Genomic DNA, 71,882 nt, shown 5'->3' with positions numbered 1-71,882 from the left:
TGCTGAAAAATGTCAGATAGCAACACAGGCTTGGTGACAAACAAACAGCTAACGTTAGTGTGGTGTGTGTTCTATGTTGTTTAATTATATCTGTGAGTAACAGGAAGCCTTGTGGAAGGTAGCCTATAGGCTGCTGGGGGCGGGTTGTTATGGTTGGTTACTTCCTACAGCTACAGAGTTGACATGTTGCTACGCTAAATAAATAGATTTTTTTTCATCATAGTTCACAGTTTGTCTCACGTTGCTTCTTTTTGAATGTAATGACAGTTAGCTAGCTAACTGGCTAATTCTTGTGCTAACGTTAGTTAACGCTGATGTTTCCATATCGGTAGGCAGCTAGCGAACGTTGTTAGCTAGCAAACGGCTAACTAGCTGTCAAACTGATGACTTCACTAGCAGGAGATGACAGTAAACACTACCGCAAGGCACTCTGGGTATTGTGGTGCGGAGCTCCGTTTGCGAGGCTAGCTAGCTACCATTTGTTTTTTCAGTTTTCTCATAACTGGTATATTAGTGTGGTATACGCTAAATATACCACAGCTGTGAGCCAATCAGGTTGCTTGAATTGAGAGAGCCGTTTTATAATGTACAGTATATCTCTCCTCTCCTCAGTAAGGGGGCACGGTGGCTCAGTGGTAGAGCTGTCGCCTCGCAGTCAGAAGGTCCTGAGTTCGATTCTCGCCTGGGACACTGCGGGCGCTGTGGTTGTGTTCCCCCCATATCTTCAGTGCCTACTGCCCAGGTGGGGTATCTCGTCGTAAGGGCCTTTCTGTCTGTGTGGAGTTTGCATGTTCTCCCCGTGCTCCCCCAGGGGGGTTCCTCCGTATATAACCCCCCCCCCCCCCCCATTAAAAACATGCAGAAGATCAGATCGTCATCGTCATCGGACCAGTGACGACAACATCCGAAGTCGGTCCCCGGGCACTGTACGAGAAAGCGACCACTGCTCCTGGCCTGCCCCCCGGAGGAAAGGACAAGCCAGGATGGGTTAAATGCAGAGGACAAATTTCACCGGCCACCGTCAGCATGTGTGTGTTTGTGGCCCTCCGTGCATGTGTTGATGTGTAACCGTGTGACAATAAAGACGGGCTTGTCCGTCTGAAATTGTGTTTTTTTTTTTTTTTTTAGTATATCCTCTCTACATCGCCTCGCAGCCGGCGTATTTCCTCAGCTCCTTGACCACACGACACTGTCCTGTAACGCACCGCACCCGTCTTGATTTGTCACAGACGACACACCACGCATGCACACGTGCACAGCAGCCAGTACACACACACACACACACACACACACACACACACACACACATGCTTTGGAGGCGCCGTGAAATGTGTCCTCCTCGTTTGAGCCATCCTGGCTCGTCGTCCTCCATGGTTCAGGACAGGAGCGGTGGGGACCTGCAGTTATGCGCACAGGGACCAACTTCTTCCAACCGCCGCTGGTCAGCCGACAATCGTCTGCATGTTTTTAGCGGGGGTTCATATAGATGTTATGGGGGAAACCCCAGGGGAACACGGAGAGAACGTGCAAACTCCACACAGAAAGGCCCTTTCGACGAGATGGCCCACCTGGGCACTAGGCACTGAAGGTATGGGGAGACATACCCCCAGTGCCAACAGTGTCCCAGGTGGGAACTGGGAATCCATCCCAGGACCTTCTTGCTGTGAGGCCAGAGTGTGAGGCGAGAGCGCTACTGGGGGTCGGTTAAATCAGCAACTTTTATGGTGGGGGGGTTTGTTATCTGCAGTGAAAGTGCTCCCTGGGAAATTTGCTTTGGTACCTAGTGGTACCTAGTGGTACTTGGTCTGAAAAGTTTGGGAACCCCTGGTCTAGGTGAAATGCATAATTTCAAGTGATGGGATATCAGTAGATCACACGGTTCTAAAATTGGTTCCAAGCACTTGATTGGTTCATTTGAAGGGTGACCCTGGTTTGTGTTGTGCGTCCTCAGGTGCGTGCCCACCAGCTTGTGACCCTGGTTTGTGTTGTGCGTCCTCAGGTGCGTGCCCACCAGCTTGTGCTCCCACCCTGTGATGTTGTCATCAAGGCTGTGGCCGACTACGTCCGCAACATGCAGGACATCAGTGACCTGGAAGCCATTGCTAAGGACGTTTTCATGCATTCACAGGTACAGCACGTTACCAACATATCAGGCCGATATTGAGTCAGTCATTGTCAGCTACCTCTGATAGGATGGATATGATGAAATTTGTTTGACACATTTATTGTATAATTGTTCATTACCACACTCTTTGTCTATGGGAAGCTTTAATGCATGCGTGCAAGTATGCATGAATATGTTTTTGTCTTTAGTCAAAATGCTGTTTCAACACCAATGCTTTTCCACCCTGCAAAGAACGCATGGATATGAAATATCAGCTATCGGCAACAGTCCAAAAGGATTTGGGATAGGCCTCCAAAAAGTCATATCAGTTCAACCCTAATAGATAGATACTCAGTTCATTGTGTATTCAGTATTGTGGAAAATATAAATGTCACTCTCACACAATCTGGGATAGAAAATGTACGTCTTGTTTTCGAGCTGCATTTTCTTTGTTCCCTTGGAGTCATTTTTTGCACTGCGGAATATGCCGTCACAGGCACAAATATGCATTGTGGAATTTTTGCTAAAATGATACAGAATAAACAAGAGACACCCTTCCATTTCATTTATATTTTAGACACATAAAAAACATCTTGTGCTTTCTGATTAAAAGCATAGCATCACAAAATATGTTTTACATCACTGACTATGACATCATCAGTGATTTCACAATGCAACAATTTCTCAAGTGACATCACTTCCAGTTGAGTGACATCACTTCTGGGACAAAAATCGCAGACAGAGATTGCCCACTTGCTCCCTTTTATTTATGATGATGATGATGATGATAAAACTTGCTGTGCTAAGGACAAAAATAACATTCATTTATTGAGAATTCACCTTTCATCCACTATTCTTTCTGCATGCACTTCACCTTTGTGCAGAATACATATTCAGGTATATCAAATACAGGGATGGAAATGGTATACCGTACTACATCATCATGAATTAAAAGCTTTCTCAGGCCGTGTTATAGAAATACGTGTATTTTGGCAATGAGAGATAGCTAGAGTTTAGCTCAAGGAAGGAATCACTGATTGTTTTCAGGCATGCACCATATGAAATACATGTATTCTGGCTCATGTACACCAGGGTTTTAGTTTATTTCGTACTTGTCATGAGCTAATTAATGCAAGATGGGGGGGAATTAGGGCAATTTAAATCTTGCTTTTATGCAAAGACATTTTTCTTTAGGTCTGTCTCAGCCCAAAGGTGATGAGAAGGTGACAAGATGACTCACTCTTGACCTTTTTGTTTTCTCCTAAAGAAATTGTTTAGCGAGTCAGGATCATTATCTCCATGCTAACAGAAATGATTTAAATAATTATTTGAAGTGTTATTACTGGTTATTACTACTTGTCGTTCCCGTTTGTTCCTTTCAGTCCTGCTCGGATGACAAAGTGATCCGCTTCAAGAAGGCAGTGGAGTACTACTCGGTGGCCAGCAAAACCCCCCAGTTCCTTCCACAGTTAGGTGTGTCTCCTATGTGTCAGGCGCTCTACAACCACACACTCCACACACTGATTATGGCTATGATGATGCGTGCTGAATTCTGTTAGTAACTGCAACTTGTTTCATTGCTACAAATACCTAAAGCAACTTGAGTATCTCTGCTGTATATGATCATGCAAGATTTGAATTGCCCACGTCGGACTGTTTGATAATGGATTTGTCTGAATATTGAGACAGGCAGGACACATATTTATTTTTAAAATTAAGCTCTTATACCGGTAGCCGATTTTTTTATTTCACCTTTTAAACATTAAAACAGCATGTACCCTACACGGGTGACGGAAGATAATAGATGAAATAGATCAGACTTGAAAAACGTATTTTGTTGCCGAGTGTGAGACATTTTTCAACCCCCCCCTTAGACTTTGTGTACACTTTGAAACGGCTGCTCATGTGCTGTGCGTACAAAGTGTCTACTTTAGAAAGGCTTCTCATCGAGTGGCGGAAAAGTTTGGGAAAAACTCGGCTCTAAAAGTGGAGAATAGTCCAATTAAGGACCACGCATACCACATTTATAGAACCCTTTGTTTTTGAGTTTTTGTTGAATGTGTGATGTGTGTGATATGGAATTTAATGAATGGAATTCAGACAGAAAAGAAATTGGGAAGATGGGATTTTTTTTTAACACATTCACTGCCAGCCTTTTTTTTTTTTACTGTAGGTAGGTTCTGCCAGAGGGTTTTTTTGAGGATTCTGGCTCATTTTACAAGAGCCGAGGATTATTTTCTGCTTGGACTTTGTGAACACAAACTTCACAAAAGTACTAATAGAATGTGTGCTTTCTCTGTCTAAAAGAGTTAGTTTGTAGAGTTAGTAGTTATGTAGATATTAGCCGTTGAGTACAGCATGGTTTCAGCGTCTGAGAGTGAAAGCTGAGATAATCGCAGTTTTGTGAAATTCAATCAAACACGAGGCAGAACAGTCACTTTAACCATTTATTTTTGGCATCAGTGAGAGATCAGACATCTAAACAATGTAGTTCTGAACGCCCTCTCCTTCAAACTCCTCCCTCCGTGTGCGTGTCTGGTGGCTTTCAGCAGCTTTTGTCACAAGCGAGTGTTCTGCTGCTGCTGCTGCTGCTGCGAGTTTGAGCAGCCTCCCTCCCTGGCAGCGAGTGTGGATAGGGCTCACTTGTTTCTTGGGTTTGAGAGCTTTGATGAAGCTTTGTGCGATTCTAGGCTTTATGCTGCGTGTTTCAAAGTGTGTTTTCCACCCAGTCTATTTTTGGAATCCCCCACCGCCAGCTCCCAGCGCGATAATGCGCGAAAGTGAAAGCGTTTTCGCCAATCCATTTTACAGTAGAGAATGGTTTCCTCGCGCGTTACCCTACAGTTTTGGCTCTGCTTTTCCTAGTGTGGAGAGCACTGTCGCCACTTAGTGGGTCCGTGGAATGGGTTGTACACGTTCGCTGACTCCAATATTTTTATAGGAGACGTGGGGAGCGTTGATCCACGTCCCACCGTCAAAAAAAAAAAAAAAAAATTTAAGCCGAGATAACTCGTCATTGGCAGTGAACCGTTGGATTCTGTAAGCCGAGATAACTCGTCAATGGCAGTGAACGTGTTAAATTGGAACTGTATTTCAGTGGTCTGTAACATGGGAAAAACTAGTAACATAACATTGTAAAGTGTAAGACGAGCAAGGCTGTGTGAGAAGTGGTCTGTGTGTGTCTATATTTATTTTATATTTGACCAAAGATTGCATTGAGCAAGGTAATGCTGAATAACCTGATGCTGCCAGATGGATGGGTTTGCTTCACATTCTGTTTCACAAACGTGTTGTGAACTTGTGAACTCAATAGCGCCCCATCTGGCGTAGTCAGGTTAACGCTGAACACTTGTATACAAATTCTGTATAGCTTTAATGCGTGTGGCTCTCTTGGGTTGTGCCAAGAGGACATGTATTGTGTATTTCCTGTTCTGACTGTTTGTCTGTGTGTCACAGTCAGACCAAAGCAGACTGGAGGTCCTGCTGCAGTGCCACAATATGCATCTCCAAAAAGGCTCGACATTCCACAGGCGCCGCCGCTGCCTGGAAAACCTGGGGTAAGACCGCCAAGTAGCCCAGTGATATTTACAGTACACCATAGGGGTGCTCCGATCCGGCTAAGCCACGATCCGATCCGATTCCGATTCCTGGGGTCACGATCCGATTCCAGAATCGATTCTCGATTCCAACGATTCTCGATTCCAGAATCTAGAATCGATTCTCAATTATGTAGTTTTATATTGCAATAACACACAAAGGTAAATATAAGACAAAAAATGACAAATGTATTAATGCTGAACTTCAAATTCAACTTCTGAAGTATTACAGTCAGGGCCTAAATTCATTTTGCAAACTAGGGGGGAATTCCCCCCTTATGTTCTTCAGATAAGATGGATTTATAGGCTGGGGGGGATCTGTAGACTTTGAGAAGGATTTATAGATTTTGGGGGGAATACATTAACCAGAGTTCTTAAGTGCAAGAGGTGTGGCACCGTGGCAGTACAGTACACAAATGACATGAACATTTGGACACTTATTCAGCCAGTATCTTGCATGTTGCCTTCAGGTGCACTGTAAAAAAAAAATTTTTTTTTTTTTTTACAATACGAAGAAGAATCGATTCTTGGGAGTTTGGAATCGATCCAGGAATCGTGGCATTAAGAATCGCGATCCTTTCAGAATCGATTTTTTTGGAGCACCCCTAGTACACCATAGCGATGGTGACGATATGTGATACAACCATGATACAATGTAAGAAATAAATAAAAGTTGATGGTAATAATAATGGTACCACCAAATATTGTGCAGAATTATGTTTATTTTGAACGTAAAGAACCATTTTCAAATGTCATTACAAAGTACAAATAATGTAATTTGGATGGAGAGCTTGTGAAATTGCGATCAGCAAACGATCGATTTTTCTGCCCCACAATACCTATTCTCACATTTTTGTATTGTGATAAATTGAATTTCGATATATCGTCCCATCTCTATTATACCACTAGCTCTATACTGAATCAATAACAATAATATATGGGGTCTCTGCACCAAAGTCTGTGGCCTATGGTGTGTCTTTTTGGGGGGCCTTGAAGGGAGAGCGTTATATAGTATTACACAGTATTTCAAATGTAGCCTTCATGAGAGTGTTTGGGTTTTGGTGCTGCTTTCCCAGGTGCAGCACTCCTACCCAGACCCGCTGGCTCTGGACTCGGTGGGGAAAGGCTTCCCAGAGCAGAACAGCTTCAGCAACATTCCTCACGAAGGGAAGCACACGCCGCTGTACGAGAGGTCCTCCCCCATCAACCCCGGCCAGGGCAGCAGCCCCAACCATACAGAGAGCGCTTTCTTCAACACATCCTCCTCCTCGGAGAACGAGGAGAGCACAGGCACAATTGCCAAGTGAGTTCAGCCAGTTCCTCTTGGAAATATTGTCTGGAATAATCTAACGTTCTTATACATTAGGGGTTTCACAGACTAGTCGACTAATAGACTACGTCAAACAGTATCTCCAGCTCACAGAAGCTTGCTGGGTTTAGTCCAATCAGATCGCAGCTCATTCCTAAACAGCCTCTCTGAGACAATCGAGGACTCTATTTCACATAACCCCAGGTTGGTCCCGCCTACATTAGTTAACCATTGACTTGCTGTATTTGAGAACTTTTTGACGAGAATTCATCATTTTTATTGGGTGAAAAAATATACCTCACGCGAATAGTCGACTACTTTTTGGGAGTAGTCGATGACTACTAAAATTCAGTAGTCGTGAATGCCCTATTGTAGGTATATCTTTATCTTTATTGAAGGTATATCTATATCATCTGTCTATGGCTTTTAAGGTGTTCCAGGAGCGCTTGCCTTAGCAGGAATAGGAGAGTCTTCTCTGTGATTTATGCTGATGAGATGGCTGTATATTCACACAAATATCTTGCCTTGTGCGCGTGCAGCTTGCAAGTTGATCAGCGATTTCTTTTTTTCTTTTTTTTTTAGTCATGTTAACGACCATAAAGGAGAATGGGAGAAAAATGGCAACAACTCTCATTCTGGAAACACACCAGAGGGAGAAGAACCGGGGGACCAAACAAAAGTGAGTTGAACAGGAAAATGACAACAACACTGTGTGACTTACCTGAACCCTCGCTGGGGAACTCAACTGAAAGCCAGCGCTTGTGTCCGCTCTCTCCTCTCCCTCTTCAGGCAGACCTCTGCATGAGCTCGGGCTTGCAGGCCGGGGGGCATCATAGCCTGAACGCCCACATCCCCTCGCTCCTCTCCATGCCCACCAGGAACCACATGGACGTCTCCATCCCACCTCTTCCCGCCGTGGCCCCCGAGGTCCTGCGCATCGCCGAGCACAGACACAAGAAGGGCCTCATGTACCCTTACATCTACCATGTCCTCACCAAGGTCAGGGGAGGCCTCCTTCAGTATGGCATCACCTCTGTATACAGTACGGCTGATGTGTTTGGTTCCAAGGTGCCGCAAATGGATATTAATTAGCGCCCATTTTCAGTGTCTTCCGATTTGACCTTGTTCATGTCAAGCTTATTCCAAGTGCACAATCATATTCTTGTCAGGGTGGAAACGTCAGTTAGGACATGGGACACAAACTCTGTAATAATAAATGCATACTTGTTTTGAATCCAATGATGTCTCAATGGATCAATTCAAGTTAAGGTCCTCACCACTCCATCCATACTCGTATAGAGTATTGATCATTTATACAAGAAATATGTGATCAATCAATAATATCCATGGAGGAGGTGGGTGAAACCATCCTGCCATTCCCAATTTTTAATAAAATGCCAATATCGGCCCTATATATTGGCAACCCCTATATTGGACTAACTAACCCTAGTACACACACATTTTTAAAAGTAACTCAAGTGTGAATAATCTCCTCAAAACATGAGATACTAAAGTAACTCAAACGAATCAAGTTATCCACCTCCAAAAAATATTTTTTATACAAACGGAGCAAATCTAAGTATCGTTATCTCAATTCTCCACAATATTTAGATTTCTTTCGGCAACTATGAAGAAAAGGCTCCACGTGTCACAGTTCATCATATCGCAGGTGCAAGATTCCCCCCACTTCTCTTGTTTTGGTCAGCAGTCTGCAGCCAGAGATGTAATCATCTTTGATCTGGTTTTCTGGAGCACTTTGTTTGGAGTACCCTGTGTCTGTCAGCCATACGGCCAAGCAACATTTGTCGGTGGAATTTGAAATAATTGTTGCAAGCTCTTTGTTGCCCGTGGCACAACACTTGGGTAACAGTGTGTCTTTGCAGGGGGAGATTAAGATATCTGTCACCATTGAAGATGAAGCTAACAAAGACCTGCCTTCAGCGGTGCAGCTGTTTCGGCCTATCCGCCAACATGTTTACGGAGTGCTCTTCAGCCTGGCTGAGGCCAAGAAGAAGGCTGAGAGACTAGCCATGAGGAAGAACTGCCTCCCCGAGTGTGAGTCTCATGATCGGATCGCTCTATTACTTCCCTATACAGCCTCCTGTACCTTGCCCACGTCTTTTCAATGCTTTGAGATCTGCCAATCCTGTGCCCCCCTCCACCCCTGTAGATTCACCCATCATGGTGAAAGAATGGGCAGCCTACAAAGGCAAGTCTCCCCACACTCCAGAGCTGGTGGAGGCTCTGCCCTTCCGCGAGTGGACCTGCCCCAACCTGAAGAAGCTGTGGCTGGGGAAGGCCGTGGAAGACAAGAACCGGCGGATGAGGGCCTTCTTGGCCTGCATGCGCTCCGACACCCCGGCTATGCTGAACCCTGCCAACGTCCCCACGCCCCTCATGGTGCTCTGTTGTGTGCTGCGGTGAGTGAACCGCTCGAGGTCCGACACACGCGACCTTAAAGGGTCACTTTGGTATTTTTCAACCTTGACCCTATTTTCCCAACTTTTTGTGTCTAAGTGACTAATCGATTCGGGACAAATGTTTCTGAAATTGGTCCAGTATTGATTGAGATCGTTTCAGCCGGCTAAGGGTTGCAATGTAATCCAAAGGGGTAAATGCAAACCATCAATGTACGTCCACTAAAAGCGCTAGTTTTTACCACTGACAGCTCAGATTGTTATTATAAGTGTCTGACAAAAGAAGGGAACCTACAGAGAAATAAAACATTTGTCTTTAACTTTCGCTTGTCTCTTGTTGTGTGTAACCATGTCTGAGTTGTTGCAGGAAGACCGCGGTGGAGACGTGAGTGAGATTTGGAGAGAGGAGTCCTGGGAGGAGTTTGCTGTGTTGGAGCACAGGAAGACACAGCTAGAAAATCGATGCTTTCTGTACTCGCACTCAACAAAGTCCTCCCTGAACTCCTCTCTCCAACTCTCACTCACGTTTTGCGGCTGCCGGCTGAAGCACTCGCGCTCAATACTGGACCAATTTCAAAAAATGGTTGTCCCGATTCGTCGCTTAGACACAAAAACTTGGGAAAATAGGCTCCAGGTTGAAAAATCCCAAAGGTAAACCTTTAAGGACAGACTGTGGCCGGACACGCAAACTTTGTCACACACAAGTTCTGTACATCTCATCAAGTGGTTCCAGTGCTGAGTGAACTGAGGGGGTCATTACATAAAGAGTGAGGCATTATCAAGACAAAGTGTTGAGTGAACTGAGGGGGTCATTACATAAAGAGTGAGGCATTATCAAGACAAAGTGTTGAGTGAACTGAGGGGGTCATTACATAAAGAGTGAGGCATTATCAAGACAAAGTGTTGAGTGAACTGAGGGGGTCATTACATAAAGAGTGAGGCATTATCAAGACAAAGTGTTGAGTGAACTGAGGGGGTCATTACATAAAGAGTGAGGCATTATCAAGACAAAGTGTTGAGTGAACTGAGGGGGTCATTACATAAAGAGTGAGGCATTATCAAGACAAAGTGTTGAGTGAGAATCAGTTCCTCCTGCAGTTTGTAATATTGTCTACCTTCTGTGTTTTGCTTCAGGTTTATGTTACATTGGCCAGGAGTAAGAATTTTGCGTCGTAACGAACTTGACGCTTTCCTAGCCCAAGCACTTTCTCCTAAACTATATGAGCCTGACCAGCTGCAGGAACTGAAGGTGATTTTGTAGTGATGTTTATATGAGGAGTGTCCCAGAAACGGCTGTAGGCACACGTTGCCACGTGAATGTCTTGGCCACAATCTGTACTCCACCGTGCCAGAGATCGACCAGAGAATTGGCTGACCTCTACTGTTACATTGAGTGTTTCTCAGACAGACGGGAGAGATTGCATCATGGGCTTTGGTTTCTCTGGACACTCCTCATATTCTGAAGACAAGGCAGCAACACGCTCAGTCAAACAGAGATCATCTCCGCTGTTTTGTTCAAGCATGTCTCTGAAAAAGACCTCGCTTTGCATTCAAATATGTTGCATCTCTTCAGAGCTTTGAGCGGGTTCATGTTTCGTACGTGCGGATGGTTTACGACTCCATTTGTTATGCCGTGTGGAAAAGATGCCGGCGCTCTATTCTCATTTGGACTCAGTTGGAATGTGGCAGCTTCATAATGTAAACCATCCACACAAGCTGTGTGCTTTGGCCCCTTGTGGTCTGTCTGTCTGAGCTCTGTCAGCTTCTGACTGTCTGCCCCTTGCTCTGCCACACTCAATATCGAGCTTGTGTTTGCTGGCTTTTTGTGTTGGCTTGGATTAGGGAGGTTTGTCGACTACTGTATTTCCGGCGGTCTGAGTGAATGGGCTGCTTACGCTTGCTCTGTGCTTTGCCTTGGAATGCTCAGTGGGGCTGTGAAGGTGACGTCGGTTGTATTTTCTTTCTTTCTTTCTTTCTTTTTTAAATTGGACGTTTTTAAAAGTCTGGACATTTCTCTTTACAGATTGACAACTTGGACCCCCGAGGTGTCCAGCTTGCCGCTCTGTTTATGAGCGGAGTGGACATGGCTCTGTTTGCCAACGACGTGTGCGGCCAGCCCATCCCATGGGAGCACTGCTGTCCCTGGATGTACTTTGACGGCAAGCTGCTTCAGAGTAAACTCATCAGGGCCAACCGGGAGAAGGCCCAACTCATTGACCTCTGTGACGGTCAGGTAGCGTCATCCACGCCACGCCGAGGTCGACAAAACACGCTCTTGCCGATGAACATTTTCACGCTAATTGTATTCACCTTATGTAGAAGAGACCGTCTGGCTTGAGAGACTAACAGGAAGTGTAAATACAATCGGAACTTCCGATTGTATTGACACTTCCTGTGACTCATAAACCTAGTCTGACTCATAATATGAGTCAAACTAGCTTTGACCAGGTGAGTGAGTAGTTTGAGCAGGTAAAACAGCAGGCGTTTTGAACAGGTAGTCATGATACAATGGGTCAAGTGGGCAGGGCTGCATAAGGTGAATACAGTGACATCGACATCCATTGTTTCACCTAATAAAAGCATGCATGAACATATAAGACAGTGAAACGAGTGGAGCAGGCTGCTCACTCAGACAAATATCCATTTGCAAGCACCTAGCCAACCTGGTTTGCCTCTGATCTGCTGGGGTTTGTCTCTGATCTGCTGGGGTTTGTCTCCTCTGATCTGCTGGGGTTTGTCTCCAAGCTAAAAAACAAAAAAGAACGCCTAATGTGAACTAGGCATAAGAGTGAAACCAGTCTGAGATTCGTTTAGAGCAGGAATACGCAACCATGAGCCATGGATGGTTTAATTTCAAACAAAGACCAGTTGATTTCACTGATAAGTTCCTCGACTACTCTGGTTAACATTGCACTGACTTAGAAGGACTGAAGGATTTTTTTAAATATATATTAAGCTAAGATAAAAGGAAAAAGTGTGTGTGTGTGTGTGTGTGGGGGGGGGGGGTTATTTTGCTGTCCAAACTGAGCCAAATAATCATGGTTAGTAGTAGTTGTGTGATCGCAATATTATTGCTGATTGTACAACTACATGTAGGGCTTCACGATTACACATTGTGGTCCAGCCCTAGACTAGTTTCTGATATCTTTACTGGTGTTTTGACCAAAATAAATAAAGGCTGTCCAGAAACAGCTTCATTGCTTCATGGTGCACTAGTCTAGACTAGTCACTAGTCTAGTCTAGTCACTAGTCTAGCCTAGTCACTAGTCTAGTCTAGCCTAGTCACTAGTCTAGCCTAGTCACTAGTCTAGCCTAGTCACTAGTCTAGCCTAGTCACTAGTCTAGCCTAGTCACTAGTCTAGCCTAAATCACAGATTGGGTCTTCGACTGAGATTCAAGCCGTTTGTTCACATTGAATAGAGAGCCAAAGTCACGCCCACCTCCGGTTTAGGAAAACGCATGAGAACAATTCGTCCATCATTCTTTATTCCCATCTACATTTTGTAAAATACTTATAAAAATAGTTTTACTTTGTCAAACCAAGCGATTTAGCTATATTTGGAATCACGAGAGACCATAGAACATTTCACTTGGACCAAAACTTAAAATCAAAATGTCTATTTATTTTTTAGGTTTTTGTAATCCCCAATTTCTTGTAGGTTTCTCTAGCCACAGGAATGACAAACTGAAACTTAAGAGCGAAATCCAAACTGTCTCCTAATCAGCAGTGAAGAAGCAGAGAAGCTGGACTCACAAACGATGGCTTAACCTGAGTTGAAAAAGTCCAACCCCCCCCCTCCTCACTCCCCACACCATCTCCACCCATACCACATACTAAGAGGACATTTAAGTTGCTATATTACATTACATGATTTGTGGGTAATAAAGTCCTTCAAACAATAAAATAAAGAGTAAAAAAACAAAGTTATTTGTCTTGCAGTGGTTTTGATTTGCGTCTCTTCCTCTAGGCTGAGCTGGCTGCCAGGGTGGAGAGGATGCGGCAGAGTATCCTGGAGGGTCTGAACTTTTCCCGTCCACCTCATCCCCTCCCGTTCCCCCTGCTGCCACCTCCTCACGGGATGCCTTTCTACCCCCCGGCTGGCTCCTTCTACCCTCCACCCTCCATGATGCCTCCTCTAGTGCGAGGCAGGGGTATGCCTGGTATGAACCTTTTTCAGATGGATCAACTACACTTCAAACAGTATGCATCTTAACAAGTCAGTTAGTCTCATATTTTGCTCTTACAAAATCTGCCTGAGTAGGGTGAGATCATTTCCCAGACTTTCCAATGCAAATTCACCTGCACCTACATTATTAAAGGGACAATATCTTCACGTAAGGTGGATCATCCCTGTGGTGTCAAAATGCTTGAAACGGGTTGATTTACATTTGAAACACATGAAATCAAATTGCAAAAATTTAACAGTAACTTGTCTTGTTCTGCCTATGAGGACTTCAAGCAATTTCCACGCAGGGTGGGAAGCTGGAGATAGCCGGCACTGTGGTGGGGCAGTGGGCCGGTAGCCGACGTAGCCGGGGAAGAGGGGGCTTCTCTATCCAGGTGGTGTCTGTTGGTGGACCAAACAGAGGGTAAGCCCACATGGAAATTACCCTCCCCCCCCCCCACCAGCTTCAATGCTTTTTCTATATTCTTTTTTAATTTAGTTAAAACGTACAAGACAAAAAACAATCACCAGCTTCAATGCTGACAGTATAGATGCAGTCGGTCTGCGTGGGGGAATGCCCAAACAACGTTACTTCCATTTAGGGCCGTGGGGATTTCCCCCACGCGTCTATTACGAGACATCGCCTGACAGTATGATTTCATATTTGCCACAGTTGCATAAACTACTCTGCTATTAAGCCCATTAAATAGCCCATTAAGTAGCACAAGAGAACACAGAACACCTGTAACTGCACCTGATGGAGGCGCAATGATTAAAGGGGAACATTTTTAACTTAGAAAAGCCCTTAAGTGCGATTGGCATGAAACTTGCTACAGTCATCCAGCTGTGCTATACTGATTGACATAATGAGGGCTAAACTCAACTGTTACATGGTCTGCCCCTTAGCCAACTGAGCTACTGTACCAAACTCAACTGTTACATGGTCTGCCCCTTAGCCAACTGAGCTACTGTACCAAGATGCTGTACTTTACATTTGAACATAATAATGGAAGAGGATGCAGGGTAGGACACATATCTGTATTTATATTTATACTGACACATAAGTTTAATCGGCCATCATCATCATCACAGCCAATAAATGACCATTGTGCTTATCGCCGTGCTAACCAGTTGGCTGTTGCGTGCTTGCTTAACGATTTATAGATGCAAATTCAATCGTGTTTTACCAATCCCAATGCAAACACACGATTGCCTGTTAATGTCAAATGTAACCCTATGGCCAACTTTGACTAGGCTGGGTGTCGGAGCATTGATGAAAGCGCAAACTATGTCTGGCTACTAGCTACGCTGTCTGATTAAAGGCTTGGGAACAACAAGGCAGGGCTGAAGAGAACCAATTAAAAAAACAAGATATTAAAATGAGGAAGTACCAGCACACCATAAGTCACATAAATATTTCAGAGAAATACCCCAAGTAGTCAGTGGTCTGAATGCAAGATTGGAAGCATAGATGCGATTAATTCATGCCAATGTGGCTTCCTTTCTTTCTTTCTTTCTGTTGTAGTCGTCCGAGAGGTGTGATTTCCACACCTGTCATAAGGTCCTTTGGTCGAGGAGGCAAGTACTGTGCTCAAGGCTTCAGGAGTCAGGGAACATACCAGGTAAGTCAAGGGTGATACTGGCACAATCTTTTAAATTCTTTGTATGCTACAAGTAAGACTTTTTAACCAATATGTGCATTTACATGGAGCCACACGGGGAATGCATCTTCTGGATTGCATGTTTTAAACGTGAAAATAGGCTGTTTTGGATATGGCCTTGATGTGATTGTCAAAGGAGAATATCAACCAAAGATAACACCAAGATTAATATTATTTTTATTTTTTAGATACAATTGCAACAACTGTTGCATTATCTTTTAATGTCTAAGATACAGGATTTCATTTTTTGGCTTTGAAAACCAGAGGAAAGAAACATTTACAACAGTAATGGCTGTTACACACCAAGAGCAATGCGAATATACAGCACGAAATTGCGATGCGAATTTTGACCCACCTGTCAATCACAGCAACAGATGTGTACACGTCTGACGCGAATTTCTGAAAAATCGACCGTGGTCCTAAAAATTAAACACTGCAATAACGGTCAGCGAAACTTCGCCATTGGTATGCATGGTTGCATTCACTGATATAGGTTCGAAAATTATTATTGACATGCAAATTAGTCGCACGAAAAATAATATTCCCGGTGTGTAAGGATCTTAAGTACCACAGTTTTAAGTACACATGTGCCTTCCCAGGCTACCTCTAGCTTAGTGGCACACCACTTAGTGTAACACCTATTTTTGAGCAGTTTGTTTAAGCGCCTACACTGAGTACCAAGGAACCAATTAGTTTGATTTTTATTTCGAATTTTTGGAGAGCAACAAGGTGGTCAAGAGTGAGAGCCAGCTGACAAAGTGTCATATGGAGATAAGGAGTGATGAGAAAATGGCCTGGTAGAGAAGGGCTATATCTAAAGTGTGATGTTGATAGTGAGTGGGGCTGTGAATGTGTGATGAGAGGAACCTGCTGCCTGCTGGAGTAGGATCACTAGGTCTGCCAATGTTTATGTTCAAATGCTCCAGTGTCAAAACCTCTCCGTAGATCTTCAGTGAAATCCTCAACCGGAATCTGAGAGTTCGATGACTTTATCAAAGCAGGGAGATGGAAATGAGGAGAAGCCATAGCCAATTTGGGGCATTATGTGTAAATTGAGCGTTAGTTAAGTTCAGCTTAAAGGGATACGCCAACATTTTGTGAGTTTGGGCCATTCACCATATTGCCGATATAAAAACTAGAATGTAGATGCCTTTATCTTCACTGTGCGTGCAGTACAAACAGCGGTAGAGCCTTCACTGCTACTTAGCTTAGCGCTGCAATGGCAGTCTATGGTACCGCTGCCTACTCCAAAAGACACATTCTAACTGACAGAGTAACCGAACTAACAGAGTATCACTGTGTGCAGTCATCAGTACAGCGCATGCGCCTCATGGCAAACGAGGAAGTAACTTCAGTTATACTCTTGTTAGTTTGGTTACTCTTTGCTAGTTCTCGGTGTGTGGACTTACTACGAAAATGACCGTTCCACGTGCCTTTGGATTATTATTTCATGGTGTGGTGAGTACACGAGTCACAACATGTACATGTGAGTGTTTCTGGCTCTGTTGAAATGTGTATTTTGGGCGACTGAACAGGAGTAGGCAGCGGTACCATAGACTGTTATTGTAGTGCTAAGCTAAATAGCAGTCAGTAAGGGCTCTACTGTTTGTCCTGCACGCAGAGTGAAGATAAAGGAATCTACATTCTAGTTGTTATATTGGCAATATGGCAAATGGCCTCTAAACTCTCAAAATGTTGGCAGTGGATCGATGATCTTACATACTTCTAGTACCAGAGCGGTATGTGTAGATACCAAACCAGATGTGTAGAGAACAGAGCGGTATGTGTACAGGATGGATATTGGATTGAAAACGGCAGTAAAATGACATTGAATGGAAGATGGCACAAATTAATCCACCTGCCATATTCAAATGCAACATGCTGGCATTTAGCTCAGATCAGTAAGGCACCCTGTGCTGAAACACCTGCCTCGTTACAGCTCAGATCAGTAAGGCACCCTGTGCTGAAACACCTGCCTCGTTACAGCTCAGATCAGTAAGGCACCCTGTGCTGAAACACCTGCCTCGTTACTGGCTGCCTTTGTGTTTTGATTTATTGCAGTGAGTGAATATATTTCATGCTCAATTTCCTTCACTGAGCATTTGATTTAAGGACTTGACAGTAGGTGACGGGCAGCTACAAGTGGCTTTATGTATATTTTGAGGCCATGAAAAGTGATTTTTGCAAGCAGTCTGTGCAATAGAGTATGAAAGATGGGTTTATCCCCCCCTCTCATTCGCTGTCAGTGTTATTGTTTAAATATCCTCTGTGATATTATATAACTAGGGGAAATTAATACATAACTGTATTTTAACAGAACTGATAACCCCCCAGGTTTTTAAAGAGACTTGAATGAATGAATGAAAGCTTTATTTCGGACAAATAATAATAAATAATACAAATCATAATACAATGCCGCGGCAAAAGTCCGAAAAGGAGTAGGCTGAAGTACAATGTAAGACTTCAAGTTGTACTGAAGGTTACACATACAAATGTTTGTTTATTGCATACCAAAGTTGCATGGTTAGTGTTTCACTGTGGCACTGTCCCTTTTTAAGCGTGGTTGATGTGGAAACTTAGAATCAGTAGCATGATTCTCAGTTTTCCAGTTTGAGATTTCTTAAAGTTCCAGACTTTACCGACATTGCTGATGACTTAGGATGTCTGCAAAAAAAGACGATTCAGTCGGCGTTAGCAGTGTTTTCTTTTCTTAAACATAGAGTAGCATAATCTAACTCTATTCTCATTATGTTTCACACAGGGACAATACAGCTGTTGCCCTTTCACCGTGTTATTAATTACAGTGCAATGACACTATACACAACCATTGTTTCAGCTTTCAGCATCTGATGAGTGAGAACACTACAGCTTCTCAGCAGGTCTTTGTGCCTTTCATTTGACCTCTAATTAACCTCCAAACTGCTCCTCAAGTCTTGTCTTTTTGTTGGCCAGCAGGACTTCCAGCCTGCATCTGAATTCTCCCTGTGTCCCACATGATTTCAACAAGAATTAGAATCCTCACAGCCGCTGTTGTTGCATCGTAGCTATAGACTCAGTTCTCAGTCTCACTCTCTACCCGCTTCACTCAACTAGAGCCTGAGAACTTTGTCACAGCTTTCGTTGGTAAACTGGGTGGGAACAATTTGAGAGTAAAAAAACAACGACGACTGCATCACAGAACCAATCGGGCGGCCCTTCATGCAGAAGGGGTGCTGACATGCACAAGTTGTGTGCTTGTAAACGGATCAAACCGAATCAAATAATGTCACTTAAACGTTGCTCGGGACATCCATTTTCAATGTTTTCAAAAGTTCTCTCATTGTTACAAAGTGATTCACTGCATCTCCAGTTTGTTGGAAGATAATGGGGGGGGGGGGACAAAGGGGCGTAGGTTTGTCAGCAGCCGTTCTCACCGCCGTTCAAACAACTATTTTTGACAAGAAGTTCCAGACGATTGGTAGGCGGAGATCTCCAATTTGTCTGGGAGCCGAGATCACATTGTAGCCCTCTATGACAACGGTTGAAAATCCAATTTCCTCTGTCCTTTTCTACCAGAGCAAGCCTGATCACACCTCTGCACACCATGCAGTGAAGGAGAGAAAGCCTGATCACACCTCTGCACACCATGCAGTGAAGGAGAGAAAGCCTGATCACACCTCTGCACATGATGCAGTGAAGGAGAGAAAGAAACCCAAGCCAGAGGAGGTGACCAAGTCCACTCCTCCGCCGTGCGAAGGTTCCACCACGGAGAACGGCGTGGAGCACAAAGAGTCGGACCAGCTGGACGGAGATAACGACGAATGCAGGGCTCCCATCCAACCCGAAAGTGCCTTTAGCAGTGACTCCAAGATGTGCAATACTAATCCTCACTTAAATGCACTAAATGTAGACAGCGGCTGCCATAGAGACGAAGCTCTTGGCGCCGCGGTCTTAAAAGAAGAAGCGTAAGCCTATTTTTCTAGAGAGGGTGACGGATGAAAGATGTAATAGGGTTAGGAATATCTGGAAAGTTTGGAAGGCCTACAGCGAATGTGCATTTTTCCTCTCAGAAAAAGAAAACAAGACAGAATTCGGATCCCTCTCAGTAAACACAAGTGTACGAGTTCTATGACGATACTGCTAGTTTAAGGAGTACAACAGTTGTTCACTCCCTCATCACCAAGGTTTACGTATACATGTTTCAAACTGTTTATGAGAATGGTACTTTCCTCTACCAAAATACTGAAGCTTCAAGAAGCTTTAATTTGGAAAACGTTTTGTTTTTCTAGGTTGAGATACTCTTCCAGTACTTGGCACCATGTATTTGCCATTGTAATTATTAATTTTGTGTTGTCACAGTAAATGCTTGATGAAAACTGAACACGTATCCAAGAGAAGCGCAAGAACGCAACATTTCTGCCATGGTTCATAACCGTCTGAGTTTGTTTAAGTAACTGGTAGATTAAATCCTGCTGCATAAGTTCAGATGAGCGCAGTGTGATTTGAGTCATTTAGCTTATAAGTAACGTTTCAAGAAATGGCTATAAAATCAGACGCAAAACATCTTGCCAAACACTGATGATACTCTGTGATTTCTTGAGTCAATGTAGAACTCTAGTATTACTGCTTCGACGAAAACCTGCATGGTTCACAGTTTAAGAGGTGTGTAGTTACTATGCATGTTGTCCTTTTTCTTCCATCCTTACAAGTACTGTTCCCATTTGCAAATTAAAGAAATGGCTAATATCTGTAATAGTCCATACAAAAGTGTTAACTGTCAGTCAGTAACAGATTTGCTCTGACCTTGAATTTTTGTGATATTGACCTCTGTTGCATTTAATTAAAAAAGCAAGAAGTTATCTAGCCACTTTTGAATAGTGTATTCATACTATACATTATTGTTCTCTGTTGCCGTTTTCTGCATTTAGTCAAGTATCTCTGGAAAAAAAAGAGATTTATTTTGGTGTTTTCACACTCATACTACTTCTAAACCAGAATCATTTAACGTCTCCACTTAATTCCCCTGAAGCTTTCCATCTTTCATTAGTGATCAGAGATATCGTGTATCCCCCCAGTCGCCCCGCAAGAGCTAAATAGGTGACCTATGTGTAAGTTGAACAGAGTTTCTTCCTAACTCATGGACTGTAAAAGAATGAACTGCTGTTGGTTTGGACTGAATGTTGATGGATTGTGGTGTGGTGTATTTGAAGGCAATGCAACTTACAATGCTTAATAAAAGTCTATTCTTTTAGTATAATTGTAGTCCTTTTCTTCTTTTTTCCCCCTCAGAATATTGTATCTGTACTTTGGCATTGCCATTATTGCACCAGTGTCTGTCTGCCTGCTCACTGACGCTGCATATTTAAGGGGTGCGACAGTGAGCAAATCCACATGCACACAGACAAAAGTGAACAGTGCTTTGAAAGCTTGTGTCTGCCACCTTCTGGATATGGGAAGTACCTTTGAGCTGACCCTCTGATTTTACAAACAATGACAACATTTTAAAACGATTCAAATCAGATTTTTATCAAAATAGGGTTTGAATGGTGATAAAGAAATACATCAGTATATAAATGGGAGCTGGGGCTCTGTTTCTCTGTCCCATTGTGATGTCATAAATCCCACTGTGACATCAGTGATGTCATAAATCCCACTGTGACATAATCAGTGATGTCATAAATCCCACTGTGACATCATCAGTGATGCTGGTCTCATTGGCTACACAGCAGCCGAGGTGCCTAGAAATCGAGCATGCGAGATCCCTAGTTATTAGTAAACTATTACCAATATGGCTGGATATAAATGAAAAATATATATATATATATATATTATTTTTGTTATATATATGTATATATATATATATGTAGAAGCATATATGGTAGCAGCATAACTTAATATTTTTGTGAAAATATAAATTTCTGATACTGGTGGTTCAACCGTCATCAGTGATGAGGTCATTTTACTTTACCAGTAGGCTACATCACAATATAATTGTATTTTTATTATTATATTATTTATTTGTTGTGATATGCTATCGTTGTAAATATATTATTGCAGTTGTTGTAGCCTAATTAATCCATATTATTGGGGAATTAAAACAGTCTATTAAATCGGCACAGAGCAGCTGTCTGCTGTGTAAATTTTCAATTGATTTCATAACCAAGCTGAAGGCTGATAATGCTCATTGTGACTGTAGGGAGAAGGGACCTGCTGGATCTGTAACGCGCTCTGCTGAGCAAGACTCCTCTCTTCAAACCATCCAAACGCACCCACACTACAGAGGAAGACAGACCGAGGCTGAAATAGCTGCAGTGTTTAGTCGGGATTCTCATTCATCAGATTTTAACCTGCTCCCTGACGTAACATTTCTCTTTTATTTTTTTCCCCCCTCCAGCGTGCGCGGATACATTTTCCTCCTCGGCTTTTCAATATGACCGCCTCGCTGCTGTACAGTCACCAGGGGGCATGCACATAGTAATAATAATAATAATGCATTTCAGGAAAGCCTGCTACGACCAGCCTCCATCGTTTCCACACCAGCTCGTCTCGAACGCAAACACTCGCCGTGCGATGGAGATGTGCCTTTAGGTTGATGTGTCCGGCGGGACTGCCCCTGGGATTTTTTTTGGGGAAGATCATATTGGATCATATTGTTTGCAGGACGTTGTTCCTGCAGCCCCCCCAGTCTATCCCGACGTAGTTGTGAATTGAACATGGCGACTGTACCAGTATATTGCATCTGCAGATTACCTTACGACGTGACCCAGTTTATGATCGAGTGCGATGCTTGCAAGGACTGGTTCCACGGCAGGTAAGCGCGTGATATTCACTAGGATGTTTTTGTGGTGCTTTGCATTAGTAAATAACAACAAAAATGGCGAGGTCTTAATGCGTTTGACAGCTTTGTGGCTTCTCACAGTCGCTCGTCTACATCTGAAGAGAGGCCGCTTGGAGAAGAAGAAGGCGGAGTTAAATATAGCCGACTGGGGTTGTGACATTTTTTAGCGAATAATACAAAACAGATTCTCATTATAAAAAATACGGCGCTTAATAGAGTGATTTCGGTGTGGGATTCGACTATTACCTGCACTTAATGAGTATTTAACAGCCCCGCATAGCCCCAAACTAAACCATTACCATTGTAATGAACACGGCAGGCAGCAGCCAGCGGGGGAAGCCTCGATCGGTACACTCGCTGCTTATTTGTCTCCATTTCCCTCTTCCTAGCTTCTCTATAGGTTGTATTTCGGGTAGATTATGGGTATATGTTGTCATATTTGAGCAGTTTCCTTCGCTTTTACCGGGTGTTTTGACAGAGTACGGTTGAAAATCACGACCCGAGTTGAGTCGAGTGTATAGCAGCGTTCCTGCCAGGAGCTATGGCTGACAATAGCCCCGTATTGGATATCCTTAAGCTTTGGAGAAGAAAAATAATACATTTATTTGCATTCAGTGAGCTGGCCTAGCGCATAATCTAAACTACCGTTGCTGTTTTTGTCCCACTGTGATTAACGTTAACGTTCATGTGGACGGATCATCCACCACGGCTCATCACTTTCGCCCCGCCGTACATAAGACTGGAATGATCTCGGTCATAAGCAAAGCTGTTACATTCCCCTCTTGTTGTTGTTATTGTTGCAACATTGTAACAACATGTTACACAAGGCACTCGTCCTTGATACGGTTCACGCAGCTGTAGCGTGTCAGTCTGACCGATAAAACATCATTTGGTAATATTGTATCGTTTAGTGAACAAGCCCGATCAGAGCATTGCACAGTATTTACGCGCCCGAACATTAACCCTTTGATGCTCCTCCTCTGGCTGCTGTAACCTTAGCAGGCACCTTCTACACCAGTGATGTAGTGGTGAATAAAAAGCAGGCTAAGCCATGACCTCCCAGTTAGTGATCATCATAAACCATCACAGCCACGCAATGTCAACAAAAGAACATATTCATAGTCATATTTTCAGAAAAACACATTTTTAAACTTTAAAAATACTATCTTTACAAAGCTTACGTCGGCTTAGTGGTGCTACTTACTGTGTTACACATGCATTTATGTCATAAAGAATTATGTCGGCATAAAAATGTGTGTAAACTCTATTTTGCAAACCAAAAAAGTGGCTAAGTGGATGTACCCTCCACCACATCCCTGCTTGTAACAAATCCAATCATTCAGGCTCACAGTAGCAGGCCATCCAGATGGGGTGGATGGGGTTATTTAAATCAAATTATAAATCTCAAAACTGTATGATTCTTTTAAAATACACAATCTGATTATAAAAGAGAAAGATTTGGTCCAGAATGGATGAATTCCTTGTCAAAATAAGGCCTATGATGAATAGGAACCTCATAATAGCCTATAAATGAATATCACTATATTCCCAGCATCTCTGGTACTCTAGTAGTTACTTTATTGTACTTTGTTTTGTTCTTTTCCTATGGTATCATCACTATTCTTGTAGCGACTTGTGTCCAAAACCATAAAAAAAAAATCTGCCTCTCCAGGTGTGTTACATCTTTAAGGTATACAAATTGATGTCGATATAAAACATCGTATATATGGAGGGGAGGGGGGGGGGGTCTCTTTAGCCTACAGTCCACAGCACATCAGGTCATATGTGCTTCGCAGGTTTGAGTGTGCCCTAGCCAAAGTGGGTTTGGATGTTCTGTTCTGAAAGTGAAATGCCTTTGAGCTGCAGCTATGTCTGTCTTGGAGGTGGCAAAGGGTACCACTTTATCTGACAGTATAATACATATCTGGTATGTAGTAGTAGATAATCATGTGGTAAGCGGACATAAGTGCTGGTAATTATTTTGTCACTTAACATGAAGATACCAAGGATTTAAAGGCGCATTGTAGTCAGTCCCCATATCTTTACCATTGCTAATTCTTCAAAATATTGTACAGTTACTGCAAAACTGTAAGGTGTCGTCATTTTATTTTACAGTCCTCTTCCCACTGTGTTAATCATGAATTATTTGCTCACTAATGAATTTTATGAATACAACATCACCCCTTTCCTTTTTTTGTACCCATCCTCACCACAGTATGAGCCATGAATAACACAATAACATTACCTTGATTTCACGTATAGAGCTTCCATGCAAAACAGTGACTTGCGTCCCCGACTCCCCGTGTAACCGGTGGAGGCTACGCAGCTATATCGGCCACTATTGGAGTCAAGTTCCGCCGATAACAAGTTTTTAAAACATTCTATCGGTGCCAATTAATCGGCCAAACTGATTGATTGGTCCACCTCTACTATAGAGCAGTGGTTCTCAACCTTTTTGAGCCGCGACCACCAAAAAACTTTAGACTCGGGTTCGCGACCCCCCCTCCCGCCGCAACCCAACCCAATGACAGTGCGCAGTCTGCGCACGCATTCACACACTGATTTCACTCACTCACTGAAATCATTTTTATAGTTTATATAGCTTTCTAATACATTAAACCATTGGTATTGGAGATGTAAATCATCATGGGAGAAAAACTATTTTTTTTCTCTCTCTTTTGACAATCATCCCGCGACCCCCCAAAATAATCTCGCGAGCCAGCACCCTGCGTGGCAGCCTGCCGCCATCGGTGTATGAATGGGTGAATGTACCTACTGATTGTAAAGCGCTTTGGATAAAAGCGCTATATAAATGCAGGCCATTTACCATTTACATTGCTGCCAACAGCTGGGGATAGAGACGTCTCCTAGGAGCCCCTCCCTCTGCAAAAAGCTATCTAGTCCCTAATTGTACCATTGACAGTATTTGATTCCAGACTCAATACCCATCAGTGCTGTCTACAACCTACTTTTGCTCCTATCATAGCAGCCATTCATTTTCTTTTGTCTACTCTACTGTAACTTCACTGCAGTCTGTCATTCACTTCTGCAGACAACCATAGGTAGCTACCTCCAGTAGATAGATAGATAGATCGATCATATACTGTAACACAGAAATCACAAAGAACACTGTGCCCACAGCCCCACACCATTATAAATATATATTGCAGAAACGGACATGCTGGCATAATAACAAATGTGCAATGTACCTTTCCTACCTCTTGTTCTTATTATCTTATTATGTTTTATTATCTCTTTTTAACTTGCTTTTTAATGGTGGAGACTCTGGAGATGATGCGCCACTTGTCCCGTTCTCCCTACTTATACTCCTACCACTTATAGCCTCAGCCAGGAATCACACTGATGACATCACAATTGCTCAAGTGACATCACTGATGACATCACAATCGTAACACACACCTCTGCCCGCCCACTTAGCCAATTTGAACTAAAGAAGAAAACTAGTGCAGCTACGCGGAGCGCTGTTCACTTGTTTAGCCTATTCAAAGTTGATTAATATCCAGCACTTCCTTGGAAACCCCAACAGCACACTTGCTAAGTGTGAAGTCGGGTCGGACCAACGGTTGTGGAGATAAACCACTTCCTGTGTTGCCAGTAGGTGGCGCTATGACATACGGGTGTACAAATTGTACCAAATTCGACACTGCTCTTCCTCAGATACCCAGCAACACACACAATTTTCTTTGGTCTTCTTTAGAGGTACCAGTAGAGGGCTTTCAGGTGGTGTAACATGCCCTCTGGGTCTTCTTTAGAGGTACCAGTAGAGGGCTTTCAGGTGGTGTAACATGCCCTCTGGCAGCCATGTTGGAGGTCCACAATAATAGCTGAGTACCGTAGGGAGCACGTATTTTTGTAGGCTTACCCAGAAATCGCCGACATGCCGGTTCGTGCATTTAACCAAAATCCCCATACTCAAATCCCATTGCCTTTTCCCCTTAGGAACCGGAAGTGCTACTTCCTGACTCATTACTGCAGTAGTCTATCTATGGTGGATTAGATCTCAAACTCATGACTCAGCTGTCTCACTATCATTTCGCCAATACATCTTTTTCGACTTTAGGTCCAGATTGTCAGCTTGTTTCTAGCTAACCATAGTAGTGAACTCTCTGACTCTAACTACCTGACTGACTTCCTAAAACCAAAAATGACATCATGTGATGAGTTGCTAGTAGTTATATTCACATTAACGTTAGTTGCTTTGCAAAGTTATCTTGCTGGCTAGTAGCTAAAAAAAGGCCAAGACCAACTGTTTTAGGCTGAATTCACTCTTCTCAAGCTTCAACGCACAGTGTTTCAGAGTAGACACACAAAAAATATATTGAAAAAAGTCTCATATTATGAGATACTTTTTTTAATATATTTTTTTATTGTCATCTTATCTTTTCATACATCTTCTATAACTTATGTAGTGATGGAAACGTTTTTACATATTTATTTGTACATACATAAATGACGTGAGTAGGTGTGTCTGTGTTCTACTTGGCTATATGGATTCACACCCATGACCTGTTTCTTTTTCAGATGTCTCTCTTTTACTAGCCCAGCTATATTTAGTCATTATTAGTGAACAATCAATTCTGCAATTTACCTCCACAATGGCGCCAGGCCAATTTCTGACTCCAATGCAAAGACTGTCTGTACACTCTACACACTCTACACAGGATCTGTTGTTTCTGCGCCTCGTGTCAGAGTGATAAGTGTGCTATTAGAGCCTTTGTGTAATACAAGCTCCTCAATACCGTTTGTTTTTGCTTCTCAGGTGTTGATTGATGCTATCATGCTCTCAGCTTACTCTCCCAAGGCATGTTTCTCTGTTTACAGACCGAGGTGGCTTGACATGCAGTCACCATTTGTTTGGCAATGTTTATATCCGGTCACATTATATTCTATATTTCTTGGCATCTTGCTTGGTTTGACCCGGAGAAAAGAAACAGGAATGAATGGTTTCACCTGCACCGTGGCTCCTGCATCACATTGCTGGCTTGCTGGGGAAGCTAGGCAGGGCAAACTGTGGCAGTTGCTGATGGGAGACCATGGTGCTGGAAGTGGTGTTGGAGGACCAGTAGGAGGCGCTCTTCCCTCTGAATCTCACGGATCATCTCCCCAACGGCTCAGGGCAGAGACAGAGGGACTCTGTCCTGCGAGTGATGAGACGTTACAAAGAGGTCCTGACTCCCTGCGCTAAATAAAGATCCCATCGGCACTTATTGCAAGAGTAGGGGGTGTAACCCCGGAGCCCTGTAGGGGGTGTAACCCCGGAGCCCTGTAGGGGGTGTAACCCCGGAGCCCTGTAGGGGGTGTAACCCCAGAGCCCTGTAGGGGGTGTAACCCCAGAGCCCTGTAGGGCGTGTAACCCCGGAGCCCTGTAGGGGGTGTAACCCCGGAGCCCTGTAGGGGGTGTAACCCCGGAGCCCTGTAGGGGGTGTAACCCCAGAGCCCTGTAGGGCGTGTAACCCCGGAGCCCTGTAGGGGGTGTAACCCCAGAGCCCTGTAGGGCGTGTAACCCCGGAGCCCTGTAGGGGGTGTAACCCCGGAGCCCTGTAGGGGGTGTAACCCCGGAGCCCTGTAGGGGGTGTAACCCCGGAGCCCTGTAGGGGGTGTAACCCCAGAGCCCTGTAGGGGGTGTAACCCCGGGAGCCCTGTAGGGGGTGTAACCCCGGAGCCCTGTAGGGGGTGTAACCCTGGAGCCCTGTAGGGGGTGTAACCCTGGAGCCCTGTAGGGGGTGTAACCCCGGAACCCTGTAGGGGGTGTAACCCTGGAGCCCTGTAGGGGGTGTAACCCCGGAGCCCTGTAGGGGGTGTAACCCCGGAGCCCTGTAGGGGGTGTAACCCCGGAGCCCTGTAGGGGGTGTAACCCCGGAACCCTGTAGGGGGTGTAACCCCGGAGCCCTGTAGGGGGTGTAACCCCGGAGCCCTGTAGGGGGTGTAACCCCGGAGCCCTGTAGGGGGTGTAACCCCGGAGCCCTGTAGGGGGTGTAACCCCGGAGCCCTGTAGGGGGTGTAACCCCGGAGCCCTGTAGGGGGTGTAACCCCGGAACCCTGTAGGGGGTGTAACCCCGGAGCCCTGTAGGGGGTGTAACCCCGGAACCCTGTAGGGGGTGTAACCCCGGAGCCCTGTAGGGGGTGTAACCCCGGAGCCCTGTAGGGGGTGTAACCCCGGAGCCCTGTAGGGGGTGTAACCCTGGAGCCCTGTAGGGGGTGTAACCCCGGAGCCCTGTAGGGGGTGTAACCCCGGAGCCCTGTAGGGGGTGTAACCCTGGAGCCCTGTAGGGGGTGTAACCCCGGAACCCTGTAGGGGGTGTAACCCCGGAGCCCTGTAGGGGGTGTAACCCCGGAGCCCTGTAGGGGGTGTAACCCCGGAACCCTGTAGGGGGTGTAACCCTGGAGCCCTGTAGGGGGTGTAACCCCGGAGCCCTGTAGGGGGTGTAACCCTGGAGCCCTGTAGGGGGTGTAACCCCGGAACCCTGTAGGGGGTGTAACCCCGGAGCCCTGTAGGGGGTGTAACCCCGGAGCCCTGTAGGGGGTGTAACCCCGGAGCCCTGTAGGGGGTGTAACCCCGGAGCCCTGTAGGGGGTGTAACCCCGGAGCCCTGTAGGGGGTGTAACCCCGGAGCCCTGTAGGGGGTGTAACCCCGGAGCCCTGGGGGGTGTAACCCCGGAGCCCTGTAGGGGGTGTAACCCCGGAGCCCTGTAGGGGGTGTAACCCCGGAGCCCTGGGGGGTGTAACCCCGGAGCCCTGGCTACATTCCCACACAGGCCTTCCTTCATCTCATTGGCTCTTTCAGTCCTCAACTCTCCTCTGTGATAGGCTGATGTGTGCTGAGCGTTCTGGAGCTCACTGGCTGCTGTGCATCACCCAGGCCTCACGCACCTATGGCAATCGGTTGTAAGCCTGAGTCTTAAAGAGCGCAAACTTCCTCTGCTACTATTGACATCACCCAGGTGCTCCACATCTGTGGTGGATGAGTAGAATCCCCTCCTGCTTAAAGGGCTGCCTTGAGAAGTGCTATAATAATTGCAATCGATTATTATAAGTAAACATTATATTTCTATTGCTTTCGTCTACAGTAGGGCTGGCGTACGATGCAGGTCCTCTAGCTGGAGTTGAAGCCAAGACCTCTTGGTTACATGGTGTGTGCACCTTTGCCTCCTAAACCACCAGGACATCATCATTGTCAGTAACATCCCTGTTTCAAAAACTCATATCGGTCAAACCCTACCCGGGTGTCAATTTGAGAAACTGTCAGCAGGCTGGAAGGCAGCAGGGTGGAAGGCAGCAGGGTGGAAGGCAGCAGCAGAGTGGAAGGCAGCAGAGTGGAAGGCAGCAGGGTGGAAGGCAGCAGAGTGGAAGGCAGCAGGGTGGAAGGCAGCAGGGTGGAAGGCAGCAGAGTGGAAGGCAGCAGGATGGAAGGCAGCAGAGTGGAAGGCAGCAGGGTGGAAGGCAGCAGGGTGGAAGGCAGCAGAGTGGAAGGCAGCAGAGTGGAAGGCAGCAGGGTGGAAGGCAGCAGGGTGGAAGGCAGCAGGATGGAAGGCAGCAGAGTGGAAGGCAGCAGGAAGGAAGGCAGCAGAGTGGAAGGCAGCAGGGTGGAAGGCAGCAGGATGGAAGGCAGCAGGGTGGAAGGCAGCAGGGTGGAAGGCAGCAGAGTGGAAGGCAGCAGCAGAGTGGAAGGCAGCAGGGTGGAAGGCAGCAGGGTGGAAGGCAGCAGGGTGGAAGGCAGCAGGATGGAAGGCAGCAGGGTGGAAGGCAGCAGAGTGGAAGGCAGCAGGGTGGAAGGCAGCAGGGTGGAAGGCAGCAGGGTGGAAGGCAGCAGAGTGGAAGGCAGCAGAGTGGAAGGCAGCAGCAGGAAGGAAGGCAGCAGAGTGGAAGGCAGCAGAGTGGAAGGCAGCAGAGTGGAAGGCAGCAGAGTGGAAGGCAGCAGGGTGGAAGGCAGCAGAGTGGAAGGCAGCAGCAGAGTGGAAGGCAGCAGGCTGGAAGGCAGCAGAGTGGAAGGCAGCAGGGTGGAAGGCAGCAGAGTGGAAGGCAGCAGAGTGGAAGGCAGCAGGGTGGAAGGCAGCAGAGTGGAAGGCAGCAGCAGAGTGGAAGGCAGCAGGCTGGAAGGCAGCAGAGTGGAAGGCAGCAGCAGAGTGGAAGGCAGCAGAGTGGAAGGCAGCAGAGTGGAAGGCAGCAGGGTGGAAGGCAGCAGGGTGGAAGGCAGCAGAGTGGAAGGCAGCAGAGTGGAAGGCAGCAGAGTGGAAGGCAGCAGGGTGGAAGGCAGCAGAGTGGAAGGCAGCAGAGTGGAAGGCAGCAGAGTGGAAGGCAGCAGAGTGGAAGGCAGCAGGGTGGAAGGCAGCAGAGTGGAAGGCAGCAGAGTGGAAGGCAGCAGGCTGGAAGGCAGCAGAGTGGAAGGCAGCAGCAGAGTGGAAGGCAGCAGAGTGGAAGGCAGCAGAGTGGAAGGCAGCAGGGTGGAAGGCAGCAGGGTGGAAGGCAGCAGAGTGGAAGGCAGCAGGGTGGAAGGCAGCAGAGTGGAAGGCAGCAGAGTGGAAGGCAGCAGGCTGGAAGGCAGCAGAGTGGAAGGCAGCAGCAGAGTGGAAGGCAGCAGGGTGGAAGGCAGCAGAGTGGAAGGCAGCAGGGTGGAAGGCAGCAGGGTGGAAGGCAGCAGGGTGGAAGGCAGCAGAGTGGAAGGCAGCAGAGTGGAAGGCAGCAGAGTGGAAGGCAGCAGGGTGGAAGGCAGCAGGGTGGAAGGCAGCAGAGTGGAAGGCAGCAGGGTGGAAGGCAGCAGGCTGGAAGGCAGCAGAGTGGAAGGCAGGTGATTGAATGTTTTTCACATGATGAATTTTTGGTCAATATGACTAATAATAATACAGTAATAACTATTTCTCTATAGAGGTGTTGCAGAACAAAATTCTCACACGATCAAAACACACTGTTGAGTAATCTGTGATGGTATTATATTGATTGCATTGTTTCCCACGGCGCTGGGCCATCGGCCCCGCCGGAGTCTTAAAGGGATACGCCACTTTTTCGGGAGTTTAGCTCATTTGCCAGATCCCCCCCCCCACATAACCAAGATACACCATGCCTTTACCGTCACTGTCCCCCCCACATAACCAAGATACACCATGCCTTTACCGTCACTGTCCCCCCCACATAACCAAGATACACCATGCCTTTACCGTCACTGTCCCCCCCACATAACCAAGATACACCATGCCTTTACCGTCACTGTCCCCCCCACATAACCAAGATACACCATGCCTTTACTGTCACTGTCCCCCCCACATAACCAAGATACACCATGCCTTTACTGTCACTGTCCCCCCCACATAACCAAGATACACCATGCCTTTACTGTCACTGTCCCCCCCACATAACCAAGATACACCATGCCTTTACTGTCACTGTCCCCCCCACATAACCAAGATACACCATGCCTTTACTGTCACTGTCCCCCCCACATAACCAAGATACACCATGCCTTTACTGTCACTGTCCCCCCCACATAACCAAGATACACCATGCCTTTACTGTCACTGTCCCCCCCACATAACCAAGATACACCATGCCTTTACTGTCACTGTCCCCCCCACATAACCAAGATACACCATGCCTTTACCGTCACTGTCCGAGCAGTATACATTGAGCTACAGTCGTGAAGTTAGTAAGTATCGCCTTAGAATGGAGGCCAATGGTACACCTGTTCAAAATAACCAAAAACACAGATCTAATAGCGGCAAAATACATTTTGTGCTTCGGGTACTCACCACGAGATGAAATATGAATCCATAGTTACGTGAAACGTCATTTTACTCACCACGAGATGAAATATTAATCCATAGTTACGTGAAACGTCATTTTACTCACCACGAGATGAAATATTAATCCATAGTTACGTGAAACGTCATTTTCGGAGTAAATCCCCACACCGAGTTACTTCCTTGTTTGCCTGTAGAGCGCTTCCGTTGTACACAGCGCATGCGTATGTCGTGAATGCCTGGCGGCCATGTTTAGGAAGTAATTCCGGCTATGTATTTAACTTAAAAAAAAAGATAATTTCTCTCATTTGGATTAATTCTCTGATTCCAGCTTCTAAAATGTTCTATATTCTCAAATACACTACTGCCGCATGCGCTAGGACGCGTCATCAGTGATGTTATCTGGGGTCGTAAGGTGTTTCGGGTCTGTCGACATCATACACCCTCGCCCAGTAGACCCAGCCGAGGCCAATTAAGACCCCGACTCGCGTCCCAGAAGCCGCTCACGGATCAGCCTTACTACTCTGTCTGCAACGTTGCCCGCGGGAGGGGTAAAAGAGAACCCAATCCGCTGCAATAGAGCTAGTGCTACGCCGCAGTATTGGCCCTTCGGTGCATGGAGGATCTAGGCTCTGTGGGATTACTCCCGGCCGTGCTCCTCCTTCGTCTCACCAGACCCTCCCGTGGCAAAGGCAATCCAGAGGCTGAGAGGATGCCTCAAGGACGCCTCAAGAGGGCCTGTGCGCTGCACGTCATTTACCTGCGTCGAGCACCTCGCTCTAGCCTGAAGGACCCCAGGCCGCGCCGATCTTTGCGCAGATTTTCAGGAGGCTAATCCGTAGCGTTTGTGGATTATTATATATAAAATGTGAATATTTTCTGATTGATTTACTCATCTATGACAGTAAACTGAGTTTCTTTCTTTCTTTCTTTCTTTCTTTCTTTCTTTCTTTCTTTCTTTCTTTCTTTCTTTCTGTATTTGTGTACAAGCAACCCAGAGCCAAATTCCTTGTATATACTTGGCCAATAAAGCTGATTCTGATTGTGAGAAAATAATCGACAGATTAATCGATAATGAAAATAATCGTTAGTTGCTTGAAGCTCTATAAGGGAGCATGGCAAAATCACCGCACAATTTGGATGTTCTTCTTTTGGGGGGATTTCACTCTGTTGTCGGGTGAGCTATTCCTAACAAAATGTTGATCAGTACTCTCCAAGTTCCATTCCCAGTGATGTCACTGTATTCCTAACATTCCCAGTGATGTCACTGTATTCCTAACATTCCCAGTGATGTCACTGTATTCCCAACATTCCCAGTGTTGTCACTGTATTCCTAACATTCCCAGTGTTGTCACTGTATTCCTAACATTCCCAGTGTTGTCACTGTATTCCTAACATTCCCAGTGTTGTCACTGTATTCCTAACATTCCCAGTGATGTCACTGTATTCCCAACATTCCCAGTGATGTCACTGTATTCCCAACATTCCCAGTGATGTCACTGTATTCCTAACATTCCCAGTGTTGTCACTGTATTCCCAACATTCCCAGTGTTGTCACTGTATTCCTAACATTCCCAGTGATGTCACTGAATTCCTAACGTTTCACTTACAGACTTCTGCCCAGTTTGTTGTTACAGTATTTTATGGTCAGAGCTGCTCTGTAACTCAGCCCAACCATTAATAATTAATGAACAGAAGTTGGCTCACTGTAAGTGGGTGTGCCAAACATGTATTCAAACAATACTCTTAATAGTTCTATGATGGACCAACAGGCTCGGGTGTTTGATTCCCACTGGTGCTTTAGTCTCCCAAATTAAAAGAGTTATTTGTAGCGTTCCTGACGAGCTTTATTTTTTGCTTGCTGTAGTCTGAACGATAATGATGCCAGAAGTGTGATAACAGCCCATATAATAATGAACTTTATAATACCTTGCACTTTTCAAAACAGTGTTACCAAGTGCTTTACACACCTAAAAACTTAGCTAAAAATAAAACAACAATAGTGACGTAATAGTGGACAGATCTAAACTAATAAGTGTTTCATAATACAGTAGGTATAAGACAAGCATATTATACCTTCCCCCTCTAGTGCAAAGGTCAAGTTGTTCATTGTCTGTATGACCATGACCCCCTTGTAACAAGAACAACCTGCTGGCCACTCTGGCTCATGAGGGGTTGAGAGACGTGACGTGTCGTTAGGGGTTAGATCTGACCCGGGTTTACATTTAAAAAGCAATTCTTCAAATCAACTCTAAAGTCTAAAGCTAACACACTGATGTAGAGATGCTAAAATAGAGGTCAAATGATTCCATGATGTGCATTTCATCTTGCTCATGAACCCGTCAACAGAATCCTGCTCAGTCTGGAGCTGCTCCATGACTAGATGAATGTGAGGAGGACAGGATGACCTGCAGTCAAAGTGTTACACTTCTTCTCCTCAGCATCGATGAAAGACTAAAACAACCCTGTGCTCCTAGGTTGTTAAAAGCACGTCTGAACCGACCACATCTACTGTGCAGGCTGATATTAGAATAGCAGTAGAACCGATCTCGAACACTTCTGAACTGAAAGGCTATGCTGTGTGGATTAGACGATTATTCCTTCTCACGGCGTTCCTAATTCTCAGAGATTCTTTGCCGATCCCTGCAACAGAAAACAATCAAATTGTCACTGAATGTGTGCTCACAGAAGCTCATGATTTCATTTTTAGGTATGTTTATTAGTTCTCCTCCAGGCGCAGCAACTAAAAGATGTTATGACTATGAACAGGCATTTCCACTATTTCCAGCCACCACCCACTCTTGAATTTGACTTTAGTGAAAGCGAGTAGGCTGTGTAGTACAACTGTGGAGGGGGGGGGGGGGAAACATCCTGGGAAACTCCCAGGTCAGTGAGTGTGAAAACAGCGGCTCCAAATGGAAGGAATGTGCTGGTGCAAGTGACCCTGACACAGCTGCTATTTGGAATAGAGTGGAGGGTCGGGCTCCGACTGTCATCATGGTTAACAAAGCGAAGGCACTGTTTTAGAGAAAGACATTCACCATGCCCTTTGTTTTGGTTTGTTTTGTTCTGCTGCATTAAACTCTGTTTCTGCACCACCTTATGCCCCTGCAGGCTTTGCACCATACTGCCGCCTGAACAACCTCACAAATCATATCTATTGTATAACGATCATCGCTTACTCTAGGCTCAATATAATTACCTCATTGTTACGCCGGCACTACGGCACCACCAGGCTCACTACTACTTTAACACTTCACTCTGCAGCAGCGACCACACCGTCTACAACGCTGCTCAATTATTCAATGCACCCAGTCAATGGATAGACTAGACAGTCAGTGTGTAGTGAGGTTTTTAGTCCGCTGTCCAGCTGTCCTCCACTGTCTTTACACTATGCATTTGCAACGTGTGTTTCTGTGAGATCCCGTTGTCCTGTGTGTTTCACAATGACAAACCCTTTCAAGTTGTTGCTATTGCCGACTTATTTATGTATGTTTATGTCACTGTTTCTCAATCCTGTTTGTTTGTTTGTTTGTTTGTTTGTTTTTCAGCTGTGTTGAGGTGGATGAAGATGATGCTCCAGACATAGATATTTATCATTGTCCAAACTGCGAGAAGACCGAAGGCAAATCCACAAGTAAGCAACAGCCCTTGCTCAGTGGATGGTGTGTGTGTGTGTGTGTGTGTGTGTGTGTGTGTGTGTGTGTGTGTGTGTGTGTGTGTGTGTGTGTGTGTGTGTGTGTGTGTGTGTGTGTGTGTGTGTGTGTGTGTGTGTGTGTGTGTGTGTGTGTGTGTGTTTGTTGGGGGGGGGGGGGCATTGTACATGTATGTTTCCATGTATGTATGTATGTACTTTCAATCCAGTATAGATACAGTCAATGTCTCGTCATACAGTAGACGCTGGGGTAGCTGGCTGGGGGCGTGGTCAGGGTGGGGTAAATCCTTCCGTTCTCCCCATTCAACATAGTTACAAGATACAAGATACTTTATTGATGCCACACAACAATGTTGGTGGTAATTGTTAGGTACAGCATGGTAGCTCATTCAGCATAGTTAGCATTTAGCTGTTAGCCCAGCCCAGGCAGACAGAATCCCTGATTCAACCACCGCAGTAAACGCACATCCGAACAGACGTCTATGTACCTGCTCTAGAATCCACAATCCTGTAGTTTAGGGCTGCCGCACCATCCTTTGGTGAGTCAGTGCATTGAGATATATGGGGGGTTTTACCCCACTCGCGTGCCATAGTAACATTTTGTGGGCGTTCCCACACAGACCAACTGTCTCTATTGGGTCTTACAAAGTTAGTTTACTTATTGTTTACTAAAGTGACATTATCTTGAAACGAGTGGAGTGATCTGCCCCTTGATTCAGGTGAAAGTGCACTGGAAAGAAGTGAAAGTATCTCACTCTGTTGGCAGACTTTTTTTTTCACTTGTTGTTTTAAAGAAATAGGAGTTTGAGACTAAATAGATAGACCATTAAATGACATGTCTCGCAGTGTGGGATAGGCCTATACTCTGACTTTGATACATGTTTGCATACTAATGGTTTCTTAACTCTCTTTTGATCTTCAGTGAAAAAGAAAAAGAATTGGAACAAGCACGACACGGGACAAAGCACAGATATCAAAGCTGTTCAAAACGGCAGTCAGGTTTTCATAAAGGAGCTCCGCAGTAGGACATTTCCCAGGTAAAGTCACTTTTTTTTAAACTTTTTCTGAAAAACAGAAGAAATCGCTTTCTATTTCTGTGTCCCAGAAATGGGATTTCTCTACCACAACGTTTCCATGTCACACATTAGGGCTGCATACCCCAATAGTCCCAGGCAATCCCCATACGAGTGTGTTATTGTTGAGTTAGTTAATAATATTTAAGCAATATAGCATGAGAGCCAATGTGTTGTGGCAAATATATCCCGCTGATCAGTTGTGCGGCCTCGTGGGATAACAACTGATCAGCGGGATATATGCCACAACACACGCTGCTCGAGTGCTATATTGCTTTTATAAAACGGTTTCCAAGTATGATAATATAAATATAATAATAATACTATAAGTCCGACTGGCATTTTTTATTTTTTATTTATCCTTTATTTAACCAGGAAGGTCCCATTGAGATACAATATCTCTTCTGCCAGGGAGTCCTGGTCAAGATGGACAGCAAAATAAAAGGTTTCATGTAAAGAAAAAACAAGAATACAAACAGGGACAAATAACATCACAGAATACAGACAGAAATACAATAAGCAAACACAGACTACAAGGATTAAAGGCTAAAAAGAAGGGCTAAAAAGAAACTTGACAATCGCACATTTCACATGCAATGACATTGTTCTATAAGAACAGATTTTAGAGTGTTTTTAAACATGTCATGGGCATGGTATTCTGATAGAGTCAGTTGAAACACTACTGTAAGGCGGGACCTTTAGCAAGAAGATAGACGTGCGGGTGATTTGATTGGATCGTTCTGGAGACTGAAGTTGACATTGGCCAATCCTGGCGCTTGCTGAGAAGCTGAGAGCTTTTTGCAAAGCCCGACACCAGAGCCGTATGCCGACACCAACTAACGTTACGTCTTATTTAGAAATGCGGGGTTAAGAGTGAGGGCGCGCGAGAGAGGGGTTAAGACATTAGCCCGCGTCTATTCTTGTACAAAACATAATTTTCTGCGAAGTATTAGTAAAGTTATAAGCGAAGATCGATTCACAAGGATCTGACAGCTGTCTCCGCCATTTGTTTTTTCTACACTGTCATTTGAGGTAACCAAAGCCTTTTAGTAAGAGTTGCCATGGCAACTCAATAACGCATGGCCATGGGTTATTGGAGTGGGTTATTGGATTTATACAATGGCTGTGAACCAATCAGATTGCTTGATTTGAGAGAGCCGTTTTATAAAAAGAAATAACACACCCATACGAGTGTGTTATTGTTGAGTTAGTTAATCATATAAAATATCAAAGTGGTGAGAGTGAACCCTAATGTAAATTATAATAGTACCCATCCTGCAACTGGGATAAATTAAATTTCAGTTAAATTAATTGCACATTTTGATGGGGACCACCTGGATCCCTCTGAAGAAAATGACTTCAGTTTCAGTTTCTTTGAGAAACATTATTCCACACTACATAAAAAATCCCACAAGGGGGCACTCTCTAATAGCATTTCAAAAAGCCCTGTCGGGTCCGTTCCCCCCCCCCCCCCCCATTTTGCTGGCAGAGTAATAGGATATATGTCATTTCTTCACATCATAAAAAGCCAGTTAAATGCTTGATGTGTTGCTAGATGAAGTGGAGCTTTTTAACACGGTGCTGCTGTGGTTGTGTCTGGGCTGCAGTGCTGACGATGTGGTGGTGAAGCTGAGCGGCAGTCAGCTGACCATGGAGTACCTGGAGGAGAACGGCTTCAACGAACCCATCCAGGTCCTGAAGAAAGACGGCCTGGGTATCTCCATGCCAGCTCCCACCTTCTACATCAGTGATGTGGAGAACTATGTTGGTATGTGTTTTCATGTTTATAACACTGGTATAATGGAACTGCTCCAACTTATAAATTAGCTACTATTACTGTTACTACTACTATGAATAATAATATCATATATTTATTTATAAAGTCCTTATCAAAACGGAGTTACACAATGCTTTACAAGTGACAAAGAAGAAGATGAGTATTAAAACCATTAACAACTCATGAAATAAGAAAACAGAATTCAGTACTGCAAAATAAATTCACAGAATAATTCAGAATAAGGGTAAAGACGTTATGTAACAATTAGTCAAAGCAATTTACTAACACTTGATTTTTCAGTGTGCAGACTTGATTTATTTTCTATTTTGAGGGTCAAAATAACAAAAGTAAAAGCAAGCCGGAAATTGGAGACATGTTCCTTATTTACCAACCCTGTGAATCAATCAGCTCACATTAGCTGGTGTCAAGTAAAGTCACTATTCCTCTTCAAAGAATGAAAAAGCAATGTGATATATGCCTTCCAATAGAGGGCGCCGCTGTTCTGTTCTTTGTGTGTGTGTGTGTGTGTGTGTGTGTGTGTGTGTGTGTGTGTGTGCACGCGCGCGCGTTTGTCACTGCTGCTCAGAGAAAGCAACAAATTAAATTGTATAATGCAACAGACATATTTTGTCAAACAAGTTCATGCAACAAGCAAAGAATACAGTATTATATCTTTTTTTTTTTCACTCTCTCCATGAGCTACTATTGAACTTTTTATTTTTTTATTTTTTTTATCCCAGGTCCTGACGTGGGCGTGGATGTCGTCGATGTTCCCAGACAGGCTGACCACAAGATGAAGCTCAAGGAGTTTGTCGACTATTACTACAGCACAAACAGAAAGAAAGTTTTAAACGTCATCAACCTGGAATTCTCAGACACAAGGTAGTCAGCCCTCGTTTGGTGATGATGTTTGCATGTGGATAAGTTACATTTCACCACATATTTACCATATGAGCGCGACTGCTTTGAAAAGTCATCATACAAATCAGTGTGCAATTATCAGCTGTACTGTTATTTTTATTTTTTGAGTGTGAATGCACAGAACAGTGGAACATACCATTTTTAAAATGACATCATTTGACTAATGTCTTCTTGTGTTTCCCTGTGACAGGATGAACAACATAGTGGAGAGCCCCCAGATAGTGCGGCGACTGTCCTGGGTAGAAAACTACTGGCCTGACGATGCTCTGCTCGGAAAGCCCAAAGTCACCAAATACTGTCTGATCTGTGTGAAGGACAGCTACACAGACTTCCACATTGAGTGCGGCGGTGCCTCCGTCTGGTACCATGTGCTCAAGGTCCGTCCCCACGGGGGTTAGACCCATATGTTGGGCCAGTATGGGCTTTTTTTATGATCAGCCAGCCACCACCTGTGATAGATATGATTCAGTTTATTTGATTACATTTTTATGATAGAATTGCCCTTAACGTGATGTGACTTTAAACAAACATTCTGACCGGATTCCACACACGTCTGCATGTTGTTATCATCCTGGGTTAGAGCTGAGCGATTTGGACAAAATCCCAATATCACAATATTTTTGATCAAATACCTCAATGTCGATATTGCAACAATATTGTATGGATTGGTGCTTTCACAAAATATTTACACAATCAAGATTTTTTGATCAATAATAATCAGTAATGTGGAAATAATGACTACTTGGGTAAAGGCAAATAATAGAAGAGCTAGAACAGTCTTGTAAGTTCAGAAGATTATTTATTTATTTATTTAATTTAACCTTTATTCAACCAGGAAGTCCCATTGAGATGTGAGATCGCTTTAACAGGGGAGACCTGGCCAAGACAATAGCAGCAGTAAAATGTGGTACATGACACAAGAACACATAAACCAAAAGTGTACATATACAATGCATCACACAAAAACACAAAACCAGAGTGAGTGAGGGTGATACAGACGCTTTTCAGTATTTTTCCAGTAGTGACCCAATCTATAGGAAACGACAAGAAGTTCTTCTTGTAAGAAGTTCTGTAACAGAGATGTAAAGTCACCAAGCGGGACCAGGGTGTCTAAGTGAGAGAAAGCTGTCTTTCCTAGTTCAGTGAGTACTCTGGGACTTTTTTAAAGTAGCCATCTAGTGGATCTGGTATGGTAGCTGCTAGAGGCAAAGCAAAGTCCAGTTACCAAGGTATAGGGGAAACTTCCCAAAGGATGACCTTATATATCAAAATGTACATGTGTGATTTCCTCCATAAATACAGAGAGGTCCATCCTACCATTTGATAGCTCACTTTACTGTAATGCAGCCTTTGAAACCAGGAAAAAGACATATCACGATATTACGATATCCAAAATCTAAGATGATATCCAGCCTCACTCATATCACAATATCGATATAATATCGATATATTTCCCAGCCCTATCCTGGGTGGGTGTCCTTGGATATTTGTAGTATTTCCCAATCTAACTGGTGTTTCAGAGGCTTCTCCACCACGCCAAGAATAAAAATCAGAGGGAAAAGTTGGACTTGGAAATTTCTGGCAGGAAAACGAATCAAATTTAAAGACGTCGACTATTGGCGCAAATGATCTGCAGCTGTCTCGTACAGTACGCCGATGACGACGCCAGAACATCTGATTGCTTTTGTCTTGGCAGGGAGAGAAGATCTTCTTCCTGATCAAGCCCACCTCTGCCAACCTGTCTCTGTACGAGCGGTGGAGGTCATCGTCCAATCACAGTGAGATGTTCTTCGCCGACCAGGTGGACAAGTGTTACAAATGCACGCTGAAGCAAGGCCAGACTCTGTTCATCCCATCAGGTCAGAAGGGCAGCCACACATTATAGCTGGACTGGATAGCAGAGCATTTAACAGTCAACTGTTTTGTGTGCGAGAGAGTGTGTGTGTAAACTACAGAGGTGCAGTGTACTCGCATATTTGCTTAAAGGAAAAGTCCTAAAGCTAAAACATGTGAACAGATACAAAAATACATTGGTGATGTGCTTTACTGTGCGTTCACAACACCAAGGCGGAAAAAAGAGCTTCACGAGTTTGACCGCGCACATTATTCGTCAAAAGTTTGAAAAATTTCAACTTGAGCGAATGGGCGATGAGGCGAATACGGTGTTATTCACGCTGCAAAATGTCACGCCCACCTGGGGCGAGAGCGGGTCTACTCGCGTGTTTGCTTTGACTTTGTGTCTAATCTCGTCGCGCTAATTTTCGTCTTGGTGTGTGAACGCACCATTACATTTCTGGGTCATTCTGTTGATGGACAAACAGTTCGTCACAAAATAACTCCTGGAATGCACTGAACATGACAGATTGATGGAATATAACAATGGAGAATATAACAGTGTTAATATAACTTTAATCTGCCATAATTATCCGAGCTGCTTTGGCTGACATGTGATTGTCCTCTAAGGTTGGATCAATGCAATACTGACCCCGGTTGACTGTTTGGCGTTCTCCGGACACTTCGTCCACAACCTGAGTGTGGAGATGCAGATGAGGTTAGGACACCTGCTACACTGTGCACACATCGGTCCCTTTTGACATCCAGTTACCTCTTTGTAGTTGTGATTGGTAATTGGTGTGATACACCATGCCTGTGACCTGGAGATATTCATGTCCTAATTTGGGGGGAGGGGGGGTTGGGATTTAGTTATGATTTGAAGCCATTCAGCCTTGGCAAAGCTTATAGTTTACAGTTGGTCTTTGTTCGGGACTTGTTTTTAGCTCAGAATTCCGCAAATGTGTTTATGAATTCTCATCATTGGGAAATATCTTGGAAATGGCATATTCTCTGTGGTAACTGTGTTTGTAATGTGTGACAGTGGGTAACTAACGCTGCCTTCTTTATTCTCCTCAGAGCGTACGAAGTCGAGAAGCGGCTAAAGGTCAAAACGCTCACGCCCTTCCCCAACTTTGAGACGGCGTGCTGGTATGTGGGCCGGCATCTCCTCGAGCGATTCAAAGGTGAACAACTCATTTAATAATAAATTCACAATGACAAATCCACATTATATACATATGGAATATTTATGTGTTTGACTTTCGGATTTGAATGTAAACATATATCCTCATTTAGCTCGCCGTTCCTCCAAAAGAATGCATGAAGTCAGGGGAGAATGCAAACACTGTCAGATGTGACTGCGAGCGCTGCAGCGCAGCCTCGCTTGCTCCTCCACGTTTGCTGCGTGTCTGCTGCACAGATGAGGAGCTGGATGCTCTAATATTATTTCAGTCATTAAATCGGCGAATCGCCGAGTTCACACATGATTAGCTTCAAAAGGCTTGGCTGAGGTAGAATCACTTGCTCCATTACAAGCCAGTGTTTAAACTCTCCTCCCGCTGGCTTGGCCCAATTGTTTATGTTTCCACCATTTTCTCTGTATGCGTGTCTGTGTGTTATGGGCCAGATTGCTGTTGTGTGTGCTGCTGCACACACTGCTTCTAACTCACTCACAAGGCCTTAATATACCATTATTCTTCTCAACTTCAAGGTCAGCGTTTTCAGTGCAGTGGAAGTCCTGCCTCCGAGCTGAAGAGTTCACCCTTGAATTTCACATTGCTGCTCCCACTTTGCCTTGATGCAATGAATGATTTCCTGTTGTGGTTGTGTATCCAGCCCGCTGTAATCAGTATTGAGGCAAGACTTACACACAAAGGCATTCGAGTGCACTCAAACACCCTGAAAGGCCTTTTGGCTTGAACGATTGAGTTGATAGGGCTACTTAGATATTATGGCAATTGTTTTTGTCGTTAAACTGTAATTAAAGGGGAAATCCACATGATCAACTATTGTAACTCCTGTCCTGTGGATGTAATAGTTCAGTCTAGATGGGCGAGTCTTTGCCAAAGTTGGAAAGAAAAGAGTTAAGCAAAGCTGTGCAATCATCAAGCGATACAGTCTGGAGCTGCTTCAATGACAATAATAAATCAGCTTGATTTTTTTGAATTGCATGTTTGTTTTACATCCCCCAAAAAAGCTTAATTTCATTGTACCGCTAACGATCCTGATAGGGAAAAGGAAACCGTATTTCTTGGAAATCCCCATGGGTCTTGCCTTATATTGTACATAAAGTGTTGCATTTGACATGTTAGGGGTTTAGCTGATGCTTATCCAGAGTGGCTTACAATTAGTGAGCAAGGCAAGAATACTTCCTGCTGGCTGCTGAGGAACACACTGGCTGTTTTGAGGGTCAGTGAAGAACTGACCTGGGCACTTACTTCTTTTTCAGGGTGCAGACTTGATTTCTTTTCTATTTTGAGGTCAAACCTGGGACCTTTTGGTGATGGGACTGTTGGGACAGGGTGATGGGACAGTTTCTCTGACCACTCAGTGGGACAGTCTCTCTGACCACTCAGTGGGACAGTGGGACAGTCTCTCTGACCACTCAGACACCCTGTTGACAGAGTCCGTTTTCTGTTCCCTGTTCATAAACACCAGCTTGTATGTATTTTTATCTTTGTGAGAGCCTTATTCAGTTGCATAGATCTAGGCTGCACTGTCCACAATCCATGTACAGTATAAGGTGTATTCTGCAGTAGGGTAAATAATAATTTTAGCTAATTTAACCTTCTTTTTTTCAGGTTTACATAAAGGGAATAAGCAGCCAGCTCCCTACCTGGTACATGGTGCCAAAATCATCAATGGAGCATTCAGAGCTTGGACTAAAAAACAGGTATGGTCCTATCAGGGTTTATATCTGCTGCTGCTAGAACATTAGGACCAGTGATAACAGTTGTGTCTTGTTCCTAACAGGCCCTTCTCGAACATGAGGACGAGCTTCCAGAGAATATGAAGCCCACACAGCTCATTAAGGATCTTGCCAAAGAGATCAGAATTTCAGAGGTGTTTCTCTATTCTTTTGATATATCAGCATCAGCTCTGTTAGAGCCCCTATTAGTGATACAGGCTGCAAAGTGTATTTTATTGTATTACAATATTGCCTGGTTGCAATGGGTTTTAATCAGGGAGGACTGCATAACATCTCACAGCACACGTCTCATCATAACCTGCTTGATCTTCTAGAACGCCACAAAAGCCATTAAGAGCGAGCCCAGCATCAAGGTGCCGGTTGAGGAGCCGCCATCCACCCACTCAGAGCCTGAGGAGCCTGTCTCCCCGTCCCCCGTCCCCTCGCCCAGCAGAGAGAAGGCAACCAGGAAGAGAACCCCCAAACCACCCAAGCCCCCCAAACCCCCAAAGGTGCCCAAGGCCCCCAAGCCCCCGAAGGAGCCGAAGGTCAAGGAGGGTGGAAAGAAGAAAGCGAAGAAAGTGAAGGAGACCACGCCGCCGCCGTCGCCGCCTCCTAGACCCTCCAGCTTTGCAGCTCTGGAGTCCCACGCAAAGGACATCTTGAGTAAGATGGACCAGCCGAAGAAGGGCAAGGTGAGTGGAATCTTGTTTTACGCCATCGGAATTGTAATCTTACCGTAGGAGGAAATAAAGTTTTACACTTACTTTATTTCAGCAATTTAACATTCATGTGACACTTGATCCAATGCAACTTATTGTGTTAAATGTTTACCATTTGTATCCTTTGAATTTCACTTAAAGTTACTCCAAGGAACTTTTAACAGTCTCAATTTAATACTGATGCCTCTATATGACCTACATCAGCAAATGAGACCATCGACGAGAAGATTGGCTATTTCTAAATAGTTATTCTATTCTGTCTGTGCTCGAGTCGGTACATTACCTCATCGCTATGCATCCCGCAAACAGCTATGTTTAAAAAAATAAAAATAGTATACAGAGTAAGTGTCTTTCTTTCACTCGCTTCCAAAACGGGTGCACATGCTAGCCAAGATCTTTATGACACAAAGTGGTGGTGCTCATGGTAAATGCAGTCTTCGTTCCGGGAAAACACTACCACTTGTGTCCACAGGGGGCGCTGTCAACACAGAATGAAAGTTCCTTGTAGCTGCTTTAATCTCATGATGCCAGCCACAATCATTTTGTAAAATTAATTTGGCAAGGAGTTTTATGGATTTATTCGTTATGGTAACATTGTTGCTTAATTACTTTACATTTTTCAGACTGTTAAGAATGTCCTCAGTGTGTCAGAGAAAGAAATATCAAAGCAGAACAACGTGGAGAAGTTTGAAATGAGAGAGCAGAATAAAAACAAGACTGAAGCAAAATGGAAGTATAAGGTAAGAACTGATCAGCTGAGAAGGTTTTATCGTGGATTTCAACAAACAAATGGTTAGTTGTGAGGCCAAAGTAAATAGCACAACAATCCTTTAAAAGTTAAAATAAACTAAAGCTTGACATCCTTTTCAAAGAAGATGCAAGTGGTTGCAAAGGTTACAAGCTGAGAAGCTGAACAGAAAAATGCCGGCTCATCCAAAAGTGATTTGCACACTTCACTTCAAAGCAATCAGCGAAAATAATGATGAGGCGTAAGTCGCACATTTTAGGCCTGCAGCTCATCAGAGCTGCTCCAGAAACATTCGCCCTCCCAGAGTTTACCTAATGGAATTACGCTACATCCATATCCATTGCATTCCATTTAAGTATTTACATATGCCCTCATCTTTAAAAAAAAAAATGAAAAAAAGTTTGTTGTATCATTATTTCTGAACAACATGGAAATCTTTTCTGGAGCAAAAATGTAATTCTGTTGAACGGAAGACATTAGAGGACTTCAGTTTCATGGAAAATTCAATGCCAAACTGTTCTGGAATGTTTGTAGTCCCTCCAAGGATCTCGATCCAAGTGCTCCTTCACATCAGGCCAAACATTTGCAGATGGAGTGGATACCCTGTTAGATGTTTACCAAGGTCACTGGAGACCACATTTTCACTTCTCATCACAGTTGATTCGTGTAAAGGTTCACAGTTCCTCTTTGTACAGTGTGCACAGCAATTAGGTCTGTATGTTAGTGTTGATGAAAAAAATACTGCATGAGACAATGTGATTTATTTTTATTTTATTTAATTTCGGCAATTTCAGTTTCAGGTTTCACCCCATCATCATATGCCTGTAAATTAAAACAAAATGATTACAACTTATTGTGTTAAGTGGTGAACATTTGAAAATGTCTTTTTGGGGTTAGGGATTAATAACAATCATTTCATGAGAGCTATTTTGCATCCCGCTTCTCTTAGCATCATGGTGAATTACTGTAACAATGATGTTATTTTTACTTAAATGAATTATGCTTGTCTTGTAATATTTAACAAAATAGTAAACCAGGTTCCCTGCTGATAATGGATTGTTCGTTTGTTCGGATTGTTCAGTTTCAGGGTACAACTCATCATCACATGCCTTTAAGTCAATACAAAATGAATACAACTTAGTGTGTTAAGTGGGGACTACTTGAATATGTGTGCGCTTGCATTTCAGTTAATTACACAATCCTCTTACTATTAATTGTTATTAATTATTTTGCATCCCTTCCAGGATTCTTAATGTCACGGTGATTTAATTAACTTTTTCTTACAATAAACGATTCCCATCTTAATTTTACAGAATAGCAAACCAGATTCCCTGCTGAAAATGGAGGAGGAATGCAAATTTGACAGAACACCGCTGTCGGGCAATAAAGACAAGTTCAGCTTCACCATGTCTCACAAGAAAATGCTGGGGTACGTATGGAATGGCTATGATTGCCATATAAACGTTTCACGAAAGGTCTTTGCAGAAGAGAGCGTGTTAACCTTCTCATGTGGCGTATTATGATGATTATAGAGCTATGCAGGCAGGCTATCAGCCCCGTATCCATTAGACCTAATTCAAGGACTTTTGGCCGCGGGTTGCTCGGATGAGCCTTGTACCACTCCCTTATTGTCCTGTGGTTTTCCCCCTCAGCTCCAAGACGCTGAAACCTCAGAGCAACTCAAGTGTTTTCGGATCATTACAAAACCTAAAAGAGGACAAAGCCAAGCCAGTGAGAGACGAGTACGAGTACGTCTCAGACGAGGGCGAGCTGAAGATAGACGAGTTCCCCATTAGGAGGAAAAAGAATGCCGTAAAGAGAGACTTGTCCTGTGAGTATTGCCTGCATCATTTTTTTTTACCATGTGTGTCATATGATAAGGACTCATTTCTTTGCAGTAGTTTAGTTTTTTCAAACTGCCTGCCATGCGGAAAGAAATACAGATGAATGATTTGTGATGATTCTATTTTTGTCCAGTTTTGTCAAACATCAGAGAACCCATTCAGCCAGCCAAAAAACCAAAGCTCCAGCCCTCGGTGACCAAGGTATGCATCTACACTGTATTGAGAACCAAAGTGGAACGTCACTTCCTGCTTCAGCACTGTACCAGAGATTTTCATCTGCCATTTATTTTCCCATAGAATTTTCGTAAAATGCTTGTAAAAATTGTTTTACTTGTTCAAACCAAACGGTTCAGATATATTTAGAAACAGGAGAGATCGCATCACATTTAACTCGGACCAAAACATAAAAAAGCAAATTCGGGTTTAAAGAATTTTTTTTTTTGGGTCCGAGTGAAATGTTGTGAGGTTTCTATACCAAATTTCAAGCTGAGAGGGAGGTCGTCATATCTGTATTACCTGATCAGCCCGTGATGTCAGTCAAGCCCTAGCGTGACGTCAGGCATGACATCAGTTGTCCTCAGTTCATGACGTCAGGCATGACGTCAGTCCTCCCTAGTATATATAGCAAGGGTTCTACGTCACCCCCCACTCTGGAGGATCACAGCAGCAGCCGGCATCGCGGCTGTTCATTCCCCCTGAAACCATCCTCTGAAGCCATCATTTCACCCCACCCACCTCCCCAGTCCACCACCAACGAGTCTTGACTCGACCGGTCTCTCATGATTGAACTATGGTCTCTCCCGATTCTAAATATAGCTGAACCGTTTGGTTTGACCAAGTAAAACAAATTTTATAAGCATTTTACGAAATGTCTATGGGAAAATAAATTGCGGAAGAAAATCTCTGGTACAGTGCTGAAGCGGTAAGTGACGTTCACTTTGCCTCTCTGTAAACATCACTTCAGCGCCGAATAATCACCTTGACAAGCGCTGCTCAAATGCTGTGTCGCTCTCCGGCTAAGTAGCTAATATCTCCGGCGCGATTTGTTCTGATTACACCACGCTGTGCATTGCACATGAAAAGACGGCCGAGTGATTGATTGTTGATGAAACGTTGGAGCAAAACAGACAGCAATATTCCTTCAATGAGGTCTAATACTTTTCATCTGAATGTATTTAAAAGCCAATCATGTACCAATGGAGTTCGCATGTGCCAGAGCATGCTGCAATGTTCCCATAATGCCGGGATTAAAAAAGGAGAAGTACATTGAGAAGGAGAAGCTCCCTGAGCCATGGACCACCACACACTGATTAGGGAAATAGCTGTGGTGTGAATGAAGTAAGAGGAAGAAACAGACTTATGCCAGATGCTCTGATGTTTAGCGAGAGGTCATTGGAAGCCATCTAATAACCTCAATCGACTGTTCTCACCGAGGTCAGACTCCAACCTCATCCAAGCTCCGGTCTTGATAACATTATGGCTAATGTTCTTCAGGGAGGTGAACAGGAACACACAAAACTCAAAACAGCAGGAAAACGGTCATTAGAAATTAAAAATGAATGGGAGTGAAGCTAAAATAGCTCAAATCCGGGGGAAATCAAGAAAATGGGAGTGCGTACCTCACACAAACAAAAGTGGATTTGGATGCGATGCCGTTGTTGCTTGTTATGTCTATTTATGTGCTGCCCACTTCTTCCCCACAACAGACTGCGGACTCCTCAGACGAAGAGTCTCTACACATAGACACAGAGGCCAAACCAGAGGCCAAGCCAGAGGTCAAACCAGAGGTCAAGGGTCGCAACTCTAAGGTCAAGAAGAAGGCTGGCAGCGCCGCTGGGATTCTGGACCTGTTGCAAGCGAGCAAGCAAGTAGGCGGAATCGACTACAGCGCCAACAGGTAGTGTGATCTGCCTTGACGTCATTGTTTTCCATACAAACCACTCCTTCACTCCATTTCCTCCGAGTCAGTGGAACTTAAACAGCTAAACACACTGGAAGTACAGTATGACAGAGCGCTTATGCACTACATGGACTGCATTATGCGCTAAATTGCTCCCAGTGGAGCCTCAGCTGCCATGCCCTTTTCATTTACTAAATGAATTTTAGGTCTTACTCCCCTTAATGGGGCCAGCCACTGACAAACAAATGGCCTCTGCTCAATGACTGATATAATTGGATGAAAAAGCGGAATTTTAAAACTCGCCTGCGATGTATCCCTGAGCTGAAAAATCAACTCGCGATCGGAGCAACAATTTACACAGATCCTGTCAGCAGTTTACGTGTTAAGCCGGTGTTTGTTTCGTCCACCGTTCATTTGTCAAATGTAGCCCTGGCTCCAGGCTCTTCCTTTGCCTCGTGCTGTTTGCTGTTTTGTTCAGCTCTTGATGGTCTATTTCCACCACACTGAAAGCTACAAATGAGCACTGAAAGAGAGAAAGAAAACAGAGGCTCAAATACGTTTGATTCCTCAAATGATTTTCAGCGCTTTGAAAAAGGGGAACATGACCGGTGGTGACTGTGGGGGGAATGAAATGACCACGGTTAATTATAACCACGTTTAATAGTCCTTCATTGTTATAGCTCACCGGTTAATGGCTTAATAAGGTGGTAATCTTGACGGTCTGGATTTATTTTTGTAGCTGCTTCTTAAAGCAACCACAGGTCCACGGAGGATACTTAGATTTGACAATGTTTTTGCCCCCTCTTACAGATTGCACACTAAGGTGTAATATTTTCGCAGGTGTCAAAAGACATAATCGTGCTTAATAAGGCGACCGATCAAAGTGACATCAAAGACTCAAAGGCCTGTTAAAAGACCTCTCTCTTCAGTCACTCTTCATCTGACTGCTGTGTTAATGTCTGTGTGTTGTGTTATTTCTTATTGACGTACTTACAGTCAGCCACCTGCATCCCCCAGCACACAGGAGGCCATTCAGGGCATGCTGTCCATGGCCAACCTGTCGTCTTCGGACGGCCTGCAGCAGCCGTTTAGCAACAGCCAGTCGAAGAACAACAGCCAGTCGAAGAGCAACAGCCAGTCAAAGAACAACAGCCAGTCGAAGAACAACTCGCATGGCGCGCAGGCCGGCAAGAAGGCCGGCGGCGGCGGCAACAACAGCAAGCGGCCCACCAAACGCCTCCCGAAGAAACCCCGGAAGAGCAGCAGCATCGACAGCATGGACTACGACGACGACCAGGACCACATGGACGCCTGCTTCAAGGACTCAGACTACGGTGAGCACCCAAGCCCCTCTCATACCTCTGTCTGTTATGTTCTTGGATTTTATAAAAAAAAAATATATATATATATCTGATGTTTTTTCTGATTTTTGTCCTATTTTCTCCCCCAATTGTACTTGGCCAATTCCCCCTGATGTCGTTGCTCTACCCCCTCTGTCGATCTGGGTAGAGTTGTAGACTAGCACATGCTTCCTCTGATACATGTGCAGTCCCCAGCTGCTTATTTTCCCCCGACAGCGAGGGTTTTTCACCGGCAGGCTGTAGCGCATGGGAGGATCACGCTATTCAACCCCAGTTCCCTGGGGGGAACTCCCGCATGAACAGGCCCCCTGACCGACCAGAGGAGGCACTAGTGCAGCGACCAAGACACCCTTAATCCAGCTTCAGACATGGCTAATTGTTATGGATGACCGACCAAGCCAGAGGCAACACGGGGCACGAACCCGTGACCCTCGTGTTGGTAGGCAGGGAATCTACCGCTGCAGCTACGACCGCGTTCTTTGAATTTCAAATGACGATGGACGAAAGTGGAGCTCAACGGGGTCAGGAAGGTGTTTCTGGAGCAGACGAATGAGAAAACGATTATCTGCCGCGCCCGCTTCTCGCCGCCGCTAACAGGTGCCGTTAAAAACAGATCGGCCTCTGGTGTGTCCACATGTCCTCGCTTCTAAATACGGACAGGAAGTTTTCATTAGGAGTAGATGATAGGGTTTGTGTTTATTTTTGCGTACGTTCTTTCCCTTTCGTGTCGATCCAATTTGTGATTTCTTCTCCTTGCAACTTTTCTCTTTTGTGAACCCTGTCCAAAAACAACTGTTGTGACCCTCCCAGCTTGTTAATAAACCATTAACTCCACTTCTGAGTTGTTGTTTTACGTGCCGTTTGAGTTTCTAATTAGTTGGTCGTAGCAGCACGCTCATTCTCACTCTGAAATCCTCATGCTAGGGTGAGCGTTTTCTCACAGACGGGCTGCTCTTTTCTTCTTTTGTAAACACACCATTTTTTATCTTGATCATCCAATTATCAGGAATTAAAATGGCCACATTTGAGTGATTGTGTTCAGCGGGGCCTGGTGCGAGAGCAGGCGGAGAGGCTGGGCACTCAGCAGCTGTCTCACAGCTGTCCTGCATGCTGTCACTGGAAACTTCCACCATTTTAGATGCAGGAAACCAGGGGGAAAAAGTGCACTGAATGCATCAATGGCATCTTATAGTTAACATATTATTTGGGTTCATCTTGTGCATCGTCCCTCTGAAAGTGATGACTGCACGATGTGGGGGTTGTGCGTCACATATTCATTTTTGCTCAATAAACGATCTGTCCTTTTTAGTTTACCCTTCGCTGGAGTCTGAAGAGGATAATCCTGTTTTCAAATCCAGATCGAAAAAAAGGAAAAGCTCTGATGACACTCCATACAGCCCGACAGGTAAGCGGGACGTCCCGTGACGAATGAATCCGTACTTTGTACGGTTGCATCATTTACTTCTGCGCTTTACATCTTCTAAATCCTCGCACGCATCTTGTCTCAGCCCGCGTAGGACCCTCGGTTCCCCGACACGAGCGGCCCGCCAGAGAAGGGGCCCGAGTGGCCTCCGTAGAAACGGGACTGGCCGCCGCCGCAGCCAAGCTCTCCCATCAGGTACGTCGACTAACAGGACGACACCGAGCTGATCATCAGGACCTGAAAGCATGAAATGATGAATGTCTCTTTATGTGTTGTTGTAATATAGGAGGAGCAGCAGAAGACCAAGAAGAAGAAGAAAAGCACCAAAAAGAAGGCAATAGTGATGGAGGAGCCGCCGAAAATCTCTCAGGACAGTAGCTCGCCGGAGCACAATCCGGACTCCCAGGACGGCAGCCTGACGGACCACGAGTACAACACTGGAACAGGCAAGTCGCCGGGGGGACCGCAGCCCATGGCCCCGGGGGTGTTCCTCACCCAGAGGCGACCGTCCACGTCTTCGCCCAACAACAGCACCAACACCACCACCACTAGCACCAACAACAGCAACGCGGCGAAAGGGGACCGCGCGGGATCAGCAGAGGCCAAAGGTGAGTTCCCACTACGCCCGTCTTCACTGAGAGCCAATGAGAACGTCCCACACTCAAACCCATATCCCTTTTAGAGCCAATGAGAACGTCCCACACTCGAACCCATATCCCTTTTGCTGCCACAGGCTTTTTGGATTTAGACAAAATAGCGTTGAGTTTAAAGATCTTGGTAAGTGGCATAAGATCCAAACGTGCCTTTAAATGAGTCAAAACTATTTTTTTTGGAGGATGCTCCTGTTTCGCACATGGTATGGGGCAATTTTAGGCAATAATTGTAGTCATGTGCGAGATGAATTTTCCACCCTTAGGCTATACAGTACATGGGTTTCTATAGGCTGGAATAACTTGTACAGCATCTTCCTTCCTTCTCCCTTGTCTTCGGCTGTATGAAAAGTTGTGTTGTCATTTGTGAATAATGGGCAACCACTAGGGATGGATGCACACACTAAATTACATATTTCTTGAGATATACTGTATAACCACCAGTGTTGCCCCCCCCCCCCCCCCCCCCCCCCACACACCTTGTTTTCAAGGTTGTGCCACTCAAAGAAAGCCTCTGATAAAGTGATGATCTACGTACATAGGATTCTTAGCATCATCTCCTACAGTAAATGTGTATGGAATGGCCAAATTCAGTGTAGTTCAAATCTTGTTGCATGCATCCACCTCAGACAATGTTAGTCTTCTATGAGGCCATTTACACCTGGCACTAACATGTGTTTTCTGTGATCAGATTGCGATCAGATTGTGCTTGACCACCTGAAAGTACAGGTATAAATGCCCCCCAAGACACATTGAAGACGGATTGCAATCTGATCGACCAAACCACCTCCGGAGGTGGTCAGGGATGCATTGTGTACACATTCAACACAAGTGTAAATGCAATGTGTCCTCTCAATCTGGATACAGCAACTGTATGCGGATTGAGAGGACACCTGTTTTGGGTGATCAGATTGCAATCAGATTGCAATCTGATCACCCAAAACACATGTTAACGCCGGGTGTAAATGAAATCAGGCTAATGTGGTCAAGCACTATCCGATTGCAATCTGATCACAGAAAACGCATGTTAGTGCCAGGTGTAAATGGCCTCTTTGTCCCTTCCTTGCAAAATGTATACTGCTAACTCAGTTAATATAATGCTGCAGAGAGTTTTTCCATGTCAGACTTGAAACACTCTATATAAAATGTATCAACTGCTATTATACTGACCAGTAGGAATTTCAAGTTTGATAGAACTTGTCTCTTTCACAAGTGTTCAGTTTTGCTGAGTTACAAGGTTTTCATGCGGCGCCGGCGATAACATCCTGTCTTCTCTCTGTCTTCTCTCGTTCTTTTCACAGCAAAGCGGCTAAAGAAAGGCATGGCAACGGCCAAACAGAGACTTGGAAAGATTTTAAAGATCCACCGGAATGGAAAGCTCCTTCTGTAGCATGCAGTAGACTGTTGTAGAGACTGGGATTTCAGGAGCTGGGTCCTATCCCAAGCTCACCCCTCTTCACTGATTAAAGCCAACGATGGACGAGAAAAAAAAGACAAAAACACAAAACACAAAAAAACACAAAAAAAAGAAACAAGATGGGAGAAGAAGCAAAATCATGCATTTTTCAATTTCTAAGAAGAACGTCACTCAAATAGGTTTTTGCCTCTACTTATACTTTATAACTTTCAGATATTAAAGTGTACAGAACCTACTATAAATATTTTTTAAGAGAACATGTCTCATTTTACTACAGCTGTTTATCAGGGGTTGCTAAAATATGAAGTAGAAGTACATTGCAGTCATTCCAAGATTTCTCTGAAAGTATCCCTTGCATGTATTCAGTTGCATGTGCGCTTGGGTCGGGGGTTTCGGGGGATTTTACAGATAATTCCTACTATATGGATGCCGCTTATCATTGCCACACCGTGGAGTTGGGATTGGACAAAATGAGCAGGATTTTGTATTCCTTTCTGAGCCAACACTCTCCGTATATCATAGACCACGGCTTTGATTTAAGTTTATTCAAGCATTTATCGTTTTTTTTTTTTTTTTTGTTACACTTGTTTTGCAAAGCACTATCAGCAATGGTATTTATTTATATGTGTGGAGTCATAGATAGGAACAGAACGCCACAAGCGGGACTTATGAAACAACTGTAAAGCACAACGTGAGTTCATGAGTAATGTGTATGAGAATAGCAAGCGGGTGCAGCGTTGACATGTTTTTTTTTTTTTCCCTAGCAGTTTTAACATTTGATGCAGTCTTCGTCTAATCTAGTGTAATCACATATAAACAAATGTATCCACGGGACGCATTTGACTTCATTTTAATACCTGAATGTTATTTAACCACATGGGATTCCGTACTTAAGCAATTACAGACCGTTATCGAGCGACCCGCAGTAACGTTTGAGTTGTGGTCTGTTCTGACATAGGAGAGCATAGGATTTCTGAAGCTGTAACACTAAAGCGGGACCTACTAGCAAATGATAAGCCTCATCCATGTCAGTTCTGCGGTTACATGGGGATACTTTCTCTCTTCTTTTGCTTTCACAGGCAGCACCAACAACCTATAGACTGATCTCTGCATTTTTATCGCTTCACACAGTACAGTATATAGAATGTAGCTTGTACATAGCCTTTTAAATTACTACTTTTTGTATCCTTTTCCCCTTAAGGCTTAATTCTACATTTTTACCAGTTTTTGCTAATTATGAACAAATATATATATATGAATATATATAGTCCTAATTTTTTAACTTTCAAATTTTTGTTTTGTTTTTATTTTTATTTTTTTGTTTTTTTAATTATTTTTATTTTTTAAGATAGCAGAGTTTCATTTTTAACAATTCTTTGTTGTTAGACTTAAGGTGTTGCCTGGAAAACAACTGAAGAAATAATACATTTATCGTCATATGGCCTTACATACACAAAGCTAACTGTATTGTGATTCTGTTTGAACAAGAGACGAAGCTTTGAGGAAAATTATATAAAAAGGACAGAAAAAAAACCTAAAAACATTTAAACAAAGTTTCTATGACCAGCCTCTTGTTCAAGTTCTAGCATCCCGAAGGGTTTCAGAATTATTTTACTAGCACCTTGTGAAGTGTTTATGTGTCAGTGATGTAATTTATTAATGTTTGTAGCTTTTTATACTTGTACAATTCTTAAGAGTTTTGGTTTTGAATATTTCATCAACTTGTGAAATTACCCTTAGCAAACTCCAAATTTGTTTTATTTTTATTTTATTTTTTATTTGTGTGTGTGTTTGGGGGGGGGCATCACTAAGTTTTTACACACTCTAGAAGTCTGTTTGTGTTAGGAAACAATTTTATATTCATCCTGTCCTCACTCTGTCAATGTTGTCATCATGGTCAACATTTAAGATGTTACATATAATTATTATTATTGTTAATATTACTATTAAGCAGCTACGTCAAAAGCCTCTATCATGCCATTTTATTTTGGTCAGAACGTATGTACATTCTTAACACAGTTTAATGTGCTATACTCAATAGCAGTATTTTAGTCACAGATGTACATCGTGCGTCCACTTCTTAGAAATGAGATGCGCTCCGATCAAACTTCGTCAGTGGGACATTTTCAGGTTTTTATTTGTACAATACGTGTGTTGCTTTGTTGTGGTTTATTTTTGTATGTCCAACCTATTAAATACATCCACTGTGCCAGGACAGTGAATGATACCTGTTGTAGCTGTCTTCCCTTACTGTTATTTACAGTACTAGTAGGTATTTACAACCCTTTTTGACCTGAATCTATATTTTTCTGTATTTAGACAATTCTGTTTGAGGTGATGACTCACTTTTTTAAGACATCAAGAAATGGCAAATCCAGAGGAACAAGCATATTGTTGTTGAATGATGATATGATTGTCAGCCTTGTTTACTTTTGCAATACAGTTACTGTGCAAAACCTATTTTGTAATGTGTTCATCTACCGTTGCAGTGACAGCTCCTCTGTATGTGCTACACAACGTAGTAACGACTAAAACGGTTCATATTGCCGTGCTTTGGAGAGACCGATTCGGCACCGCAGTGTGGAACCGCACGGGGGCCGCGGGGAGTTCACGGGGCCCCACTCCTGCTCGTTTATAGCAGAGCTCTGGGGGCCGAGTTAGGGATCTCGCCCCCGAGCTTTAGCACATCAGAGGCCAAACACCATTGAAACAACTCAGCCGACTCAGCCAAGTCGTTAATTAAAACCCAGCCAAAGTCAACACCATTAAACCGGTATTAACGTTAAAAAGTGCTCTCAAATAGTCGGGACTCTTTTTCACCCACGGCTGCCTTGTCTATATGTTCTGAGCAGGTGTTAAAGTTTATATATCATCATGCACACTCTAGACACAGACAGGATCAGCTCACTCAAGAAAATAATCTGAAGGTTACTTTTATTCCAAATGTGTTACCAGATTTGATTGTATTCATAACTCGGTGGAGTTTATTAGCTTTCCTACTCATCTCTAACAGGGAATCTAAAGGAACAGTGCGTCTGTGCCACTAGATGGAGTTCAGATGTTCTACAGTATATACTATAGACAGATTTTATTCCCTGAGCAGCTGATTTCCATTTTCCATTTAATTTCATGCTGTAACGTTAAGGCGAACCAGTGATGCAAGATCAGTGTTGTAGTGTGGATATTTATCATATTTCCCCACCAGCTTTGACTATTTGATAAGCTGTCGATTGACTTTACAGGATAATAACAGGAATAGCACAAGTCTAGAGTGGGAACTTTTTTTAATGTATACTATATTTGAATTTATTCATGACAGAATATTAATAATAATGAAGGGAGAGGGATGTGAATATGAGTGAGTAGGTTATGATTTGAAATTATTAGTTGAAATCAATATACGGCTTCCACGACAAGATATGTCAATCAACTGTAAATGGGTGACTGATTACATTAGCAAGTTGTATGGCGAACACCTCCATGAATTAGTTGTTTCCTATTTTAATATCACATCTGGATACAATTGATTTCATGCAAATGAAGCACTTGTGCTGATCTTCATGGGAATTTGAATTCAGCCAACACTGATGTGTTTTTTGTCTGCATGAATGATAGTGGATGTGCCGTCACGTGGCTGCTACAGGGCCACGACCCTGTTTCCACCCTGGTTAGCATCAAAGTGAGTTGTTATCGTTAGCTAATTGTTAACACCAGACTCAAAGTGCTCCAACATCACTAAATGAAACAATCGCATAATTTGTCCTCCCCGGATCATTTTCACGCACACGACATGAAAGCAAATTCACACCATGATGAAAGTGTAACATTTTGAACCAGGTGGGAGAGATGAGATGGTCTTTTCTAATTATATGGAGGTGAAAGTGAAGAAAATAACAGGTATTAGGTGAAAAAAATTCATATATTATGTATTTACCATATGTGTTCTGAAAGTCTATACTAATAATAGCAAGTCAGCTGACATGTTAAACCTTGCTTTGTCAGTATTTTTGACATTCATCTATGTAAATATCATTCCCTAATATCTGACCGTTACTAATAGGCTATTTAGTAAAAATCTACTTTCATATTATACTATATAAAAAAGTACCTCAGTGTCAACTATGCAATATCACTTCAGTATCAGTGACACAAAATAGAAAATATACCCCTGCAAAAAAATAAAATGAAAATAAAATCGCACTACATAACTTGTTTATCTTTCATGGTTTTGCTCTTCTTTCACTATTTCTATGCCCATGATTTTTTTTTCCACACATTTCTCATCAGTTCCACCAGTGCAGTTGGTCCCCTTGAAAGGGCAAGTGGGATCACAATTTAAACGTCAGTGTATTAAAAACAATGCCTGCAGAGTGTTATAGTCTAACTGCATTCATGGCCATGGTGCGCTCGCTTAGTGATCACAGATGTGAATTGCCCGCCCTCTGCTGCTTTGAAAAACCCTCTGGTCCTATATGGGAGTCCCAAGTGGTCAAGAGAAACGTGCCATGTGAGAGATGTCTTAATTACACAGGAATGTCAGGTTAAGCTTTGCCTTTGTGTGGCCCGTCCAACGATGCAAGCATTACTGTTCAAGTGCTAAAGAACTTATTTTTCCTCCCAACGCTCTTCCTTTTATTCGCTCCATTCTTGCAAGTTTAGGGCTGTCATTAGTAATAATGTGCGCTGATTCCTCTGCCAACAGATTGGTAAAGCTTGTGAGCTCAAACCGTGCGCCGCCCCCCGAGCGATCCTCCTCACAAAGAAGCATTTGGGCTCCCCTGGTTTTTTGTGCTGGTGATGAAAACTCAACAGACTCCGGCTTGTGTTTCCGCGGGGTTGTTTGGAGCTGTTCCCTTCCGCGTGGATTAACTGCTCTGTCAGCTGACGGGAACCTCTCCCGGTGTTTTTTCCGGCGGGAGTCTAGCTTCTGCCGACACACTTTGTGTTGCCCTGAAACGTAGCGCTTAGGTCAAAAAGTTACTGTTGCTATGTCTTCCCTTCTTTTCACAGGTGCTTATGAGTCATTATCTAGAAAGCAGCCATTCTCAACTTGTGGGCCGGAAAGGTAAGTGGCCCGCCAAATAATTTGCAAAACATTACGATCTTTGTGGAAAATATATTATTATTATTATGGGGAAAAAGGGCTGTAGCTGGGGATATGAAGGTCCTAGAGAGTCTGGGATTCGAGGGGTGCTTTTGGGGGAATGTCTAGGGGCATGCGGGTGGTGGTAGGGGGTGTGATCAGTAAGGGGGCGGGGCTAGGGAAATGGGCGGTAGCTAGGAATAGGAAGGCCGTAGAGAGTCAGGGTTCGAGGGGTGGGTAGAGGGATAGGGGGCTCTGGGTGGTGGGAAGGACCATGGTGAGGGGTGGGGCTATGGGAAATGGACGGTAGCTAGGAATAGGAAGGCCGTAGAGAGTCAGGGTTCGAGGGGTGGGTAGAGGGATAGGGGGCTCTGGGTGGTGGGAAGGACCATGGTGAGGGGTGGGGCTATGGGAAAGGGGACGTAGCTAGGGATAGGAAGGTCATACAGAGTCGGGGTTCGAGGGGTGGTTAGGGGGAGTGGTTGGGTGGTTTGGGTGGTTTTGGGTTAGCGGTAGGACCATTTTCCATGTTGAAAACGATTAGCCGTGTTGTTGAGGTGCTCCCAAACATTGGCTAAAGTGCCATAAGACTGAATGGCCACACCACTGCGCTGTGGGCTTCAAGGTATTTGTGCTTGTATGAGTCTGGACAGACATGGACGTAGACTGCTCACTTGTTGGCGGAGGCATACAACCGCGATGTGGTATTTCTAGTTATTTTAACGATAAAAGGAGCTGTCCATCAGCACCACGTGAAAACCAGAAACTAAAAGTGAGGGGCTGTCTGCAATAGGCTAATGGTCAAATAATTGATTACAAACAGTATCGTGGAGGTGTTCCTGAAGATATCGCATTTACGAGCATGAAAATGGCGTTCGTGAGGTCACAGTGAGCTTGCACTTTGACCTTTGACCCCCAAAATCTCATCAGTTCATTGTTGAGTCCAAGTGGAGGTTTGAGTGAAATGTGAAGAATTTCCGTGAATTTCCGTGAATTTCCTGAGATATCGGGCCATGAGTCAGAAAAGGTTGAGACCCGCTGGTGATTCTCAACCTTTTTCATATCAAGGGAGACCCTAATTTAGTCCACATTAAGAGCCACAGACCCCATTTGATGAGATATTCCATGAATATCCATATTATAGCTAGAGAAATAACATTGAAACTACAGTATGATCTTTCTTCTACATTCTCTGATTGTGTTAAGTTCTTGTAAATGTGGTGATATGTAACGATTTATCCGTTTGCTGGGGACCCTTCCTCAAGGACCCCATGGTGGTCCCCGGACTCCACGTTGAGAACCACCGACCTATAGAGTGAGCTGGTACGGTGTTCAGTGTTTTTCTCAAGGACACTTTGCTGAGCTCAAACTCGAGAGTTTCTGCTTAGTTTCAGGACGGCCTCTTTAACCGCCCAGACGCCAGTCTTCGAAAAAGCGCCTTCAGACTCTATAGACTCTGAGGCTTAGAAGGTTAATCCTGTACATGGTTGGTTTGACTCTGTTGCACAATGCGTTCGCTCTGAGGACTTAGAGATCCTGCAGTATTGAGGTGAGATGAAGCGAAAACTCAAAAACCTGTCGTCAAACCAAACATAATATGTGGCCTTACAAGAGACCAATGTCCGACAGCTTGAGAAGTGCAAGTCAACGCTGGACTCAAGACAAACACTGAGGCACTGTTTTATGGTGGTGTGTTTCCTTAACCTATGGCAGGCCTGAAAATCTGCACTGCAAAACAACACTTTCTTCTTGAATTTTTTGACGCCCCGTCAAGGAAACGACTGTCATGACTGAAGCGAGAGCCCACCCAAATAACCCTATTATTAATACGAGTGCAATCAAGGACTCTGTGGAATAAGGCTGGTTTATTCCCTCACTGCTCTCACAGACAGACAGACAGACAGACAGCTACAAGGACAGAGTCAGAGAGCTGCTCTCAAAATGTGATTCCATTGGATTTTTTTCTTCATATAGCCTATTTAATCAATATTTTGAAAGAAATGCATTAAGATCGAGTCTAAAGACTATTTGATACTATAGAAACTCAATGTGCACATTCACTCACTGGTAAACACCTTTCTTTTCATTCCAAGTATTTTGTGACATGGACATTTTTTAACACAATGTCTCTCTACAGAACTCTGAATTTTAATCACTCTTTTCTATTTTATTTCATTTTCTTGTTAACATGTGTGTTATTGTTAGTAATAGTCTCATGTTTACTTACAACTTTCTTGTTTGTGGGTGAAAATTGCCTGCTCCTGATGCCTGATGCATTTAGCTGTCCTCTGTAAATACTCTGGATTCAGAGTTGAACTTGGAGAGAAAACACTTTGAACTCTCACTGGCCTGTGAAAAAGAAAATGAATGAGTGAAATGTTTTACACTGTCATTGGATGAAGGCCTCCTGACATAAACACCTATGATCTGCACTTTGTGATAGATCTCTATAAACAGAGGAGCCAAACAACAGATGCAACATTTAGCTCCAGCACACAAATGCAAACATCTGTTCGCATACTTTACCCGTTATTTTTAGCACACACTGTTTACAAGAAACAGCTCATCAGCTAGAATGCAGTAGAATGGTGATTTTATGATCTGAGTAATATAATTATGTTGTTACTGGCATCATTTGGTCATACTAATGTATGTAATGATCAGTGTTGGGGGTAACACATTACAAAAGTAATATATTACAGCCAGGTAATACGGGGTACTACAGGGGTACGTACGGTGGCGCAGTCGGTAGCGCTGTCGCCTCACAGCTAGAAGGTCCTGAGTTCGATTCTCGTCTGGGACACTGTGGGTGCTGGAGTTGTGACCCCCCCATATCTTCAGTGCCTACTGCCCAGGTGGGCTATCTCGTCGAAAGGGCCTTTCTCTCTGTGTGGAGTTTGCATGTTCTCCCCGTACCCCCCAGGGGGTTCCTCCGTACATAACCCCCCACTAAAAACATGCAGAAGATCGTCATCCGACCAGTGACGACAACATCTGAAGATGGTCCAATGATGGTCCAATGATGGTCCCCGGGCGCTGGAAAGAAAAAGCGACCACTGCTCCTGGCCTGCCCCCTGGAGGAAAGGACAAGCCTGGATGGGTCAAATGCAGAGGACATATTTCACCGGCCACCGTCAGCATGAGTGTGTGATGCATGTGTTGTAGTGTTCGTGTGACAATAAAGACGGGCTTCCATCTGAAATCGTGTTTAATCGTGTTTTAATACATATTACTTTTAGCAGTAACTCAGTAGGCCTAATGTAACTTATTACCAATAGGATTTCAGTATTATCAGTTACCTACATCAAGTAATACAAGTTACAACTTGAAGCTCCTGAAACTGAGCTGCTAATGCAAAAAGCCTCGAAAGAAAGTTTTTTTAAAGTAATTTGTGTAATAACTAAATTAAAAGTGGCTGAATACATCGGTTAAGAGACCGAACTTTGTATGAAAAAAAGAAAAAGAAAATAGTGGCTCTCTGAGTCCCCTCTCACCCCTACAAAAGTCGCAAAATGGTTTAGTCCGCCCCTGCTGCCCTCTCACCCCTACAGAAGGCGCAAAATGGTTTAGTCCGCCCCTGCGCAACTAGTAGGATTCCTCTATGCACAGCTAAATGCACAGCTAGCTAATCGAGTCGGAGGTCATTCAATGAGTCGGAGTCAAGTGCATTGTTTGTGACAGATGTCTTTCCCCAAGAAAGGGGAATCCGCCGGGTAACATTACAACACAAGAAAACAAAGAAAGCAAGCTGAGGGAAAACAACTACTAACCAATTTCTTTCAAAAGGAAAAAGAAAGGTGAGCACAACTAACACAGAATGAATTAGGCCTATCAGTAGTTGTTTAGATTGAAGGCAATCAGCCAGGAATGTAGCTAGCTTGGAGCATAGCGTAGCTAGCCTGGTAAACAAGCCGGTCACGTGACCGGCTGGTTTACCAGGTGATAGCGCGTGATTTCTAACCCCACATAGGATAAGCAATAACCACGCCCTGTGGCGCCGGGATTGGCCACGAGCATTGAAGCTTGGGACTAAAGCACCTGGGGTTTTTCATCTTTTAAAATAAAGATGTTTAAAAAACTATTGCTTGTTACATTTTCAGTGCTGTACCTTTACTCTGGGTAAGAATTGAGCTTGAAATTAACGATATGATACATTATATTATATGAGCAATGAACGTGAACACAACACTGTTTATATTATTGCATGTTTTTGTAGATTGTGTACATTGTGTAGATTACAATTATTATGCTTATTATTATTATTACTATGCTAAGGTGACCATAATTCATTTAAATGTCCGCTCTCAATGGGCTGCATTAGTGTCCTCTAGTAAGAGAGTGGCGTCAGCGGAGGACCAAAATGCAAGAATCATTAGCCAATGAACAGCCAGGAATGGGTCTCGCGCTACTTTTGCATGCGAAAATAAAGCCGATAATGTACAATTTGATTCATTTCAAGGGATGAAAAACCCTTTCAAAGTACAACACTGTCTATTTTGTTGCAACTCGACAGTGCTGCTTTTTTTACTCAAGAGTTCCACTTTCTACTTCCTGGAAAAAAACTGGTCCATTGGAGTGAATGGAGATGTCAGAACTCTTCTATTATATGGCTCTGGGCTGCATGCCCTCCAGTGTTGCTCCTGGCCAATCCCGGCGCCACAGGGCGTGGTTATTGCTTATCCTATGTGGGGTTAGAAATCACGCGGTGATAGCAGCATGTGCATTGTATAAACATCAATTAATCTGTATCATAACATAATCATCATTCATTAATCCGAATCGTGACATTCTACCTACCTACAAAGATTCGTGAAACACGGCCATCATCATTCAGAAACAGCCACCAGAGTGGAGCGGCAGGTCCCAGCGGCAGGGTACCAATGACATGAGACCATGCGCAAGTCAGGTAAGCTCATAAAGTGCCTGTAGGCCAAAACCTTGTCATCTGGTCATCCGGTAAAAAAGCGGAAACGGTAGTTGCAGATCCGGCGGATAGGGAACATTTCTGTGCTAAAAAAATAATAATCTGAAAACAGGGCCCCATTTACACCTGGTTTTTAAATTTGACCTGTAGGCTATCCGGATAAGTTATCTGGATATGGAAAAATGCATGCTAATGCAGGTGTGATCAGAAGAACTTCCTGACCACATCTGGAGGTAGTCTGGCTCACATTGTGTTCAGATCTTTTAACCCCATTTACACCAGGGTTTTTAAATGTGCTATTATCCAGATCACTTATTATGTGGATAGTTGATACAGGTCGCATTTAAAAAGCAGGTTTAGCCTATGGGTAGGCCTATAGTAAATAAATGTACATGTGAGTTATCTAGCTATGTAGCTAGTAGCGACAGTACGCTAATACACACAAATAAAATGAACACCATATAAAACCATCTTCTACGGGGGAATGATAATGCTGCATTCATGTGGTATCGGAGTAATCGGAAAAATTTGATCCCGACTGGGAAAATTCACGTGAACGGACGCTCAAGTCGGGAACAACAACTCGGAAACTCAACGAAGATTTTGGTACACAGACGAAAATACGGTAGATGCTTTGTTGATGTAATAAACTTTTTATTTTGCTCACATGTAATTTGTAAATGGTGTACTATCTTTAGTTGCTATCAGGGTGGGAATTTCATCATTTTAGGGGCAAGGCCATCTGGCCTTCGGCATTACAATATTTTTTAGGGCACAAGGCCACATGCCAGGGCACAAAGGCAATTGCTCTATTGACATGAAGAGCGATTTTAGATTTTGTCTAAAATGTGTGTTAAAATTATTCAATAACATATCCTTTGCATAGGGCAGGCTACATTAAACCGAGACCACTGATGCTTAAAGCACCTGACAGTAGCAGGCTGGTAGCAGGGCACTGCCAAGGTGGCCTTAGGGATCTCAGGGCATCGCGGCCAGGGGGAGGGGCAACACAGGCCATGGCCTGATGGCCTCCGTGTAATTCCCACCCTGGTTGCTATCCATGTACAGTTATCGAGAAAGTAAAGTTATCTATTAGCATTCATCCTGGTTTGGTTTCTAAATTCTGATCATTCCGACACCACAAGCACATGAAGACACCGACGTCGGAAGAATGACTTGCCAACCGAGGAGCACATGGATGCAGCAATACACTGTGACCAGGGGTGTAGTGGTAAATACAGAGGTGGGTAAACTATCCAAGGTGTGTAGATTACATGACTTTTGTATTTGTTTATGCTATTGAGGTGGGATTCCTACTATAAGCTCCTAGGGGTTTTCTAAAGCTCACCTGCCCAATTTGTCCTTCTTTTGTTGTTGTCGTCTTTCTACAGTTTTTATCCTGCAAATAAATACATCTGAAATCTGGGGCGGGTCTTAGACAGGAAGGCCGAGCACGAGCAGCTAGTAACAGATACCAGGCTCTTCTCCTTTGAGAGAGAGCCTGGTGATGTTATGAAGTTATGAAGTGCCTATTGAAACTTACAAGCAATTTGACATTGGTGCTGCGGACTTAGCGGGAAAGACACTTCAACTTTGGAGCAATATGTAACCCTTTCCCATTAAGCTAGCATGAAACGTTTGGTATCAACGGATTCATTACAACCCAGCGAGCACAAAACGTTTTTTCAATGTTGATTTTTAGTTTAAATCTGGGTGATATTGGGTTTGAACGTCTAAGACCTAATTTCCCCCTCTTTTCAACCGGCTAAAATGCGGTTACAACGTCAACGTGTAAAAAAACACAATTTGGTTAATCATATTGTTAAAACATTTGTTGTAGCTTGGAATAGAGACAATATTGATAGTGTGTGAATTGGCATTTGTCCAATTTATTGTGTAACTGAGAGTTGAAATCTGGTCTACACGAAAACTACATTTCAACGCATTTTATGTCACATGAAATATGCGCAAGTACTTAGTCGCTAGCTACTAGCTGTGACTGACTAGACCAAAGCAAGTCTGCACCAAGTGCGGAACGAGGTGCTCTGGGCAAGCTATACGAGGCTCTGTGTACCCCCTGAGTTGCTGGTGTTAAATGAAGTTAACCTCTGAAGCCAATGCCATGCAGCCTAGAGACTAGACGCACACACACACACAACATAATTTTAGTCTGTTACATAATATAATACCATATAAAACCATCTCACCTAACATATCTCCCTTCCTCACGACCTTCATTAACTCCTCTCTGTCCTCTGGTCTTGTTCCGCCTGCTCTAAAGACTGCAAGAGTCAAGCCTCTGCTTAAGAAACCCTCCCTTGACCCTACCGCTATTCAGAACTACAGACCTGTCTCTCTCCTCTCATTCCTTTCCAAAACCCTTGAACGAGCAACGTCCGAACAACTTTCTCTCTATCTCTCCCAAAATGACCTCCTGGACCCTCTGCAGTCCGGTTTCAAGGCTTCTCACTCCACTGAGACAGCTCTTCTTGCTGTCACAGAGGCCCTTCACACTGCTAAGGCCTCATCCCTCTCCTCTGTTCTTGTCCTCCTTGACCTGTCTGCTGCCTTCGATACAGTCAACCACCAAATCCTTCTTTCCACTCTGTCTGACCTAGGCATTTCAGGTTCTGCACTCTCCTGGTTTGCTTCCTACCTCTCGAACCGCTCATACCAGGTCTCATGGAGAGGGTCCCTCTCCAGATCCTGTCCCCTTACCACCGGTGTCCCCCAGGGCTCAGTCCTTGGCCCCCTACTTTTCCTTCTCTATATCAGATCTCTTGCCTATGTGATCTCTTCTCATGGCTTTTCTTATCACTGCTATGCTGACGACACCCAGCTTTTCCTTTCCTTTCCCCCCTCAGACACTCAAATCGAGGCTCGCATCTCTGCATGCCTCAAAGACATTGGCGACTGGATGTCTGCCCACCACCTCAAGCTCAACCTTGGTAAGACAGAGCTACTCTTCCTCCCAGGAAAAGACTGCCCTCTCATAGATCTCTCCATCTCCATTGACAACACCACTGTACTTCCCTCCCAAACAGCTAAGAACCTTGGGGTGATCCTTGACAACCAGCTGTCCTGCTCAGCCAACATAGCTGCTACAGCACGCTCCTGTAGGTTCTCTCTCTACAACATCCGCAAAATCCGTCCCTTTCTCACAAGAGAAGCGACTCAACTCCTGGTCCAGTCTCTTGTCTCCTCCCGCCTGGACTACTGCAACGTGCTCCTGGCCGGCCTACCTGCCACCGACATCCGACCGCTTCAGCTCATTCAGAACGCTGCAGCCCGTCTCGTATTCAACCAACCCAAATTCTCTCACGTCACTCCCCTCTTCCAGAAGCTCCACTGGCTTCCCATCTCGGCCCGCATCAAATTCAAGACACTGGTACTGGCCTACCGGGCAGTACACCAGTCAGCTCCCCTGTACCTGCAATCTATGGTCAGGTTCCAAACCTCTCAGCGCTCCCTTCGCTCCTCCACCAGTGCAGGTCGCCTCGCCCCTCCTTCGCTACGGGGGCTCAAAAGTCGCTCATCCCGATCTCGACTCTTCTCGTCCCTGGCACCTCAATGGTGGAACGAGCTTCCACCTTCGGTCAGGACGGCTGAATCACTGCCGATCTTTCGGAAAAGACTAAAGACGCACCTTTTCAGGCTCCATCTGGGCCCTTCTTGATCTAACTTCGTTCTCTCTCTTTCACCCAAAAAAAAAAAAAAAAAAAAAAAAAACTAACCTTAACTTGTACCACTAACCTAAACTTGTACCACTGTTCCTTCAGAAGTTGTAGTTATCACAGACTGTGCTCCATAGTAGATTGCTCTATTGCTGACAAAAATGTGTTATTGTAAGTCGCTTTGGATAAAAGCGTCTGCCAAATGACGTAATGTAATGTAATGTAATAATAGTCTCGTACACATCACATAAAATAACCTGTCCTCCCGATCGTTGAGTCTGTGGTATCTATAATCGTGTAGTCTACAAGTTGTGTGCGAGATATATATGTGCCCGGCTCGCTACATATAGTAAGTAAATGTATAGCTCAGTCTGTAGAGCCCTGTGGCTTGAACGTGGTTCGAATCCCTTGTGCGGTGCTGCATTTTTAATTTAAGATCATGGTGAAATATGGTCTAAATGTGAACGTTTAATCAACGTCTGCAAATAGTCGGTGAAAAAACTTTCACTCTTGAACCTTTCTTGCGCGTTTTTTCAACGTTGACCCTAAACGTTTTTTAAACGTATTTTCAACCTAAAAATGCTCGCTGGGAATCTCAAAAAAAGGAGAGAGAGAAAAGGAAGGAAGAGGACCCACGCGGACTGCTTATTGTTAGGTCCCTGCATTTTGTGCTACACCCCGGGTGGTAGTAGTAGTAGTAATTGCCTGATGTACTGTAGTAGTAGGTTAGGTGTAGTAGGCTACTATTAGTAGTTATGGTGTAGTAGTAGTAGCAATGTTATTAGTATTGTTGTTCCTATCACAGTGGAGTGGAGCAGATTGCATTGAGGATGACGTGGAAATAAATTAAATTCAGCTGGCACTGGGAGTCTCCCAAGTACAATTACTCTGTTTACATGCAGTAGTAAGGGAGGGAATTTGCTTTTTGAAAGCGCTCTTTAAGGTCATGGTTTTGTTGCTGTGCATAAGCCCCAATGTTTACCGGGGTATTTTAAGGAAACTCAAAGCCACGCCACGCATCAACAAGTGTCTTAAATGGCTGCACAAAGGGCCCGTTTTGAGCCGAAGTGAAGCGAACGCTTCACCTAATCCTCCGGAGGATTCTGTGACAGGCCTCACCGTCACAAAGTCCAGAGGCAGACTAGATGAAGGCCGCTTTAACAAGGTGCCGAAGTCACTTAAGCACCGAGTCAACAAACAAACAATTCAAATGGTTAGCTGCATTTCCTGGACTTAATTCCCCTAAACAACCGCCCGCGCCGCGTAGCAGCCTTATTTACCGGCGGTATACACGTGTCCGGACGGAGCTGCCGCGCGCGTGGTGCTCATCTGTTGCTCGTTATTCATCATCATCCTAGATGGGAATCGCACCGGCGAGCGAGGCGTTGTTGTTGCTCCTCTCCGAAAACGAGCGGGGTTTCTTTTTGAACGGGTGTTGCTGCTGCTGCTGCGGCGCTCTCTCTCTCTCTGCTTTTTCTCCGTGGCCAGATTGCCCCGGAGAGATTGGCTTTCTCCGGGGCTGTTGTAATAGATACCATCTAAATCATTAGGGCCCATTCATTGCCATGTGCCACTCCGGGGCTCGGGTTGCGGCGACCCCGGGGTCAAGCGGCTGAGAGCTCCCTGACCCCCAGCACTTCCTCCCAATATTAACAGGCTAGTTATGTCGTCAAAAGCCCTGATATAGAACATTGATTCATTTCCATAATAGCCAATCAGGCGGCGCGGCGCGGAGTGCAAGCCATCTCCCCAGGACGGCTGAGGCCTTTATGTGGCTTTAGTGAAGCATAATGACAGCAAACAGAGGAAGCGTAGGCCTCTCTGGCTGAAATTATGTGGTCGCATGCCTGCTGGCTGTAATGCTTTGCTTGAACCCAGCTAAGTTGGGCTCCTCACAGGGGGGACAGATCCAGCCCAGGCTGTTATGAAGATGAATGCTGTGCAGTTTATCTCCAAGACGTCTGGGGGCTTTAGCATGAGACAGAGGAGGGAGGGTCAGCATGTTAAAGAGGCGTTTAGCTCCGCTGTCAGACCATGCAACCTCCGCACATCACGCTAATCGAAATCATCAGCGATCAAATATTCAAATGATTTTTTTCCTTTGGGGAAAAGTTTGCATGGCAGCCATTTACATGAAACTGGAAATGATTAGGCTGCGGTGTCTCTCTCTCTCTCTCTCTCTCTCTCTCTCTGTGTATCAGCACTCTATTTTATTTTCTATCAGCTGTGTGATTGTCCTGAATGAACAAACCTTAATCAGATGATTCAAAACCCACAGGGATGGGCGTCCAGGTAGTGCAGAGGTAGATTCCCTGCCTCCCAACACGAGGGTCGTAGGTTCGAGCCCCTGTGTTACCTCTGGCTTGGTCGGGCGTTTATACAGGCACATTTGGCCGTGTCTGCGGGTGAGAAGAGATTAAAGGTATGGGTCGCTGCACTAGTGCCTCCTCTGGTTGGTGGGAGCACCTGTTCATTCGGGGGGAGGGGAACTGGGGGGAATAGCGTGATTCTCCCACGTGCTACGTGCTGCCAGTGAAACTCCTCACTCTCAGGTGAAAAGAAGCGGCTTGGCGACTGCACATGTATCGGAGGAAGCATGTGCTGGAAAAAAATACATGTAAATGGAGAAAACGTTTGGACATCCCCCACCTCTGCTTTTTACAGGCCTACAGAAAAGAGTCAATGTACGACACAGCAGCTGCAGAAACAGTTCAGTCAGTGAAACATCTTTTTCATTGTGGCAATTAGTTGATAAGTCGCCTTCATGTAGCGTTGCACCAATCACAGCCTCATCTCGTCTTAATGAGTGCCACGGTGTCAGTGACCCTGCCTGAGTACCGAGCAGGCTGCGTTCATCCTGCCTGAGTGCTGAGCAGGCTGCGTTCATCCTGTCTGACTGCTGAGCAGGCTGCGTTCATCCTGCCTGACTGCTGAGCAGGCTGCGTTCATCCTGTCTGAGTGCTGAGCAGGCTGCGTTCATCCTGTCTGACTGCTGAGCAGGCTGCGTTCATCCTGCCTGACTGCTGAGCAGGCTGCGTTCATCCTGCCTGAGTGCCGAGCAGGCTGCGTTCATCCCCGCCTGCTATCAGCGCTTTAATCAGCCAAACATGGCCGTGTGTTTGTGCAGCTGAAATGGAGCGTGGCCGCTGCATGCAGGCTCTCAGGAGATGGACAGCAGCCACATTGTCACCCTTTGTGTTTAATTGGCCATGTGCTTTTGCACCGTGTGTGTGTGTGTGTGTGTGTGTGTGTGTGTGTGTGTGTGTGTGTGTGTGTGTGTTTGTGTTTGTGTGTGTGTGTGTGTGTGTGTGTGTGTGTGTGTGTGTTTGTGTTTGTGTGTGTGTGTGTGTGTGTGTGCGCGTGTGTGTGTGTGTGTGTGTGTGTGTGTGTGTGTGTGTGTGTGTGTGTGTGTGTGCGCTGCAGTGTAGATGTGAGGGATGAGGCCGCGGCCGGCCAAACACTTGATGGCAAGTGGCGGGGAACAGATATGCCGAGGAGAAAAGAAGCTTGTCCCCTTCCACTTCAGAGGAGGAACAGGTTCCCAATGTGTTGCGAGACTCGTTCTAATGGTGATCACTAGAGCTGCAATGATTGGCCGATTAATTGATTAGTCGCTCGATTAGACACATTTTTAAGAATTTTTAAAAAAAATCTCTCGTTCCAGCTCCTTAAATGTGAATATTTTCTGGTTTCTTTAATCAGTAAACGGATTATCTTTGGGGTATGGACTGCTGGTCAGGACAAAAGAAGATATTTGAGGATGTCATCTTGGGCTTTTGTGACATTTTAACGACTAATCGATTAGTCGAGAAAATAACTGACAGATTAATCGATAATGGTATATATATATATATTTTTTTTTAACATGTATTTTTGGAGGTATTTTTCTACGTTTTCTCCCCAATTGTACATGGCCAATTAGTTTTATACTCCGATACATGTGCAGTCGCCAGCTGCTTCTTTCCACCTGACAGAGAGAAGTTTCACCAGCAGAACGTAACGCATGGGACGATCATGCTATTCACCCCCAGTTCCCCTCCCCCCTTACAGGCACCACGGCCGACCAGAGGAGGCAATAGTACAGAGACCAAGGCACATACCCCTAATCCGTCTTCCCACCTGCAGACATGGCCAATTGTGCCTGTAT

At 44.4% G+C, this 71,882-nt stretch overlaps 2 protein-coding genes across 3 annotated transcripts in view; both read left to right on the top strand.

Annotated features, from left to right (window-relative positions):
• LOC310798587 (constitutive coactivator of PPAR-gamma-like protein 1 homolog) overlaps positions 1 to 20,415 on the top strand; it is a 26,637-nt gene extending 6,222 nt beyond the window's left edge. The window contains exons 4-17 of the mRNA XM_083661127.1: positions 2,000 to 2,128; positions 3,487 to 3,577; positions 5,561 to 5,661; positions 6,777 to 7,003; positions 7,592 to 7,688; positions 7,799 to 8,008; positions 8,893 to 9,064; positions 9,180 to 9,429; positions 10,561 to 10,675; positions 11,450 to 11,659; positions 13,395 to 13,587; positions 13,878 to 14,016; positions 15,118 to 15,214; positions 18,809 to 20,415. Coding sequence (XP_083517253.1) covers positions 2,000 to 2,128; positions 3,487 to 3,577; positions 5,561 to 5,661; positions 6,777 to 7,003; positions 7,592 to 7,688; positions 7,799 to 8,008; positions 8,893 to 9,064; positions 9,180 to 9,429; positions 10,561 to 10,675; positions 11,450 to 11,659; positions 13,395 to 13,587; positions 13,878 to 14,016; positions 15,118 to 15,214; positions 18,809 to 19,201 — 2,424 coding nt within the window. The 3' untranslated portion in view covers positions 19,202 to 20,415. The remainder of the gene's footprint in view (positions 1 to 1,999; positions 2,129 to 3,486; positions 3,578 to 5,560; positions 5,662 to 6,776; positions 7,004 to 7,591; positions 7,689 to 7,798; positions 8,009 to 8,892; positions 9,065 to 9,179; positions 9,430 to 10,560; positions 10,676 to 11,449; positions 11,660 to 13,394; positions 13,588 to 13,877; positions 14,017 to 15,117; positions 15,215 to 18,808) is intronic.
• A 1,452-nt stretch (positions 20,416 to 21,867) lies between these two features.
• Positions 21,868 to 56,436, top strand: phf2 (PHD finger protein 2). 2 transcript variants are annotated; one of them, XM_083660571.1, is made up of 22 exons: positions 21,868 to 22,043; positions 35,374 to 35,459; positions 36,400 to 36,514; positions 38,158 to 38,318; positions 39,068 to 39,209; positions 39,439 to 39,625; positions 40,945 to 41,107; positions 41,712 to 41,799; positions 42,159 to 42,265; positions 43,883 to 43,974; positions 44,055 to 44,144; positions 44,325 to 44,684; positions 45,335 to 45,451; positions 46,773 to 46,888; positions 47,112 to 47,290; positions 47,437 to 47,504; positions 49,010 to 49,200; positions 50,221 to 50,537; positions 51,874 to 51,969; positions 52,073 to 52,182; positions 52,274 to 52,595; positions 53,939 to 56,436. In XM_083660571.1, the coding sequence occupies exons 1-22, from the start codon at positions 21,946 to 21,948 to the stop codon at positions 54,025 to 54,027; spliced, it is 3,294 nt and encodes a 1,097-aa protein (XP_083516697.1). In that variant the 5' UTR covers positions 21,868 to 21,945; the 3' UTR covers positions 54,028 to 56,436. The 2 variants fall into 2 exon arrangements, with proteins under 2 accessions (XP_083516697.1, XP_083516696.1); XM_083660570.1 differs by having other exon boundaries at positions 50,200 to 50,537.
• The last annotated feature ends 15,446 nt before the right edge of the window (positions 56,437 to 71,882 follow it).

Source organism: Poromitra crassiceps (assembly GCF_964638095.1).
Source record: "Poromitra crassiceps genome assembly, chromosome: 25".
In the NCBI taxonomy this organism is placed as follows: domain Eukaryota; kingdom Metazoa; phylum Chordata; class Actinopteri; order Beryciformes; family Melamphaidae; genus Poromitra; species Poromitra crassiceps.
This window is presented reverse-complemented; position numbering and strand designations above follow the sequence as displayed.

Coding starts and splice junctions, on each gene's coding strand:
- phf2 (XM_083660570.1), top strand. CDS start 21,946: ATGGCGACTGTACCAGTATATTGCATCTGCAGATTACCTTACGACGTG. Junction 47,505..49,009: donor TCCAGCCCTCGGTGACCAAG/GTATGCATCTAC, acceptor TCCCCACAACAG/ACTGCGGACTCCTCAGACGA. Junction 51,970..52,072: donor CACTCCATACAGCCCGACAG/GTAAGCGGGACG, acceptor ATCTTGTCTCAG/CCCGCGTAGGACCCTCGGTT.